Below are 72,089 nucleotides of genomic sequence, written 5' to 3' on the forward strand. Positions count from 1 at the left end.
GCAAGTGACACTACTCTTTCCTCCTTCTCCTGGACCTGTCCTCTGCCTTCGACACCGTAGACCATTCCCTCCTGCTACAGACTCTCTCATCTCTTGGCATCACAGAATTGGCCCTATCCTGGATCTCATCATACCTAACAGACCGAACATTTAGTGTCTCCCTCTCACACACCACCTCCTCACCTCGCCCCCTGTCTGTCGGTGTTCCCCAAGGCTCTGTCCTAGGACCACTACTATTCTCCATCTATACCTTTCGGCTTGGGACAGCTCATAGAATGCCACGGTTTGCAGTATCACCTCTATGCCAATGACACGCAGATCTACCTATCTGGACCAGACCTCGCCTCCTTACTGACTGACATCCCACAATGTCTGACTGCTATCTCAGCCTTCTTCTCTGCTCGCTTTCTCAAACTGAACATGGACAAAACAGAATTCATCATCTTTCCCCCCATCTCACTCTACCCCTCCACCAGACCTATCCATAAATGTCAAAGGCTGCTCTCTTTCCCCAGTCCCGTACGCTCGGTGCCTTGGGGTGAACCTCAACTCTGCGCTCTCTTTCAAACCACATATCCAAGCCCTCGCCTCCTCCTGCCTCCTCAAACTAAAAATATTTCCCGGATCCGCTCATTCCTCAACCACGAAACCACAAACTAGTGCATGCTCTTATCATCTCCTGCCTCGACTACTGCAACCTCCTACTCTCTGGCCTCCCCTCTAGCACTCTGGCTCTGCTCCAGTCCATCCTACACTCTGCTGCCCGACTAATCCACCTGTCTCCCCGCTATTCCCCAGCCTCCCCCCTATGCCAGGCCCTTCACTGGCTTCCTATCGCCCAGAGGCTCCAATTCAAAACCCTAACCATGACATACAAAGCCATCCACAACCTGTCTCCTCCATACATCTGTGACATGGTACCTACCCGCACGCAACCTTCGATCATCTCAAGATCTCCTTCTCTACTCCCCCCTTATCTCTTCTTCCCACAACCGCATACAAGACTTCTCCCGTGCTTCCCCCATACTCTGGAACTCTCTGCCGCAACACAGATTCTCATCATCAACGGAAACCTTCAAGAAGAACCTGAAGACCCACCTGTTCCGACAAGCCTCCAGCCTGCAATGATCATCGGTCTACTGAACCACCGCACGACCTGCTCTACCCTCTCCTACTGTATCCTCACCCATCCCTGTAGACTGTGAGCCCTCGCGGGCAGGGTCCCCTCTCCTTATGTACTTGTGTGTCCCTTGTCTTACACGTTTACTGTACTTGTCTATATTTCCCCTTTTCACATGTAAAGCGCCATGGAATAAATGGCGCTATATAAATGCATAATAATAATAATGTGCTGCTGACAGGTGCATTTTGTGCCTATAAGACCTCATTCAGAAGGACATTGACCATTGGTTTTATTTAATTTTCATCTCTTGTCTTATACTTCTACTTTTAATGAGTCTCTAAGGTTTTGCTATAGTCTGCCTTTAGTCATAAACTCTTAGGGCTTGTTCACACACAGCATTTTTGCTCCTTTTTTTTTTTCCTTTCTCCATGCAGCATTTTACAGTACCAGCAAAGTGAAGGAGAATTCTCACATCACATGCTATTTATTTATTTTTTTCTTTTAGATTTGAACCTTCAAAGCGTTTTTAGTTTCGCAAATTTGCAAAATGTCAATTCTTTCAGCGTTTTTGCAGCGGTTTTTCAGCCCTTTAAAATGAAGAGGGAAAAAAATGCAATTAAAAACGCAGAAAAAAAACAAAACACAAAAACGTGGTAAAAACTTGAATAAAAAACAAATCTGCTGCAAATACTAAACATATGCACGTAGCCAATCCCTTTGTGCCGGAATGGAGCATAGGAGGACTAGTAAACGGCAGAGTAATAACTGGTGAGGAAAGGCGAGTATATAGTTTTTGCAAAAAAAAAATTGGATTCTGGTGAATCTGAATTTTTGGGTAAATTTGTTAAAAATTGATTTGTTCCTCCCAGGTCAGGACTTAGCAGGACATGCTATAATGCTATAGACAGCATGAGACCCTTCTAAAGCCAGTCACACATCCGTGATACACAGTCCTAGGATGTACCACAATGCCCAGACTGGCCGCGGTTCTTCATCAGTCTCATAGGCGTGCAAGAGGCCGTCGAATTCGAACATCCTGTGCATCCATGAAAGTTCTAAGAAAGGGGAATTGCTTGAGTCGGGGCGCCCCCTTAAAAAGGAATGTTTCTTGAAATGTATCTAATGAACAATAAGCAGATTTCTCTCCGATAAGTGTCTACGCAGAAGACACGTAGTAGATGGGGATGGTCGGATAATTACATTTTAGTGATTACACAAGGGTTTCATTTCGGATAAGGATCCATGAGCTGAGGTGACATTAAACGTCGTCTCCTTGTTGCTTATAACGGATTCTCTTTTCTTTTATCAGGACTTGTTGGGGGAGCGGGATCCATCTCCGGCAGCAATGAGCCCCATTAAATATGTAAATGAAAAGCAGGTGCGGTGCGAGACCCTGCAGATGAGCCTCCGGATGATTCCCATTCCATTACCAATGCCCTGTCCAGAACAATAAGCTCTTTTGCAAATTGACAGATTTGTCAAGTTGACATGCAATTTTCAAGACATTTTCTCAGCCCCAAAATTGTAGCAGGAAGATATCTGTTTAAAAGTAAACTGATTATGAGGCAGCTACGTGTCGAGACCAGAAATACTTATACAAGGAAATGGAGCTCAGCCGAGAGTGGTATTTAACTCTTTGGCTGTTGTATCATTTCTGCATTGCATCAAGTTAAAAAGAATAAATGATTTTTCTACATCTGTAGATTGATAGAAGGATAGAAAGACAGATAGAGAGGAAAATATAAAGAAGGCAGGCAGCACGCCAGGAAAAGAGAACAAAAAAGTGGGAGAACCAAAACATTGCAAATGAGATGGGACAATAAAATAACCGCATTTGTTTTTGGAAAGGAAGGAAGCAGGGGCTCCTTCTCTGTCCCTAATGCTAGGGGCAACCTAGCTTCCCCTGGTCCTCAGGTTACTTCTGATGGTGAAGATGCCGGGGCCATGTACCTTGTCTTAGCTTCTGATTCCGCCCTCAGTCTGTACCATTCCCCCACTTAGGGAAGAGGGGAGCAGTAGTGTACCGAAATACACCAACCAGACTAACAAGATAATATGAACATGGATAATGAAAAATACCAAACATACAAATATGCACATAAAAACAACAGAAGTATGCACTGGGGAGTGGAAGATGGGATTAAACCAAAGTAGGGGAAGAAAAGGAATTATCACACACTGAAAACCTAGCAACAGTCTCAGATAAATCCACCAAACGTCTTCTCCAATAACAACCAACAACAACCTCCAGCCATGCAGCATAAGCTAGCTTTGACAATGAGTGCTAGCCAGGACCCAGATTATATAGGAGATGGGATTGGCCAAAGGTGAACATCTGAGTGCCTAAACGCTAATTCCTACACTGCATATGTACAATACAAAATTAGATTGTGGTACCGTGCTAGCCAGAAAAATCAATGTAAATACTTATGTCCCCAAAAAATGAGAAAAGTATTAAAGGAGTGATACCTTTATTGGCTAACCAGAGAAATTATATTTGCAAGCTTTCAGGGCTCAAAAGGCCCCTTCATCAAGCTATTTTACACTACCAAAAGAAATGTACACCTTTTAATATGAAAGGAAAGTGCTTCTAATCCATGCAGGAGTAGGAGGAATCAGACACTGCAGTCTTCTGGCTCCTCTCTGACGCGGTTAACCTGTGACAGTACCTCCCCCTCTATGAGGGACCTCCGGAACCGACGAACGAAATGACCGACGCACTAAGCGAAAATCAACGATCTTGGCTATTTGAAATTCCAAATTTCCACCCACCATGACTGGAGATGGATCCTAAAAGTGAGCGACAAAGCGGAAAGCTACAGGATTGGTGACAGCCACAATCTTATAAGAACCGATGAACCTGGGACCCAGTTTCCAAGACAGAATCTTCAACCTAATGTTCTTTGAGGACAACCACACCAAGTCACCAATACACTCGTCCAGACCCACCAGACGTCTCCGATCGGCCACACTGTTATATTTCTATCCCATCACTATCCCCTTGCCACACAGACGTAATTGATGAAAAATGTTCCTCTTCAGGTATTCCAGGAGAATCATTACTATTAAATGAGCTGAACTGAGGATGAAACCCGTAATCCCCAAAAAACGGGGCGTTACCAGTAGACTCATGACAATGAATATTCACCGCAAATTCAGCTACAGGCAAGTAGGTAACCCAAACCTCCTGATTCGCAGACACAAAACACCTAAGATAAGTGTTAAGATTCTGGCTAACCTGTTCAGTTTGCTAATTAGACTGGGGATGAAATGCATAAGAGAATGACAGGTGGATCCCCAAATGAGTGCAAAATGCCATCCATAATTTGGAAATAAACAGAACTCCCCAGGTCAAACACAATATCGGTAGAGAGCCCATGTGATTTTACTATCTCATTGATGAAAATCTGCACCAAGGTCTTGGCATTAGGCAAAGCAAGTAGTGCAATAAAATGTGACATCTTACTGAATCTGTCTACTACCACCACCACCACCAAAATTACAGTTACCTGCTGACATGGGTAGATCAGTGATAAAATTGACTAATAAATGAGTCCCAAGGTCTACTCGGAATCGCCAATAGATGAGAGCCCCCGACAGACGAGTATGAGAGGTTTTAGAATACAGACACTGCAGGTGGCTACATACTCCTGGACATCCTGATGTACCCCTGACCACAAAAAACGCAGAGTATGAAGATCTGCGGTGACTTTATTACCGTGATGTCCAGCCAAGACCGAATAATGTTCACCAACAACTCACAGATGGAGATTCACAGGCACAAACAGTTTACCTAATGGACAGGCAGCAGGGGCATCCCCCTGAGTGTTAACAACCTCTTTTGTAAGATCAGAGCATATAGAGGCAATAACCACCCCTTTTTTGTAGTATCAGAACCGGATCACAATTATCTCCACCCCTAGGAAAATAACGAGATAAGGCATCTTCCTTAATTTTATTGTTCCCCGGCCTATATGTAACAAAAAAGTTAAACCTAGTAAAGAACAATGCCCATCTTGACTGTTGAAGCATTAGACGTTTCGCAGACTCTAGGTTTACAAGATTCTTATGATCTGTGATTACGATAACCAGATGAACTGCCCCCTCCAGAACATGATGGCATTCTTCAAAGGCCCACTTGATTGAAAAGAATTCCCTGCTACCGATGTCAGTTTTTTTTTAGAAAAGAATGCACATGGACGCCATTTACCAGGAGACACACCCTGCGACAATACAGTCCCCATCCCCACTTCAGACACATCAACTTCTACAATAAAAGGCTGAGTGACGTCATGCTGTTTGGGAATGGGTGCAGATGCAAAACACTCTTTCAAGGTATCGAATGCCTCCCAGGCTGGACTGGACCACTTGGAAAAGTCTGTCCCTTTTTTGCTCATATCTGTCAGAGGTTTGACCATTACTGATAAGTTTTTGATGAACTTATGGTAGTAATTGACGAAATCCAAAAACCTTTGTAATGCCTGCAAATCCTCAGGACGATCCCTATCCAGTACCACCCGAACTTTCTCCGGATCTATGCGAAAACCAGTGGACAATAACACATATCCTAGAAAAGGGATCTCCTCAACCGAGAGCATACATTTTTCTGGCTTGACAAATAATTTGTCTCTGAGTATCTGTAAGACCTGCCTGACATGTTCCTGATGTGACTCAAGCTCAAGTTAATAAATTAATATGTTATCAAGATAGATTACCACAAATCTACCTACCAGGTGACTAAAGATGTTATTTACAAAGTGCTGAAAGATGGCGGAGAATCTGTCAACTCAAATGGTATCACAAAGTTCTCATAGTGTTCCTCAGGGTATTGAAAGCTGTCTTCCACTCACCCCCTCTTTAATATGAATGAGATTATGTGCCCCCCTGAGATCCAGTTTAGAAAACCATTTTGCTCCTACAATCTGATTAAGGACGTCCTCCCACACATTAGTTGTGTCTCTTTATGTGTCTGGTGAAGACAGAGACATGGCCACCTCAAGTGAAACTGGAATCTTAAATAGGGCTAAGACATCCTTTATCTTTACTGATAGCCCTTCACAGAACAGGATATGGCGTACACGGTCATTCTAGTTAGTGTCAGTGGACCACCTTTGAAAACTCAGAGCAATACTCCTCCACTGGCTGGTCACCCTTCTGAAGGTGCTGTAGTGTGGACTGGAGCAACTGGGAGTGAGATGGGGTAGAGAATGCCCAAGCTTGGGAGTCACACTGAAGGAGAAAGATTATTATTCCCACCCATTGCTCCTCGGTTCCTGAGGAACAAGGATGTAACCTGAAGTATAGTTTACAGGCCTCCCTGAAAACAAACTTGTCACGCACCCCAGAGAACTTGTCAGGCAAAGCGATCTTGGGATCCACTAAGTGATGCCTGGGAGTTATGGTCCCCAAACCTGATGTGATAGGGTGCTGCAAAGTGACAGTACATAAATCAGCAACCTCCAGGCTGAGCTGCTGCAGTTGCCTTATCAGGGCAGTAAAAGGATCCATAATGGATAAAAGAAATGGTTTCGGTTAGAGCTAATGTCACAACTTTGTTGTTTGATGTCACTGACGACGGGCTCCTTCCCTGTCCCTAATGCTAGGGGGTGCCCTAGCTCACCTGTTCCCTGAGTTATTTTTGATAGTGAAGACGCCAGGGCCATGTACCTTGCTTTAGCTCTTGAATCTAAGTCTGTACCCTTCTTCCACCCAAGGAAAAGAAGAGTAGTAGTGTACCGTAATATACCTACCAGAATAACAAGGTAATATGAACAGGGGTAACGAAAAATACCAAACATACAAATATACACCACATATAACAGAGGTATAGTGGAGGATCAAGTTAAACCAAAGTAAGAGAAGGAAGGGAATAATCACACACTCAAAACCTAGCAACAGTCACAGATAAATCCACCAAACACCTTCTCCAATAACCACCAACAACAACCTTCTAGCCAGACATCAAAAGCTACTCTGACAATGAGTGCTAGCCAGGGCCCAGATTATATAGGAAATGGGAGTGGCTAACAGTGCACAGCCAAGAGCCTTAGCTCCAGGAGCTCGCAACTGAGCAGATTAACCTCTGTACTGCCTGCCAAAATTTACATAATTTAATATGAAGGTGAAGTGCTTTGAATCAGTGCAGAAGTAGGAGAAATCAGATGCTGCAGTCTTCTGGCTCCTCTCTGTCACTGTAAACCTGTGACAGCTGCCACTATTTTTAGATATAAAGGGATCTATTGAGGGGTCATGGGGATCTCAGAACCTGAACCCCCACCAACCTGCAGGCAATTATAGTACCTACCCAATTTGAAAGAAAAACGCTCTAAGTTTAGTTAATCTTTTCTTGAATTGAGGAAGTTTTTGCTTCTTTCTGTAATAGGTGTAAATAGCAGCATTAAAAGTGAAGTTAAATAAACGATTGTTTGCCTTTGTTGTCAGTGTGAGGATTCTGTCACGGTGACAATCATTGTGTCCATCATTTTTGGTGTAATTGGCTGAGGATGAAGCAGATATGATGCAGATGTGAACATAGCCTGTGCTATTTATGCACCATGATGACTCACTTACTAAGTAGATTCACATGCAGTCCTATGTAAATCCACAGAGATCACAATATTATGTCATCATGCTTTGTACCAAACGAGAGGCACAGCTCCATGCGTCCACAGGACGCCCACACGCGCTCACTCGCGGTGTCTTCTAACATCCTCCTTTGTGAGATGACAATGACCAGCGTCGGAGTGAAGGCGATGTAAAGCCGTGGAGATTTCCTGTATTCATTGTGACCCTATTGATGGGAGCGCGGCTGCCTTGGGCGGGGGTTCCGGCAGTGTCATGGGGGTGCTTGTATGTTGGATATGCACAGTGATACATAGGTTTGCAGGAATAATAGCGGCGTGTGAAGGTGCTGCAGAGAGGATGTGCCTTGAATACAGATCCGCATCAGATGGAGCCGGGGACACTATTTACACTGTCTGGAATTTTATTAGAGATAGGCTAATAAAGAGGGGGAAACTGATCGATTTAACCCTTCGAGAACCTTGCATTTCCTTTTATCTATTTTTTGGTGTAGAGGATATATGTTGCTTTTAGGGGAGAATTTTTCCGTACGATCGGCACCCAGTGGAGCAGTATGAGGCCGTATTACGTAGGAAATAGCTTAGGGGGCAAATGGGGCACCTGGTGCTGTCCGCCCAAAGGGGCACCGGTATGACACTTGCCTTGGCAAGAGTATTTAAAGGGATTTTCCAAACTTACCTGTGCCGAAGGACTGGAATGCAATGAAGAAATGTGTTTCTTATCATTCCAATCCCCCAAAGCTCTAGTGCCCTCTCTTTGGTGGTCTCTTACAGCACTGGAAATGATTGCACCTTGTCCATCAGCTATCACTAGAACCACAGATTGGTTCCAGGACCGGCTGCTGGATGAACTGGACGTCATCCCTTCTGCTAGTGAAATATTGCATTTTCCATGTTAATATATAGGGACGTAACAACTTCATATGGCCCAATAGCAAAATGAGACGCCCACATCCGGAAGACAGGAAAGTGAAAGAGCAGCATGAGTAAAGGCTGGTATAGGTAAAGGCTGAGAAATTAGTGTCCTACATAAGAGAATTCATGTAGCGGTGCTGGATAGCAGAAGACCCCAGCTCTTATCCTTTGGTGCACCCTTCTAACCATTGGGCATTCAGCAGCTTCTTTGGCTCCTCTGACAATAGTTGCACCTTCTGTATTAGAGCGATACGTGACACACAAGGATAGATGAGTAGGCCACTCCGTCTGGCATTCATGCTTTAACCCCTGTATAGGGATCTGGTATTACAATGGGGTCTGCTGGATTGCTTCCATGGAAGGGCTGCTGGCCGGAGGAGTGAAACAGAGGCAAGAGAATAGTTGGGTAGCCGGGTTAGAACCAGGAAATCGGTTTGGGGACAAAATTGTAAAGAAGAATAGTGAAAAAGCGAGACAAGATCAAAATTCTGGGCTGTCCACTTTGAAAATACAGTAGCAAGGCACAAGTTAGACAGGAGCAAGTCAGATTATAACTGGCAGTGGATAGCAGGATCTCAGGCGTTTAAATAACCTGTATCCCACCTAGACGACATGGCAGTCAACTCTATGTCTCTGGTAACAGAAGCAGAGGCAGAAAGGGCAGGCATCGATACCAATATCTCCAATGAAAATTGAGTCTACTGGCCACATTAAAGAGAACTTCCAAATCTGAATGTCGGCAGATTCGCTCCTCACTTGCAGACGCTCATGTCATGATCCGAGTTTTGAGTCTTGTCTTTCCATGTTCCTGGTCTGGTCATTTCAGGGGTTAACTTTTCTCAGCCTCAGTCTGGTTTCAGGTTTGATATTTAGCTCCGCTGCATCCTGCAGGCGGTGTCAGCTATAGTTCTGCCTTCGACATGTGTATCTGACTCTGGTATATCCTGATTTGTCCTGCTGTGATCCCTGACTTGCCCGTGTCTGTTTATTCCCTCTGTCTGTCCTGACTCAGTGTTTCCCTGTAAGTTTCTTGACTCCCTGGTTTTGACTTGGCTTTCATTCGGACCTGCTTCAGTCTTTTGTCTTTGTCTTATCCGCTTCCGACCGTTGCTGATCCCCTGGCTTGTTTCAGACAATGTGTACTGCTATGACCTCTGGTACTTCTGCTCCTGACTGTTTCTTCTGACTCGGCTCATCTGATCACTCTTTTGCCTCTTGGTCGCACTTGTGCTACTGCTCAGTGTTGCTACACTGTGTGTGCAACCTCTCTTCCCTCACCAGCACCCCCTGGTGGAGGTTGCGCTATACTGCACTGCAGGTGCTATAAGGTGAAGCGATTTTGTTACTTCTGTTTTGGCTCTATATTATGCAGACAGTTTGTGCTATTTTCTTGCGGTTCTGTTTTTGGGACTGTATGGACGTATTACATAGATGCTTTATGATACAGGCGTTTTATTGCTGTATTTTATGGTATTTTGCAGAATAATGTGGAACCTTTGTGGCCAAGTTATTTAGTTTCCGGGATGTTTAGATTAAGTTGTTCCCACGCATCTTGCCCAGTATTCTCACATTTACAATAGAAGGGTTTTTTTTTGTTGATATTAATGAAATTAATAAGAAAAAAAAATGAAAAATCTAAAGAATCTACAACATTTACAGATGACTTTTCCTCGTTTTTTATTATTCTTTTTCACTGTTATGGAACGCTTATGTTCCAACTCATTTTTGCTGAGCCGTTGAAACAATAGTGTGAAGATGCAATTAGAGAATCATTCTATCTAACTGAAGAAAAAAAAAAATTCTGTGCGATCGCGTCCATTAAAATGTCTTATATTTGGGGGATTTTATTGTATCAACGCATTTTACTGCTGTGGGAAAACAATAAGGATCTTCTGCGCTGAATGCATCAATGTTCGTGAGTCACTCAAACCATGGAAACCGCTAGAATAAAAATAACCGGCAATTTGTTCCGGCCCTAAAAATCTTCAGAAATGTTTTGGATTCTCACTTCAATTCGGAAGGAGTAAAAAAAAAAAAAAGGCAATCCAAACTGCGAAGTTCACTGTAGGAGACGAGAATCGGGACGGGGGAGGTTATTGACAAAGGTTCCTTAAGAAGGGACATGATCACGAAGTCATTGACTAAATTAGACACGCAGCTTTCGGAATAATTAAGGATTGCTGAGATTCTCTACCGAGGGCAAAGAAAAAAAGACAGAGAAAGAATAGTTATATTAAAACTGGATGAAAACTGAATGGATCCAGACTTACAATTTTCTTTTTCATCCCTTTTACATTGGTTTTGGAGAGCTATTAACCCATTGGTTTCTGGACTATTTCTGGCTATTTTGCTTTTTTTCACTAAAAAATGTGCATGATAGACAGATCAATCAATATAGGTAGATAATAGACAGATAGACCATAGACAGATAGATAATAGAAATATGATAGTTAGATAATACATGATAGATGATATATAGACTGATAATACTTAGATGACAGATAATAGATAGATAACAGATGATATATAGATAAATAGATTATATATAGATAGATAATAGATAAAAGACAATGGATAGATAGATAATGTAATGACACCGATGGTGTCACTGGGGCAGCCTAGAGGGCGCTATCAGGAGGCACGGGAATGAGCGCTGGGAGCAGAGGAACAAGGCACGCAGTGCGCAAGGACCTGAGACTAAGCAGTGAGCACAGGACCTGGAACTAAGCAGTCATGTGATAACAGGGGGCGGAGTCACCGCATATGGGGACAGGGAAGGCAGCAGAGAGCACGGAGTACAGGACACAGAACGTTAACGTAGTCAAAGTGGAGCTGAGGGGTCAAAAGCCAGATGAGAGCAAGGTACCTAAGGATAAGACAGAGAGTAAACAAAGATGAGGCAAGGGGTCAGATAACCAGGAAGGACAGGGCAGTACAAAGCAGGATACGGAGGCAAGAGTCAGGGTACAATCCGGGTCATACACAGCAAAGCACAGAGGCACAACGATTATGGACGAATAACCTGGGTCAGCAACCACAAACCAAATATACGGAAGTATCACCGACACCAAATCCAGGAAGTGCCAACATTAAATAGCCGCCCCAGAACCAAAAAGAGACAAACTAGAATTAACCCTCAACTGACCAGGATAGAGGCGGAACCATCCTGTCCAGAGTCACGACAGATAATAGATAGAAGAACAGATATTATATTGGGCACTGTAAGGTCCTGTTAATTGGAGCGATATGATAGTTGTATATTGAATACTGTATGATCCTAGTGTTTTGTATGGAAGCATGATGGAGGCAAAGTGTGTTATTGTTATTGAAATACAGTGCTGTACTGTTATACGGCACTATATGGCTGTATTGTTTAGATACGCTATGATACAGTATAGTAGTATTATATGTAGTTCTGTAGTATCCCATTACTTGTGCTGTGTTATGTAGGCCAGGTTGGCAGTTGTATATTGAGCACTGTAATGTTCTTGTATTTTGCACTTTAATGATGTATAATGTTGTATCATTCATTGGCACTGTATTGCTGTATTATGTGCGTATAGTACGGTAGTAGCACATGGCATACTGTAATGTGCTGTTATTTGGTATTGCAGTGCAGCAATATGAAGACACAGGAAAATACTGCATGATTATTAATTGTGAATGTATGGCTGTACTATGTTGGAATAATATGGCACTGATGCATTGGTACCGTTGGGTTGTATGATTTGGCACTGTGTGGCAGTATTGTTTAGGCAATGTTACATTCCAATTGCAAAATATAAATATGGCCGCACGTATTTTACACATTGGCCTCACATTTTCAGCCGCTTTATAGAGGTTCTAAGAGTATGGCTGTCCAGATAAGTGATGGTTATACAGCGATGCCTGGGAAGCTTTTCCGTCATGTGACGAGTGGGGAATATAGACTTTTTTTTATATCCATGTGGGACAGGATCAGGCACCGCTCAGGACTCCCGAGCTGCCAGCAGTCGGATTGGTATTAAATTCACATCCTCAGTGTTTATCCTGCCTGATGTCCCATAAGGTAGGAGCGGAGTCTGTCCCTCCAAGCGCACCGGCACCTGCTCGAAGAATATTACTCAGCCTTGTCTAAGAATGTGACAATCTGTCACAAGAGCACAAACGCCACTGGCAGAAGTAGGAGCATGCTGGAGAAATGAAAACACAAGTAATACTACCCCGAGAAATGTGAGACGAGAATTGATCCATCCGTAATGTGCTCAGAAAAATGGAAGGGAAAATAATCTATTAATACCTAGCAACGTGCGGTGTCCACCTGATTCTCTCCAGATGCCATCTCGCCCCGGCATTATCCTGTAGGTGCACTTAGCATGGCTGCCAAGGATAATTGTCACCACCACTTTATCCGGTAGAGAGGACAGTGACATGTGGGTGACTCGAGGCAACAGAAGAAAGTATAAACCAAGGATGAGTGAATGGACCCTGAAAGAACCAACTCTATTTAGAATTTCCCAAAATCTCAGTTTCTAGTAAATCTTATTTTTTTTTTATAATAGATTCAAGCAGATCCAGTCCATTGCCAATTTTCTGAATTCATTTGTCCTGGGAAGGGGTCACAAAAACATAATTATCATATTTACCGCACCCCTCACTTGTCCAAGCTCGCTGCTCTGTCTGCATCCACTTATCTCATTCATCCATCCATCAACCATCCATCTTATCCATTCATCATCCATCTTATCCATCTATGCATCCATCTTATCCATTCATCCATCCTATTCATACATCTTCCATACATCTTATATAGCCATTTTATCCATTCATCCATCTTATCCATTCATCATCTATCAATCTTCCATCCATCTATCTCATCCATCCATATACTCCATAATCCATCTTATCCATACATTCATCATAAATCCATCTTATCCATCCATCATATCCATTCACCACCAATCTATCATCCTTCTATCCATCTTACCCTCACATCTTCCATCCATCCATCTATTTTTTCTATCATCCATCCAATCATCCATCTTATCCATCCATCTTATCCATCTATGCATCCATCTTATCCATTCATCCATCCTATTCATACATCTCCCATACATCATATATAGCAATTTTATCCATTCATCATCCATCTTATCCATCCATCTTATCCATCCATCATCCATCCATCTATCTCATCCATCCATATACTCCATCATCCATCTTATCCATACATTCATCATAAATCCATCTTATCCATCCATCATATCCATTCACCACCAATCTATCATCCTTCTATCTATCTTTCCCTCACATCTTCCATCCATCCATCTATTTTTTCTATCATCCATCTAATCATCCATCTATCCTATCCATCATCCATCTTATCCATCCATCTTATCCATCTATGCATCCATCTTATCCAGTCATCCATCCTATTCATACATCTTCCATCCATCTTATATATAGCCATTTTATCCATTCATCATCCATCTTATCCATCCATCATCCATCAATCTTCCATCCATCATCCATCCATCTATCTCATCCATCATCCATCCATATACTCCATTCTCCATCTTATCCATACATTCATCATCCATCCATCCATCATATCCGTTCACCACCAATCTATCATCCTTCTATCCATCTCACCCTTACATCTTCCATCCATGCATCTATTTTTTCTATCATCCATCCAATCATCCATCTATCCTATCCATCATCCATCGATTTTATCCATCATCCATACATCTTATCCATTCATCATCCATCCATCCTATCCATTCATTATTCATCCATCAATCCTATCCATCCATCCTATTCATCCATCTGTCTTATCCATCCATTTCTTTCTTTATCTATCTGTCTATTAGAGATAGTAAAATCAATTACATTTTTCAAAAAGCGTAGTTCAGCACTAAACAACCATGCATTATGCAAATTACGCCGTACTGTGAGCATACTCTGTATAACAAGGAATTATGGTGGTGCTCAACCTCTAGGGCAATTCATAATCCACGCTGAGTAAGAGGAGAGCGGCACTCACTGGTTCCTTATAATAGTCCTTTATGTCATGTGGGGCAGAGACTTGGTGATTCAATGCAAATTGAATTTCTGTGAAATGAATTTCATGCAAATCACCAAAAAACATCCACCACCATTTTGCACATTGCAGAAGATTGCATCAGTCACAGAAGGCTGACATGATCTCAATTGCAACCACATAGCCTTCCACATAGTGTCTGGTAGTCATCACATCACATGGTATAGCATACCAAATCAGGAGGGACTATCATAGCCTGTATAAAAGCATAGGCAAGGAATGCAGCACTCATTTCAGGGTGAGTTAGGATAGTCACAGCTCACACCTCAGTAATAGAGAAAGTAAGAAACAGTAATATGTTGTATAACTGCAGTACCTAAGAAGATGAGTGTGGTAGTCTGGAAATAATAAAGAGGTTGAATGTATCAGGGGAAGGAGATGTAGGAGAGTTACAAGATCAAGCAGTGCCAAACTTGGTGGGATTGATCAATGATGTAATAGGGCTGCATTTATTCTGCTGCATCTGAATTGTAATTAGTTTACACATTTTATTTTTCTTTATTCTTATTGCGTTAGAAAGCAGCATCAAGGCAGCGCAATAGCATTAAGAAAATCTGAAGTCAGAGACGGTTTGCTTGGCAGTCAACTGCGCTGATTTTACGCATTTCTTATCAAATGGGCTGTTGGTTGCTACGGGGTTAAAACCTCTTTCTATGGAGAAGTTACTTTGACATTAATCTGGCCGTGTTTGTTTTAAAGCAGTAGAAACAGGTGAATTCAGTTCTAGTAACCTGAAAGTCTTGCACACAACGTTTTAAGGCAATATGCAATTCACATTTAATTGATTTGCCACAAAACAAATTTGGGGGGGGGGGGGGGAAATTTGAAACAAGTGGTGAATTAAAATTGCAAAAGATTTCATCTATTGATTATTTATCTAATTTATTATCTATTATCTACAGTATCATCTATCTAGCTATTATCCATCTCTCTGTTATCTATCTATTATCTATCATCTATCACGCTATTAACTATGTATTACCTATTATCTTGTCAATGTCAAATCTTTTTCTATTATCTGTCACTCCATCTTCACGCTTATCACCAAAATAAACATTTTTCCCAAGTGCCTGCCTGTATTGTCTGTATTATATATATCTCGCTGTATCCAAGGGGAAGTTTTCCCATATTTTTATCTTATGCTTTCTCCGAGACGCGAGTGACAGTCTCCAGTCTCCTCATGATGACAGCGTCACAAATAACACGGCTCTCGTACCTGTAGGAGCTTACGACGAGCGGATTCTCAGCCGTTTCGGCTTCGTCGGCCTCACATTACCATGGAAACAGGAGAATCACTTTTCAAAAAAAAGAAATAATAAGGTGAATATTAAGGAAAGAATAAAAAAAAGAGAGCACAAACCAATATGTCAAGAAGGGAATGTCACCGTGCCCGTGAATTTCAGTCAATTAACCGTTTCTTGTGTCCGTACGTTACATGCCACGGATGAGAAGATCTGTTTATTTGTACAGATGAATAAATGGAGAGTCTTTGGTCAGGGTCCTTTGTTGGTTTTGCCTGTCGCTCTGGGGTAGAACATGGAGGATCCCCGAAGCTCACCTGTAAATAGACATCTATTTAGTTTCACAATTTTTATCATCCAGACATCAAGAACTAACACAAGTAGACGAAATAGAGCAACATTATGTGAGTGCCATGGACAGGACAGATGCTGATGTAGCAGAGCTGAGTGTCACAGGTTTACCATGACAGAGAGGAGCCAGAAGACAGTAGCATCTGATTTCTCCTGCTCCTGCACTGATTAGAAGCATTTCACCTTCATATTAAACAGTGTAAGTTTCTTTTGGCAGTGCAGGGGTTAATCTGCTCTGTTGAGAGCTCCTGGAAGCTTTCCTGCATTAAGGCTCTCAGCTGTGCACTATTTGCCCCTCCCATCTCCTGTGTAATCTGGGTCCTGGCTAGCACTCATTGTCAGAGTATGAAATGTCAATCATCAGTAGCACATCAATCCCCAAACAAGCAGAAAGCCAAGACTGCATATTGAGACACTTTGAAACCTTTCCTGACATATGACGTACATTTATGTCATCGTCCGTGTCCCTGCCTTTGATGCGGGCTTCATCACTGAGCCCGCATCTCTCCCTGTACATGACATCTGATGTAATCAGCCATCAAGTTCTTCTAAAAGCTGTGGGTGGATCCGAGATCCATCGGATGCTGTTAGCCAGTTAAATCCAGATGTCAATCACGATCAGCCAATTTACGATGCGCCAGCCAGAAAAGCGCATCACAAATCCCACCCATTGGCACCGTTGTCACATGATCACGAGATTGTCATGCCAGCCTGCAGAAGACCCCATGCCTGGCATCCCAATCCTCCTGTGAACGTTGGCTCATGGCCAGCATTCAAAGGAGATTGTCATTTATGCTCTACACAGCTGTGCCGAAGCCCTGCTATGTGTAGCACAGAAGATCGGAAGATCGCATCTTCAAAACCCCAAAGGGGACTAATAAATACTGTAAAAAGTTATAATACTGTAAAAATAAAATTTAAAACCATATGGAAAAAAAAAAAACACAAAAGTTGAAATCACCCCCCTTTTGTCCCACTGAAAATCTATAATTTAACGGGCTAAGCGTTTCTCTGTTTGAAGCCTCTATAGACTGCGCAAGCGCGATGCGCCTGCGCAGTCTGGACCCAGAGTGACGCATCCCCCACAGAGTGACGCAGATCCCCAGGAGATCGCGGTAATGCGAAAGCACTGAACGCATACCGCGATCTCCAAAACACCTTACCGAACCCGGTGTTGTTGTTGACGGCGGGGTCTTGCGTCTTCAGGTGATGTCTGGAGTGGGCGTGTTGTAGCGCCGGAATCGGTGCCTGTGCAGTCCATGCTTACCGGCCCAATGTTCTTGAAGACACACTGAAGTGTGTCTTCAAGACCATGGCGGCGGAAAGCGAGGACTGCGCAGGCTCTGAGTCCGGTACCACAACATGCCCACACCAGACGTGAATCAGCGCCTGCGCAGTCCACGCTTACCGCCGCCATTTTCTTGAGGACACACTGCAGTATGTCTTCAAGAACATGGCGGTGGAAAGCGAGGACTATGCAGGCGCCGAGTCCGGCACCACAACACGCCCAGAACAGGACAGCGCTGGACACAGGGAAGAAAGGTGAGTATAAATGTTTTTTTTTTTTTTTTTATTAGTGTGTGCAGTTTAATAGGGGTGAGGGGGACCATTCATATCAGGATTGGGGGGGTGAGGGGACCATGCATACCAGGATAGGTGGGTGAGGGGACCATGCATACCAGGATAGGGGGACGAGGGGACCATGCATACCAGGATAGGTGGGTGAGGGGACCATGCATACCAGGAAAGGGGGGTGAGCGGACCATGCATACCAGGATAGGGGGGTGAAGGGACCATGCATACCAGGATAAGGGGGTGAGGGGACCATGCATACCTGGATAGGGTGGTGAAGGGACCATGCATACCAGGAAAGGGGGTGAAGGGAACATGCATACCAGGATAAGAGGGTACGGAGACCATGCATACCAGGATAGGGGGACGAGGGGACCATGCATACCAGGATAGGTGGGTGAGGGGACCATGCATACCAGGAAAGGGGGTGAGGGGACCATGCATACCAGGATTGGGGGATGATGGGAACATGCATCCCAGGATTGGGGGATGATGGGAACATGCATACCAGGATAGGGGGGTGAGGGCACCATGCATACCAGGATAAGGGGGTGAGGGGACCATGTATACCAGGATAGGGGGGTGAGAGGACCATGCATACCAGGTTAGGGGGGGAGGGGACCATTCATACCAGGATAGGGGGGTGAGGGGACCATGCATTCCAGGATAGGGGGGTGAGGGGACCATGCATTCCAGGATAGGGGGGTGAGGGGACCATGCATATCAGGATTGGGGGGTGAGGGTACCATACATACCATGATAGGGGGTGAGGGGACCATGCATACCAGGATAGGGGGGTGAGGGGACCATGCATACCAGGATAGGGGGGTGAGGTTACCATGCATACCAGGATAGGGATGAGGGGGGCAGCACATACCAGGATGGGAGACCATGTACCAATACAAAATGCCCACCACCCGGGCGTAGAACGGGTTCATAGCTAGGAAAACAATAAAAAAGAGACGTATTTGGTATCGCTGCTTTCAGAAATGTCCGATATATCAAAATATAGAAAAAATTAATCCTGTAAAAAATGAAAAAAATATCAAAACGCCTGAATAACTGTTTTTTGGTCATAGCAACAATGCAATGCAAATAAATAAGAGGCAATCAAAACATCATGTCTAACCCAAAACAGTATCAATAAAAAGTCACGTCGGGAAACGTCGCCCTCAACCAACTCCAGACCCCGAAAAATGGAGACTCTATGAGTCTCAGAAAATAGCAGCAACTGAAAAAAATTTTTGAAATTTTTTCTCCAAAACTTAATTAAAAAAAGAAACTATACATGTTTGGTATCTGTGCACTTATACTGACCTGGGGAATGATATTGCCAGGTCAGATTGACCATAAAATGAACATGGTAAATAAAAAAAAGATTGTGGAATTGCGCTTTTTTTTCCAATAACAGCACACTTGGAATTATTTTCCCATTTTCCAGTATACTATATGGTAAAAAAAAGCCTTCATATGACTGTATTAACTGAACAATGGAAAAAAAAGTTATGGCTCTTGGAAGAAGGGGAGAAAAAAAAAGCAAAAATGGAAAAAAATGGAAAAAACGGCCATGACGTGAAGTGGTTAAACTATATGGAAAAAAAAAATAGTTTTATGGCTTATAATAAATAGGGAAAATTTTAGTTTTTGATTGGCTGCTCTGTGTTTATTATGGAGTGAATTTTCAAATACTGTAACGTTTGGTTTTTTGGAATTTCTCAACCACAACAGATAAAAAAAAGACAATAAATACCTCCACCTTTAGGCTACTTTCACACTAGCGCTTTTTTGCGCTGCGCTACGTGCGCAGTCCAAACGCATACAAAAAACCCATCAAGCTTTTTGCATGCGTTTGCTTATTTTATGCGCATGCGTTTTAACCAGTTTGTAGCCATATTGACTCTTAAAACGCATGCGATTTTAAACGCTGACGTGCTCATGTCCACGCGCATGCCAGCGTTCCCATAGGCCGTAATGTGATTTTTTATTTGCACATTCCGTGTGTTTTTGTGCGCATGCGTTATTTTTTTTTTTTTACACGGGTTGGGCGAACAAAAAATGCAACAGGGTGCGTCCGGCGCGCATAGGCGCACGCTGTAAAAAAATGCATGTGCACAAAAACGCTTACAAATGCTAAAACATGAGCACCCATGTTAAACATAGGGGCGCATTGCGCATGCGCATGTATGCGCACGATGCCCTGCGCTAAAAAACGCTAGTGTGAAACCAGCCTTATTGAGACATTCATCCAATCAATGCCGACTTTTATTCCCCATTGACTTGCATTGGGGTCGGGTTTCGGATGAAACTCCGACTTTTTTTTGTCCTAGTCGGACCAGTTTCATCCGACTCAAATTTTGTTTCATGAAACCCGATCCGACCAAAGTCGCTCAACTCTATTCACGTGTATCACCTATTGACTTTAGAAATTATCTATGAGAACTTTATTCTGATGAAGGTCCATTGTGGGACCAAAAAAGTTCAAGTTTTTATTTTGGATGCACGTAAAATAAAGGATCTGTTAAAATCTCTTTACGATTTGAGTGCCAAGTTGCTGCAAATTCTATATGATTGGTTGGATACCAGATTTGAGCACCTTCCTCTCGCACTCTAAGTGCCGTGTTCCGCTAATATAACATCACAATCTTTGTTATCTAATTTATGGAAGATTGATAGTTTTTCCACAAACAGAGATTGGTTAGGGTAAAGGACGAGAAATCAAACCATTGCAGATTTAAGTCTCCTAAGGGACAAATAAAATACGTAAAAAGTGGCTAAAAAAAAAAAAAATTAAAAAAAAGTAACACATAAAAGTTGAGTTTGTTCAACTTTCTCAATCTGAAAATAAATAAATAAAAAGATAAATAAAATTGGGTAGATTTGAAAATGCGGCTCCTGAAAAAAAAGTACAATCTATCAAAATATAAAATAGATTAGTCCGTGCCTTGAACACCATAATAAAAAAAGTCAAAATGCTACTTCCCAAAATGATGGAATAAAAAACAAATCTTTTTGTTTTTTAATTTATCCTCCAAAATAATACAAGTGAAAACTACAGCGTGACACACAAATAGAAAAATTCATGGCTCCATCAGAGAGAAAAAAAAGAAAAAGTTGAATCTCAGAAAATGGTAGCACAAACTAATATTCTTTTATATTATTCTAAATAATATTGTTCTAAATTTTTTAAAACCACTAAAATAAAAAAAAACTACTAATATAATCATGTTATCAGGCTTTTACGACACAGTGAACGCATCTTAAATGAAGCCCAAGAAACAATAGAGTAATTACGGTACATTTTATTTGCTCAATTGGATTTTTTCACGTATTCCAGTTTATTATATGGTAAAATGAATTGTATCGTAAAATGAAAACTTTGTCCGTAAAACTTAGAATCATAGAATGGTAGAGTTGGAAGGGACCTCCTGGGCCATCTGGTCCAACCCCCTGCTCAAAGCAGGATTTGCTAAATCATCCCAGTCAGATGTCTGTCCAGCCTCTGTTTGAAGACTTCCATTGAAGGAGAACTCACCACTTCTCGTGGCAGCCTGTTCCACTCATTGATCACTCTGTCAAAAAGTTTTTTCTAACATATTTTCATATTTGTAGACAGCTATTAAGTCTCCTCTCAGTCTTCTCTTTTGCAGGCTAAACATTCCCAAATCCTGCAACCTTTCCTCATAAGACAGGGTTTGCAGACCGGTCACCATTCTGGTCGCCCCTTCTGAACTTGCTCCAGTTTGTTGATGTCTTTTTTAAAACGTGGTTCCCAAAACTGGACACAATATTCCAGATGAGGTCTGACCAAAGAGGAGTAGAGGGCAATAATGACTTCACGTGATCTAGACTGTATGCTTCTGTTAATACATCCCAGAATTGTATTTGCCTTTTTTGTGCTGCATCTGTCATGGTATGCCTAGGTTACTTTAGGCTAAAACCCCGGGACCCCTGCAGTGTCCCTCAGACTAGGGAAAACCCTGTCTGTCCCTCAACCCAGGGTTTACACTGAAGGTGTGCCTGCCTGGGCCTCCACCCTGTCCCTGTCTCCTGTCCAGCCCTAAGCTGAACCCACCACCCTCCACCCAGTGAGGGGACCAGACACCAGACCCCACAAATACGTATGGACAGGGGTAAAAGAAACACCACACCGTTAATACACAAGGGAATACAATAATGTGCAAGGGCAACCAAATATATATATAACAGATAGGAGAAAGAACAACTGAGAGATATACTGCACCAGATATCAGACGCTCCAAAACCACCACTGCTGACCGGTATTGCTAGCACTAGGCAAAAGCTATAGTCGGCGACGCCCATAGTCAGGACGGACTATTTAAAGACCAAGGGCGTGGCCCAGCCCTCAGCCAGCATGACAACCTGGTTAAGCCTATCCCGACTGGAACAGAATACCCAACAAAGTCCCTGAGCATACTGTAGTGGAATAGGGTATTACCGCTGTCTGCCGGACACCCTGGTGTTAACAGTGTCCGACATGACAGTACCCCGCCTTCTACGAGGGACCTCCGGAACCTCACCATGTCGAGGACTTGGCTTGTCCTGATGGCGACGATGGAACATAGTAACCAGTCGATCAGCATGAATGTCCGAGGCCGGCACCCATGTCCTCTCCTCAGGACCATAGCCACGCCAGTGGACCAGGTACTGTAGAGTGCGACGCACAACCCTAGAGTCCACCACTTTGGACACCTCAAATTCCAACGCGCCATCCACCAAGATGGGAGGTGGTGGCCCGGGAGAACCATCCACCAAACCCACGACCTTTTTTAGCAATGCTTTGTGAAACACATTATGAATCTTATACACAGCCGGCAACTCCAAACGAAATGCCACGGGGTTGATCACTGCGGAGATCCTAAATGGGCCAATGAACCTGGGACCCAACTTAAGTGACGGTATCTTGAGCTTGATGTTCCTTGTAGATAACCACACCCAATCACCCACACACAGGTCTGGACCTGGCACACGTCTGCAGTCAGTCACCCGTTTGTACCTGGAACCCACCTTCAACAAGCGCTGCTTGACTCTCCTCCATACAGACGACAATTGAGCTCCCAACTGGTCCTCCTCAGGGACGTCAACCGAGCACCCCTGACGCAAGGTACAAAATTGAGGATGTTGACCATACACACAAAAAAAAGGAGATTCCCCAGACGATTCCTGGCAATGGTTGTTTATTGCGAATTCTGCCAGAGGAAGAAACGCTGACCACTCTTCCTGATTGTCGGAAACAAAGCAGCGCAAGTATTGCTCCAGGTTTTGGTTCATCCGCTCAGTCTGCCCATTCGACTGAGGGTGGAAAGCCGATGAATGAGATAATTTGATCCCAAGGCGAGAACAAAAAGCTCTCCAAAACTGTGCCACAAACTGCGTACCTCGATCAGACACAATGTCAGACGGGACACCATGAAGTCTGACCACCTCGCGAATAAATATCTGAGCAAGAGTCTTAGCATTGGGCAAAGATGGTAAAGCAACGAAATGTGACATTTTGGAGAACCTATCAACAATTACCAAAATGACCGAGTTCCCCGCCGAGGCGGGCAAGTCTGTAATAAAATCCATGGAAATCTCAGTCCATGGCTTACTGGGCACCCCGAGAGGCTGCAACCTACCAGCGGGACGGGAACGAGGAGTCTTGGCCCGTGCGCACGTGGTACAGGCAGTGTCAGTATCTAGTCCTAGAATCTGTTATTTCTTGCCCTTAGACTTGCCCTTTGTTAACATGGATCTTGATGTTTCACAAGTCGGCCATCTTGCTTCCTGCCAAAGCTGTATATAAAGCCAGCACCTGTTCTGTTTCATTGCTTGAGTATTATGTTTTGGACTTTGTGCCTCTGCAGTCCCAAGCCTGGACTTACTATCCCTGTTGGTCCTCTCTTAACGGCGCAGTCCTCCGTCAACCTGCACGTCTGGATCCCTGCCTGCTGATCGAGTGATTGCTGAACACCTGACTTCAGAAACCTCTGCCTGACTACACCTGCGGTGAAGTAAGAACTCCAGCCAGCTAGTGTGTTCCTCCACTCTGCAAGAGTCTGTGTCTTGTGCCCGCATTGCTCAGTGACTTTGAATGCTGTGTCGCAGAGTATCAACTCTGCTATAACCATTTATCAGATTGACTGAACATTTATCTGGACTTATATGCTATCAGATTACTAATACAATATTGCTTGCGCAACCCATTGTGTCTTCAGTCTCTTTGACCTAGCCACTGATGTCCAGTTGTCTCCACTAGTATCGTGACAGGATACTCAAGCCTTAAAAAAATGGATGCCGCTGGGTCAGAGACTTTAGAAGTGCGTGTTAAGAAGCTAAATAATATCACTGCCACTGTACACGCTGAAGTGCAGACATGGAAGAGCAGAATAGAAGGCCTAGAGGGGCAGACTAAATATGATATACAAGTGCTCAGTCAGACCCTTCAGGAATTGCGTGGCCGAGTTGCGGCTCTGGAGGCACAATCTCAGGCTTCTGTTCCTACCATCCCCAAACTACCGCCATTTAGGTTTGGTGGCGACCGAGACAAGTACCGTGGGTTTCTGAACCAGTGTCGTTTATACTTTGCTGCACATGTCACACAGTTTCCTACAGACCGATCCAAAGTATTGACTATCATCATGTTGCTGACAAATAAGGCCCTTGCCTGGGCAAACCCTCTGATAGAATCACAGGATGCATGTCTGAATGACTTCAATATGTTTATCGCCGCCATGGGGCAGATGTTTGACGATCCGAACCGTGGCCTTACAGCTGAGACGGCCCTGCTGAATTTGCATCAAGGTAAACGCCCAGTGACTGAGTATGATATGGATTTTAGAAGGTGGGCTCAGGACACCACCTGGAATAGTGCAGCGAAGTACTCAATATTTAAGAAGGGGTTGTCCAGTTCTATCAAGGACGAGCTTGCACGTGCAGAGGCTCCCACTGCTCTAGGTGATTTCATCAATCACTGTATTCGCCTAGACGCTCGCATCTCCGAACGAAAACTAGAAAGGTGGTCTGAGATGAACCGCAGCAATAAATCGCTTCTTCCTTTCCTTCCTAAGGAGAGTCCGGACCCAAGTCCCCAGGAGTCCACACCTGAGCCGATGCAGGTAAATTCCCTACGAAGTCGAGTAAGTGACGAACGGAAGGAATTTCGCTTCAAGGAGAATTTATGTTTTTACTGTGGGAAGTCAGGACATTTTATTATCAACTGCCCCAATCGTTCTCGCAGAACAACCGCAGCCGTGGTAGAACGCGACTTCTCCATTAATGCTGTTATTCTATCTTCTGCAGTTTCATACCCTTGCAATAAGAAAAAAGATTCACATTGTTACCTTCCTATCAAGATCTGGATTGACTCCCGTTGGGTGAACAGTTCCGCCATGATAGACTCTGGGGCTAGCGGTAACTTCATGGACACTTCTTTTGCTAAGGAATATGGAATCCGATCACAAAGAAGAGTGTCTTCAATTCTGATGGAGACTGTGGATGGGTCCCCTTTGACCTCGGGGCCCGTAGACCAGCAGACTGAACCACTGAAGGTCCTCATGGGAGATGATCACCAGGAGAAATTGCCCTTCCTTCTGATTTCCTCTCCACATTTCCCTATTATCTTGGGTTTACCCTGGCTGCAGGCTCAAAATCCCATCATTGACTGGGAGACTAAGAGATTGCGCTTCCCAGCTAAAGAGGTAACTTCTGAGAAATCGACTGATCCATCTCCGGCCAACCCATCATCGGACCTAGAGTTACCGGCAGTTTATAAAGAATTTTCAGATGTGTGCGATAAAAAGAATGCAGATAAATTACCACCACACCGCTCTTATGACTGCCCAATCGAGCTTCTGCCTGCTGCTACCATTCCTTTTGGTAATATTTATCCATTGTCCGGTCCTGAGCTCAAGACTCTCAAAGAATATATCGACGAGAACCTGTCTAAGGGGTTTATACGCCCCTCATCCTCTCCAGCCGGTGCACCCATCTTTTTCGTTAAAAAGAAGGATGGATCCCTCAGACCCTGTGTTGATTACCGGGAAATTAACAAGGTAACCATCAAGAACCGCTACCCTCTGCCATTAATTCCGGAGCTTCTCGAGAGAGTTCGTCAGGCCAAGGTCTTTTCAAAATTGGACCTACGCGGGGCATACAATCTAGTCCGTATAAGACCTGGAGACGAATGGAAAACAGCATTTAGGTCTCGATATGGACACTTTGAGTATTTGGTCATGCCATTTGGACTTTGCAATGCCCCAGCAACGTTTCAACATCTCATAAATGATATTTTCAGAGACATTCTTGATATTTTTGTCGTAATCTATTTGGATGACATTCTGATTTTTTCTAGCTCCATGGAGGAACATCAGCAACATGTCAAGACTGTCTTGCAGCGGTTGAGGGAACACCAGCTGTACATCAAGCTGGGGAAATGCGAATTTCACAAGTCGGAGATCCAATTCTTAGGTTATGTAATTTCTCCACAGGGTCTGAGTATGGATAACAGCAAGATCAAGGCGATTCAGGAGTGGCCAATCCCCAAGAACGTCAAAGAGGTCCAACGTTTCATCGGGTTTGCTAACTTCTACAGACGTTTCATCAAGAACTTCTCTGACATCGTCTCGCCCATCACCCGGTTGACACAGAAGAAGACAGCATTTATTTGGTCCCTTCATGCCCAAGAAGCATTCTCTCGGCTCAAGACCGAGTTCACGTCAGCACCAGTACTGATCCACCCTGACCCGGAACTCGCCTTCATTATTGAAGTGGATGCCTCAAACTGTGCCACCGGGGCTATACTGTCCCAAAGAACAGGTGAGAAGAATTTACTTCATCATTGTGCTTTTCTTTCAAAGCGACTGTCTCCTGCCAAAAAGAACTACGATGTAGGAAATAAAGAATTACTGGCTATCATCGCCGCCTTCAAGGAGTGGAGACATCTTTTGCAAGGAGCCTCACAGCCCATCGTGGTCCTCACGGATCACCGCAACCTTGAGTTCATCAGGTCAGCAAGATGTCTGACCCCACGGCAGGCCCGCTGGAGTCTTTTCCTTAATCAATTCAATTTTACAATCTCTTATAGACCAGGTTCTCACAATGGAAAAGCAGATGCTCTATCCCGGATGTTCTCCACTGACGCTGTTCCAGATGCTCCACCTAAGACCATACTTTCTGATTACAATTTTGTAGGAGTCATTCAGAATCAAGATTTGCTGCAGGTCATCAAAGAAGCTTACAACTCTGATCTTTTCCTGTCTCAGCCATCTGATGAGGTAAGCCTTCTTTTTAGGAATGGAGTTTGGACCCGGGAACGGCGCCTATACATTCCTGAAGCCGTGAGGTTAAGAGTGTTGAGATTGGTTCATAATTCCAAGGTTGCAGGGCACAGAGGAATTCAGAAGACTCAAGAATTCTTATCTCGCTTCTTCTGGTGGCCAGGTTTTCGGAAGGATGTCCAGAAGTACGTTTCATCTTGTGAGGTATGTGCCAAATTCAAGGTTCCACGTGCCTCCCCTACTGGTCTGTTACAGCCTTTGCCAGTGCCGTCTCGCCCGTGGGGATCCATTTCTATGGATTTTATTGTAGAACTGCCCCTTTCTGAGGGAAAGAGTACGATTTTGGTGGTGGTCGATCGCCTGACCAAGGCGGCCCATTTCATCCCTTGTTCCGGTTTACCCTCTGCGAAGGACACTGCTGACCTAATTATCCAGAACATCTTTCGCCTGCACGGGGTTCCGGATGAAGTTGTTTCTGACCGTGGAGTTCAATTTACTTCAATGTTTTGGCGAAGCTTTTGTTCAGCATTAGGCATAGAAGTTAACTTATCTTCTGCTTTCCACCCACAGTCCAACGGGCAGACAGAACGTACCAACCAAACACTAGAGCAATACCTTCGCTGCTACGTTTGCCATTTGCAAGATGATTGGGTAAGGCTACTCCCCTTGGCCGAATTCTCTTATAACAACTCCCAGAGTGCCTCCACCAAACAGTCTCCATTCTACGCTAACCTGGGATATCACCCTAGCATTCTTCCCAGATTACCGGTAGATACATCTTTACCAGCAGTTGCCGACAGGATCTCTTCACTTCAACAGAACCTTGAACTTCTGAAAGAGACTTTGGGTTCCGCACAAGAGAGGTACAAGAATGCAGCTGACAGATTTCGCAAACCAACACCAACATTTAAGGTAGGAGATTTAGTCTGGTTATCTACCAAAAATTTAAAGATGAAGATCCCTTCCCCTAAGTTGGGACAGAAGTACATCGGTCCTTATAGGATCAGTGGCCTGGTAGGTGCTGTTGCATGTCGCTTAAAACTCCCAAGAACACTGAAGATACATCCTGTCTTTCATACTTCTCTACTAAAGACTGTAGTACCAAATCCTTTTCCAGGACGTTCATCTCCTCCTCCTGATCCCGTTCTTGTGGATGGTCAAGAGCAGTTCATCGTTGAGAGGATTCTGGATTCAAGAATCTACAGAAATCGACTGCAGTATTTGATTAAATGGCAAGGCTATTCCTCAGAGGAGAATTCCTGGGAACCCGTGGATAATATTAACGCCTCCCGACTGATTGAGCAGTTCCATCAAAGGTACCCTGGCAATACTGGTTTATGGTCGTCCGTAGGCCGTCCTTGAGGTGGGAGTAATGTCAGTATCTAGTCCTAGAATCTGTTATTTCTTGCCCTTAGACTTGCCCTTTGTTAACATGGATCTTGAGGTTTCACAAGTCGGCCATCTTGCTTCCTGCCAAAGCTGTATATAAAGCCAGCACCTGTTCTGTTTCATTGCTTGAGTATTATGTTTTGGACTTTGTGCCTCTGCAGTCCCAAGCCTGGACTTACTATCCCTGTTGGTCCTCTCTTAACGGCGGAGTCCTCCGTCAACCTGCACGTCTGGATCCCTGCCTGCTGATCGAGTGATTGCTGAACACCTGACTTTAGAAACCTCTGCCTGACTACACCTGCGGTGAAGTAAGAACTCCAGCCAGTTAGTGTGTTCCTCCACTCTGCAAGAGTCTGTGTCTTGTGCCCGCATTGCTCAGTGACTTTGAATGCTGTGTCGCAGAGTATCAACTCTGCTATAACCATTTATCAGATTGACAACATTTATCTGGACTTATATGCTATCAGATTACTAATACAATATTGCTTGCGCAACCCATTGTGTCTGCAGTCTCTTTGACCTAGCCACTGGTGTCCAGATGTCTCCACTAGTATCGTGACAGGCAGACACATATGAGGCCACATCCTGCCGGATTTTAGGCCACCAAAAACGACGTGATACCAGTTCCAGAGTGCTCTTAATCCCTGGATGACCTGCCAGTACCGTGTCGTGATGTTCGCCTAACACTCTAGAGCGTAGATGTAGTGGCACAAAAGATTTATTAGCAGGCAACCCCGTCGGTACCTCCTCCTGAGCCTCCGCAATCTCTGCCTCAATTTCTGTCGTGATGGCAGATACCACCACATCCTTTTGGAGAATAGGCACCAGCTCTTCACATAACTCTCCACCAGGAAAACACCTGGATAAAGCGTCTGCCTTAATATTCTTCGAACCAGGTCGATAGGTAACAATGAAGTTGAACCGGGTGAAGAATAATGCCCAGCGAGCCTGTCTGGAGGACAGGCGCTTAGCAGATTCTAAATAAAGCAAATTCTTATGGTCGGTTATCACAGTAATCTGATGAACAGCCCCATCCAAGAAGTGTCGCCACTCCTCAAAAGCCAATTTGATGGCCAACAATTCCCTGTTGCCAATATCATAATTACGCTCCGCAGGCAACAGCTTCTTGGAGAAGTAGGCACACGGATGCAACTTGGCCCAAGATGGGCCCTGAGACAGTACAGCCCCCACTCCAACCTCCGACGCATCCACCTCCACGACAAACGGTAAGGAGACATCGGGCTGCACCAGAATGGGCGCTGAGGCAAAACTATTCTTGAGGAATTCAAACGCCTGTACCACAGGCTCAGACCAGTCAGAAAAGTCGGTACCCTTCTTAGTCATGTCAGTAAGTGGTTTGGCAATCATAGAGAAATTCTTAATAAATGTCCTATAGTAATTGGAGAAGCCAAGAAATCGCTGAAGCGCCTTAAGATTATCAGGCCGATCCCAATGTAGTACCGCCTGCACCTTTGCGGTGTCCATCTTAAACCCTGAGGCGGAGATTATATAACCCAAGAACGGTAGCTCCTGTACGACAAACACACATTTTTCAAGCTTGACATAGAGCTTGTTCTCTCTGAGCAACTGCAGGACCTGTCTAACATGCTCTATATGTGTATCATGGTCGCGAGAGAAAATGAGGATGTCGTCTAGATAAATTATAACAAATCTCCCCAACAAATGAGAGAAGACATCATTCATGAAATGTTGAAAGACCGCCGGTGCCATAGTCAACCCAAACGGCATTACCAAACTCTCAAAGTGACCCTCAGGGGTATTGAATGCCGTCTTCCACTCATCCCCCTGACGGACTCTTATAAGATTGTACGCCCCCCTGAGGTCCAGTTTGGAGAACCACTTGGCACCAACCACTTGGTTGAACAAATCGTGTATAAGTGGCATAGGGTAAGGATCACGAACCGTAATCTGGTTGAGTTCTCTGAAATCCAGACACGGGCGTAAACCGCCATCCTTCTTTTTAACAAAGAAGAAGCCAGCAGCCAGAGGAGAAGAGGAAGGTCTAATATGACCCTTGCTCAGACTATCCGCAATGTACTCCTTGAGAGCTAGCCTCTCGGGACCTGAGATATTAAACATTCTTGCTTTAGGTAACTTGGCCCCTGGTTTCAACCTAATAGCACAGTCATAGGGGCGATGCGGTGGTAGTTCTGAACAACCTTTCTCAGAAAATACATCCGCATAGTCCAGCAACTGCTCCGGGATACTGGGAGTCAAAGCGGAAATACATGTAGCCAGGCACCTCTCCTGACACTCCCTGCTCCACTGAATTATGTCCTGGGTCTTCCAATCAATAACAGGATTATGCATTGACAACCATGGAAAGCCCAGAACCATCTGAGCCGGTAAGTTACTAAGCACCTTACAAGTTACCCGCTATGAGTGTAATACTCCAATGTGGAGTTGTATATCCAACACACACTCTGTGATCTCCCCTTGAGACAACGGGGAAGCATTGATGGTAACCACCCGGATGGGGTTCGGCAATTTCTCCACCGGAAATCCTGCTGTATGCGCGAACTTCTCATCAATGAGATTGGCAGCTGAGCCACTATCAACAAACACTGTAATAGAGAGCATTGCCCCCCAAGTGCTACCCTAGCAGGGAGCATACACTGGGAAACCATGACGGAGGATACACAAAGGCTCAGACTAGACTCCTCCAAACCCTCTGAGCCTATCAGTTTTCCGCCGGCGCGCCCTTCTTAGGTACCAGGGGGCAAGCGTTAATAAAATGTCCTCCATTGCCACAAAAAAAACAAACCCCCTGCCTTCTGTGCCAAGGACGTTTAGGCTTGTTACTCGGTGACTGTGCTATACCAGCGATCTGCATGGGTTCCACGGATTCACCTGAGGCAACTTCACCTACAACTCCCCCACCTCCCGGAGGCAACGAAACCAGCGCCCCCTGACGGAGACGGCGGTCTATGCGTACTACAAGTGCCATCGCAGCCTCCAGAGAGGTGGGAGTCTCGTACATTAGGAGAGTCTGTTTAACCCTTCCAGAAACCCCATGCAAAAATTTACTTCTAATCGCAGGGTCATTCCACTGCGTGTCCACCGCCCAGCGCCGGAATTCCATACAGTAATCCTCAGCTGGTCACTCACCCTGTAGTAGTGAGCGTATCTTAGACTCTGCTAAGTTTAATCTATCCGGATAGTCATAGATCAAACCCAGAGCAGAGAAAAAAAAATCTACAGACTCAAATGCCGGTGAGTCAGAAGGGAGTGAAAAGGCCCAAGCCTGTGGATCACCACTCAGCAAAGAAATCACCAAGCCCACGCGTTTAGCCTCATTACCTGAGGAATGTGGACGCATACGGAAATACAATTTGCATGATTCACGAAAAACCGTGAACTTACCACGATCACCAGCAAATCGTTCAGGAAAGGGAAACTTGGGTTCAGCTGCCCTGGCTGCAGCCTCAGCAGGTACTGCAGGAGCTGACAGGCCTTGTTGCCGGACCGCCCCCCTAAGTTCAGTGACCTGTATGGACAGTGGTGTATCCAGGGGGGGGCAGCTGGGGCAGTTGCCCCGGGCGCAGGCAGCAGGGGGGCGCAGTCGGGCCGCCCGGCCGCCTAATGCAGCGGTCCGCAGTATGCCAGTATCTCCCCCCCCCACGGCGGCTGCGTTCTGCCGCTACGAGTCCTGGGAGTCGGCGGTTCTCTGTGTCAGCTGTCAAGCTGACAGCCGACGCAGAGAAGGAGGCCGTGCCGGCTCCCAGGCAGCAATTGTACTGGCGGCTATATAGACGCCAGTACAATTGAAGCTCTGACTAGAGCGCCGGGTCAGAGCGACGTCAGCAGCGTGATCAGGTCATGTGATCACGCTGCTGACGTCACTCCCGGCGCCCAGAGCGAACGCTGGTGGTAAGTGTGCTCCTCTGTGGAACTGAAGAACCACCGAAGATGGGAGATGGGGGGGGGGTGTTAATGAGCGGAGATGGGGTTTAATGTGGGAATGGGGGTTAATGAGTGGAGATGGGGGTTAATGTGGGAATGGGGGTTAATGAATGGAGATGGGGGTTAATGTATGGGGATGGGGCTTAATGTGGGAATGGGGGTTAATGAGTGGAGATGGGGGTTAATGTATGGGGATGGGGGTTAATGAGCGGAGATGGGGCTTAATGTGGGAATGGGGGTTAATGAGTGGAGATGGGGGTTAATGTATGGGGATGGGGGTTAATGAGCGGAGATGGGGCTTAATGTGGGAATGGGGGTTAATGAGTGGAGATGGGGGTTAATGTATGGGGATGGGGGTTAATGAGCGGAGATGGGGCTTAATGTGGGAATGGGGGTTAATGAGTGGAGATGGGGGTTAATGTGTGGAGATGGGGGTTAATGAGTGGGGGGGTTAATGTGTGGAGATGGGGTTAATGAGTGGAGATGGGATTAATGTGGGGGGTTAATGTGGGGATTGGGGTTAATGAGTGGAGATGGGGGATTAATGAGTGGAGATGGGGGATTAATGAGTGGAGATGGGGGATTAATGAGTGGAAATGGGGGTTAATGTGTGGAGGGGTTAATGAGTGGGGATGGGGGTTAATGTGTGGGGGGATTTGGAGTGGGGGTACATAATGTGTGGGGGGATTTGGGAGTAGGGATGAGGGGTTATTGAGTGGGGATGGGGGGTACTTAATGTGTGTGGGGGATTGGGGATGGGGGGGATTTGGAGTGGGGATGGTATTTAATGTATGTGGGGAGATTTGAGGACACAAAATGAAGAGTATGTATGAGGAAACAGTATGGGGGATGGGTGCAGACAGTAAGGGGTGCGAACGGGTGAATGCATGTGGACACAGTATGGGGAGTCGGGGATATGTGTGAGCAGACAGTATAGAGAGTGAGGGGGTAAATATATGAGGAAACAGTATGAGGAGGGAGGGGAATAGCGTGAGGCGACAGTATATTGCAGATATTTGTATTTAGGAGCATTATAATGACACTTTTATCTTTAAGGGGATCGTGTGGGGATTTGCTGCAGAAGACCGGAGAAGATGGAAGTCTGCAGAGACGGCTGTGGATGAGAAAACTCATCATGGGGTGTGGACAAGAAGAAGAAAAGGAGACCGACTGCAGAGACGACGTCATCTATAAGGTACTTGGATGTAAATGTTATTTGTGATACTGACTAATTCTCATGTTTTTATTTGTTAGGAACATTAAAGGGATTCTCCAGGTCTGTGCTGAGTCTGCAGTCATTCAATGTGACTGCAGACATCTGAATTCTCACAGTGCTCACTGAACGCTGTCAGGATTCTCTCGTGCCGGTAATTTGCATACATGCGATCACATGCTGACTAGACATGTGTGGCCTCACTCAATGATAATGAACAGAGCGGGGCCGGGCACGTCTAGTCGGAATGTGGCCAGAAGTATATAAATCACATACTTGTGCTGACATGACTGTACATCGGCCAGGGAAAATCCTAAAAGTGTGCAGTGCATTTGTTGTGAGAGTCCAGAAGCTGCAATGTCAGGATTCAGCTCTGCAGGTTCCAGTAGTCATCACATGGACACGTCACTCATATGCGATTTTCATAGTTATGGTCCTGTGACAACGAGCTTCCCATCCTGCTTTCAGTTTTTTTACTGAACATTGAGAGCATTAGGAGGAGCAGCTCGTGGGTACATGGCTAAGTGTGCAAGTCGCATATGTACTTGGGGGGGGGGGCGCGCCGAACCAAATTCTTGCCCCGGGTGCCAGAAAGCCTAGATACGCCTCTGTGTATGGATAGAGCCTCCAGCTGCTTGGTTAGGGAAAGTATAGGATCCATAGTAAGTAACCCCTATATTCCCTATCTGGGAATGGGGATGGGAGATCTGAGCTTTCTTTCCCTCAGAAACAACTTTGGGACTTGCATCCGCCTTAGACACAACTTGAGCGTTACTTCCAAGTGTAGGCCTGGAATCCTGGGCCTTGCTTGGGGAGTTACCCCGCCCAGGGTGGCCTCCCCCTGGGCTTGCTCCAGACATCAGGAGAGCTACAAACACACAACCTCACAGCTAGGAGGCAGTATTATAGTAGTTATATTCTTGTACATAGGAGCAGTATTATAGTAGTTATATTCTTGTACATAGGGGCAGTATTATAGTAGTTATATTCTTGTACATAGGGGCAGTATTATAGTAGTTATATTCTTGTACATAGGGGCAGTATTATAGTAGTTATATTCTTGTACATAGGAGCAGTATTATAGTAGATATATTCTTGTACATAGGAGCAGTATTATAGTAGCTATATTCTTGTACATAGGGGCAGTATTATAGTAGTTATATTCCTGTACATAGGAGCAGTATTATAGTAGTTATATTCTTGTACATAGGAGCAGTATTAAAATAGCTATATTCTTGTACATAGGAGCAGTATTATAATAGTTATATTCTTGCACATAGGGAGCAGTATTATAGTAGTTATATTCTTGTACATAGGAGCAGTATTATAGTAGTTATATTCTTGTACATAGGAGCAGTATTATAGTAGTTATATTCTTGTACATAGGAGCAGTATTATAGTAGTTATATTCTTGTACATAGGGGGCAGTATTATAGTAGCAATATTCTTGTACATAGGGGCAGTATTATAGTAGTTATATTATTGTACATAGGAGCAGTATTATAGTAGCTATATTCTTGTACATAGGGGGCAGTATTATAGTAGTTATATTCTTGTACATAGGAGCAGTATTATAGTAGCAATATTCTTGTACATAGGGGCAGTATTATAGTAGTTATATTATTGTACATAGGAGCAGTATTATAGTAGCTATATTCTTGTACATAGGGGGCAGTATTATAGTAGTTATATTCTTGTACATAGGGGCAGTATTATAGTAGTCATATCCTTGTACATAGGGGGCAGTATTATAGTAGTTATATTCTTGTACATAGGAGCAGTATTATAGTAGTTATATTCTTGTACATAGGGGGCAGTATTATAGTAGTTATATTCTTGTACATAGGGGCAGTATTATAGTAGTTATATGCTTGTACATAGGGGGCAGTATTATAGTAGATATATTCTTGTATATAGGAGGCAGTATTGTAGTAGTTATATTCTTGTTCATAGGAGCAGTATTATAGTAGTTATATTCTTGTACATAGGGGCAGTATTATAGTAGTCATTCTTGTACAAAGGAGCAGTATTATAGTAGTTATATTCCTGTACATAGGGGCAGTATTATAGTAGTTATATTCTTGTACATAGGGGGCAGTATTATAGTAGTTATATTCTTGTATATAGGAGGCAGTATTGTAGTAGTTATATTCTTGTTCATAGGAGCAGTATTATAGTAGTTATATTCTTGTACATAGGGGCAGTATTATAGTAGTTATATTCTTGTACATAGGGGCAGTATTATAGTAGTCATTCTTGTACATAGGGGCAGTATTATAGTAGTTATATTCTTGTACATAGGGGCAGTATTATAGTATATTCTTGCACATGGGGGCAGTATTATAGTAGTTATATTCTTGTACATAGGGGCAGTATTATAGTAGTTATATTCTTGCACATAGGGAGCAGTATTATAGTAGCTATATTCTTGTACATAGGGGGCAGTATTATAGTAGCTAAATTCTTGTACATAGGAGCAGTATTATAGTAGTTATATTCTTGTACATACGAGCAGTATTATAGTAGCTATATTCTTGTACATAGGAGCAGCATTATAGTAGTTATATTCTTGTACATAGGGGCAGTATTATAGTAGTCATTCTTGTACATAGGGGCAGTATTATAGTAGTTATATTCTTGTACATAGGGGCAGTATTATAGTAGTTATATTCTTGCACTTGGGGGCAGTATTATAGTAGTTATATTCTTGTACATAGGGGCAGTATTATAGTAGTTATACTCTTGTACATAGGGGCAGTATAATAGTAGTTATATTCTTGTACATAGGGGGCAGTATAATAGTAGTTATATTCTTGTACATAGGGGGCAGTATTATAGTAGTTATATTCTTGTACATAGGGGCAGTATTATAGTAGTTATATTCTTGCACATAGGGGCAGTATAATGGTAGTTATATTCTTGTACATAGGGGCAGTATTATAATTATAGTAGTTATATTCTTGTACATAGGAGCAGTATTATAGTAGTTATATTCTTGTACATAGGGGGCAGTATTATAGTAGTTATATTCTTGTACATAGGGTGCAGTATTATAGTAGTTATATTCTTGTACATTGGGGCAGCATTATAGTAGTTATATTCTTGTACATAGGGGCAGTATTATAGTAGTTATATTCTTGTACATAGGGGCAGTATAATAGTAGTTATATTCTTGTACATAGGGGCAGTATTATAGTAGTTATATTCTTGTACATAGGGGCAGTATAATAGTAGTTATATTCTTGTACATAGGGGCAGTATTATAGTAGTTATATTCTTGTACATAGGGGCAGTATTATAGTAGTTATATTCTTGTACATAGGGGGCAGTATTATAGTAGTTATATTCTTATACATAGGAGCAGTATTATAGTAGGTATATTCTTATACATAGGGGCAGTATTATAGTTGTTATACAGTGCCTTGCGAAAATATTCGGCCCCCTGGAACTTTTCAACCTTTTCCCACATATCATGCTCCAAACATAAGGATACCAAATGGAAATTTTTGGTGAAGAATCAACAACAGGAGGGACACAATTGTGAAATTGATCGAAATTTATTGGTTATAATTAAATTTTTTTGGAAATGCAAAAACTGAAAAGTGGGGCGAGCAATATTATTCAGCCCCTTTACTTTCAGTGCAGCAAACTCACTCCAGAAGTTCATTGTGGATCTCTGAATGATCCAATGTTGTCCTAAATGACTAATGATGATAAATATAATAGTAATAATGTGAAATTTACAATTTGTTCCTTTTAGGGTTTTTTTTTTTGAGAAATGGGTAAAGATAAGATGTAAATATTTTAAATGTTCTAAGTCCTCTTTGCTGCTCGTCTTTGTGTTATGGGGTCGCTTCTGTCACCAGCACAGCACATTGATATTGTAACACCTGCAGCTTACCATTTTCTCTTTGAAGTTAGCAACATAAGGAGGATGTCACCCTTTTCTAGATATGGGGCGAGACTTACACAAGAATCTCTAAAGATGTGATATAATAAAAAGCAAACCCTGGCTACAATTCACTTGACACTTTTTGTTCCTCCATGTACATATATATATATTTACAGTGAGGGAAGTATTTGATCTGCAGCAGCCCTGGTATGGGGCCATTCCGTTCACTGTTATCCACCCCCACGCAGTGTCCACAGCCGACTGAATAACCACAGACAACAGGTCTCGGGGATAACAGCTGGAGTTATGGTAACAGTTCACGTGGGGAATCCACGACCAATATAGTTCAGGATTGGATTCTGACACAGAATTGAGGTTCTGGAGCGTTAAGAACCTGTATTAGTTAGAAGCAGGACTTGCAGGTAATTATAAGAGAGTTCAAAGTCTCTTGTTAGCATAAAGGCAGAACATAGACTATATGGCCATATGTACAGACCTGAAATCCCGTATTCATTTCCTCAGCCGGTCACGGTACGTGCAGAAATATACTTGAAGTCAATAACGGATAATTTGCGGTGAGGCGGGGGACCCTCGATTTCCTCAACACGCAGAGCAATAGGTTCTTCTGTACAGATTTAGTGCGACCTAATGCTGGAGAAACACGCACTAAACCGGACAGAGGGGAACCAGGGTTAAACAAAAGGTTGGCTGTAGAAGTCAGGGGAAGATCCAAGGCATTAGACCTGGCTGTAAGTCTTGAGATGAAGAGAAGGATGAACCTCCAGGCTTGGAGCCTGGAGGGAGGTCAGGAGACCCCTCACATGAGGTCTGCTCTGGGTCACATCTTGAACCAGACTCCTCAGGGAACCTTCCAGAACCCTGTCTTGTCTCCACAAAGACTGGAGGTAGCTCCTCTCAATGAACCTTGGTGACAGAATCACCGACCAATAGGATAACTCTCTATTCTTGTGTCAGACTTCACATGGTGAGATTAATATATAAATCATGACTATATGAGATTAGTGAGTAATGGATTCATTTAAACCATATAACAGTAAATGGATAACTTAGGGAGTGAGTTGATGTCTACAATAGCTACTCATGGTCCAGGGTTACTTAAAGGGACATACCCAGTCTGGACCGGGTTACTACAGATCCCTAGGTTAATTTTAACATTGAGAGATAGAATATCAAAAATAAAATCCCAAAAAATCATTTTGCATAAATTATATAAATTTATTTGCATTTTGCAGTGAGAAATAAGTATTTGATCCCTCTGGTAAACAAGACTTAATACTTGGTGGTAAAACCCTTTTTGGCAAGCACAGCGGTCAGACATTTTTTGTCGTTGATGATGAGGTTTGCGCACATGTCAGGAGGAATTTTGCTCCACTCTTTGCAGATCATCTCTAAATCATTAAGATTTTGAGGCTGTCACTTGGCAACTCGGAGATTCAACTCCCTCCATAAGTTTTCTATTGGATTAAGGTCTGAACACTGGCTAGGCCACTCCATGACCTTAATATGCCTAATATGCTTCTTTTTGAGTCACTCCTTTGTTGCCTTGGCTGTATGTTTTGGGTCATTGTCTTGCTGGAAGACCCAGCAATGACCAATTTTTAATGTCCTGGTGGATGGAAGGAGGTTGTCACTCAGGATTTTATGGTACATGCCTCCATCCTTTCTCCCATTGATGCAGTGAAGTAGTCCTCTGCCCTTAGCAGAAAAACCCTCCCAAAACATAATGTTTCCACCTCCATGTTTGACAGTGGGGAGGGTGTTCTTTGGGTTATAGGCAGCATTTCTCTTCCTCCAAAAACAAGTTGAGTTAATGCCAAAGAGCTCAATTTTTCTCTTCTGACCACAGCACCTTCTCCCAGTCACTCACAGAATCATCCAGGTGTTCATTAGCAAACTTCAGACGGGCCTGCACATGTGCCTTCTTGAGCAGGGGGGACCTTGCAGACACTGTAGGATTGAAAACCTATAAAGCGTTATGTGTTACCAATGGTTTTCTTGGTGACTGTGGTACCAGCTGCCTTGAGATCATTAACTAGTTCTCCCATGTAGTTTTAGGCTGATCTCTTCCCTTCCTCATCAACAAGGATACCCCACGAATTGAGATCGATGTCGATTGTCAGTCATTTTGTATTTCTTCCATTTTTTTACTATTGCACCAACAGTTGTCTCCTTCTCACCCAGCGACTAAGGCTGGTTTCACACTAGCGTATGGCAGAGCTGCGGAGGGATGCAGACTTCCTCCGTGAAGCTCCGCCCACAGCCGCACCACCTCCGGTCAGCTCTGCCTATGTCTGCATGCAGCCTACGTACCCTATCTTTAACATTAGGTATGCAGGCCATGCCTATGTATGCAGATGCCTCCGCATTCATCATTTTGATGGTGCGGCGAACAGCATCGAACGCAACGAGTTGCATTTTGCTGCTAGAAAAGGCAGGCAAAGCGGAATCCTGTTAGAGTTTTGCATGCTACAGTACTTGTTGAAAATTTGCAATGTCTGGAAATCCCCTTTAAAAGGTTCTAGACTGGACCTTTTTCCTCTATTCCTGACCTGGGAACATTTTCAGGATCTTTGATACCTGCAGTTTTAAAAACTCTAAAAAAAAAAAAATTCTCGTTAGTTTATTTAAATAATACTTGTTTTGCAATGTGCGTTGTATAATTTTTATGCTGTTTTCAGATTATTTTTATGTTTGCAACATTGGAGGGAAAATACGAAATATGTCTTTGTTTTTTACATTCTGTTTATATTTTTATGACCATGAAGGACAAAAAAAATACATTTCAAATTTTGTTTCTCATTCCACAAGAATTTTTTTTTATATTGGACAAACTTTTTTCAACAGGGGCAGAGCTAGTAACAGTGATTCAGACTGGTAACTAGTTTTTTCTAATTTTTTTTTACCTGTTTTATTAATTTATTAATTTATGAGGGGGGGGTTAATTCATTAAAATATTTCACACATTGTGTCCCCTACTGACTTTGGCTGCACACCACATTACACAGGCTGGATTTTTTTTTTTCAATAAAATTAAAAATACCTCCATGTACATGTGGAGACCGCCAGCTCTATCTCCCCGTGGGCAATACACTAGACAGACAACACAGGGTTAGAGTAAAACAGTGTGGCAATACTTTATTGAACCACAATACCCAATAGCATGCAGAATAATTGCAGCAATTACCCCCAAGATGGTGCACATTACAGGGTCTCACCCTTCCGCTGACTCACTGGGATAATGGCAGATGTTACGTCAGAGCTCCCAGGGTCACTATTCCACCTGTGATACACACACAAAGAGATATTGAAGAGTGTAGGGTGATGACAGGGAACCGTCCATAAAGTCCGTACAAGGTCCAAAGCCAGTTGACACAAAAGTCACCACCTGGCTTATTCGACCTTCTCCATGGAACCAGGTGACCAGCAGGTCCCAAAACCTGGCTTTCGCCAAGCATATCCATGGTTCAGAGATGGTCACTGGATAAGATCGGTGTCCTTCCAACTGGAGTCGAAAACGCCTAGGTTGTTTCCTCTAGAATCATAGATCTGTGTCCCTCATGATGGTGCCATTATGAATAGTCTGCAGTCCTGTATCTTGTCCGTTGGGTGTTTTGCAGAATATCTGACTGGTGGCTCTGTCTCATGAGATCTGCTCTCTGAGTCTTTTTATACCCGAGGCATGTAAGCTATTTTTAGAATTACCCAGTGTCCTTCAGTCCAGCATCACAGCCTTTCCCTATCTACTTACAATGTCAACAAATAGCTTCCAGAATACAATGCACAATTAGCATATCAGCACATATCAATATAGAAAGATAAACACACACTATGTAAAAGTCACTATTACAGACTTACACAGTATGTTAAATAGTATATCAGCTTGCAAGACTGTCTTCTTGACCCACCAGAAATAAACACTTAAATTCACAAGCCAATATACAGATATAAAGTCAATTCTTCTTGGTTTGCAAAAACATAGTTGTCTGGGTAATTAAGATATACTCTGGTTTCTTCACAGTACATATACATTAAGAAAAACATTTTTAATTAAAAAAAATAGCAAAAAGATGTCCCATGTAACTCTGCCTCAAAGGACATGGAGGAACTTTGTGGAAAAGTAAGGTTAGTGTACCTGAGCTGGTCACAGAGGCCAACTTTCCTGATTTTGCAAGGTTATAAAAGCTGGGTCACCAAAGGCAAGTGACCTAACCTAGGACTTTATTCAACCTATGTAACTATGTAACTTACCCACACTCAAATGTTAGAATTTGGAGCCTTTTGAACAGATTTATGGGTGTGGCTAATTTGATTTGGGATTAAGAATTCATTGGCTCATGTTTTATTATTTACGGGTTTATTTATAATCTTTTTTGGATCAATAGAGAGAAATAAGTTTCTGAAATGTAACTTTCCTATGACGTTCATCTCTCCGGTCCCCAAGGTTACATATCTCACCACTCCAGATCTGGATGCGCCATGCTGCCATCGTGCAGTATTCATGGCTCTTGCCTCTATGTCCATTTGTAAAACAAATGTCGAGTAGGAATAAGCCTCCGAAACTCTTGCCTGAATGTGAACTTCTTGTTCCTGGGTCCGGCTTTTAGCCTTTGTGGATGATTTGCAGCCTGGCTATGTTTCATCCAGTTTGTCATGTTCCCAGGAATTTGTCATATTCTGTTCTCTATTCCAGTTAGGCTCAGACTTAATTCTCTTTCTATCCCACGTTCTGGATTTCTGCTTCCATCCTTCCACCTGGATTTGTTATTCTTCACTTAGAGCCTTGTGTTGACCCTCAGCAGATGCCCGACGAGTCTTTTCATCCTGATTCCATCGAGTGACTATTCTGAGGACAGGAGTCTGGTTATCTGACCTATCATACCCATTCTCTCTTGTGGGAGAATTCCTTATACTCCACCCCTCAGTTTAACTGGTCCAAGAGTTTGTGTGCACCATTTCTCAATAACTGCATATTTGACGATCTAATATCTTGGTTGAACTTGGTGCACATGTCTTTCTTCACCAGAACTATATACGCCAACTATATACTGTTCTGTTCAGTCTCATTGTTGCCGTCCTTCACTCAACCAATTACAACTCTTCCGAGAAAGTGAACTTGACTTAAGCTAGATGACTACAATCATGTCCCATTGACACCATCAAATATTACTGAAGTGTTACTGAAGTCCTTGAACCAGCAGAGTACTGTACTAGAGGATAGGACCATCCCGATTGGGGGTACACCTTGTCGCGGTGGGATGGCTTTTACTCTTTTTTATTAAAAGTAGTGTTTACTAAGTTCCCTATGTTAATTCCATGCACTACTATTATTTATTTATTACTACAGGGCATTTGCTCATTTTGTTTCTATCTTTGGTTTAATCTGTCAAGTGGCCACAGTGTGAACTTGCTCTTATACATTGCATATGGACTAACCTGTGCTTATTTCTTTGTTTTTGCAGCACTGTAGTTGAGAGATTTAGGTTGAGTTAAAATGCGAACGTCCTTATATGTGCACTCGAATGCCAGCATCCTGAGTGCTTAATATGGTTTCCCCCCTAAAAGTCATGACATTGCACGAAGCCTTGTCACTAAACTAAAGTCAGGACTTACATTCGGATGGGACATCGTGATGTTGCGAGGGTTGAGTAGTTGCAAGAGGCACCAAGGATGCTATGGAGTATTGATGTGGACAACAGTCAAGGGTCTACTAATCTTTTTTGCTCAGTTCTAGACTACCAAAACCCAAACGTAAAATGGGTCCTACATATGAATTTTAGGATCCATTTAGGTTCCTTCTAGGCTCCATAAATGCTTGTTTTCTAATTTTCACCTGGCATCATCTATCCGTCCATCACAAACCAACCACAAGCCTCCTACCATAGCATCACTTGCCTTCCTCATCCCTAGGAATGGAATTTCACTTATTCTTCTGGAGAATGACATCCCTTGACGGCCTTCATTGTAAAGTCTTTTCTTTTCATTTGTAATATTGCATTCTTACTCTTCTAGACGCAGCATGACACCTCAGAACTTTCCCGGCTTCCTGAGAGCCTGACCAGATGTCGCCTGTTGTATTACTTTTTAAAATTGAGAGGATTTTCAGCTCATTGCTGACTGGCACAAGAAGACACGGCTGCGACAGCCAGGGAAGCAGCAGGACTTGGTGCAAGCACCGCGGCAGATTGTAACAAGTATTTTGCTTCATGAGATAACTCACGCTTTATAGACATTGATGCGCGAGTCTTAGGGGAAAAAGGAAAGACTGTTTTGTGCATACTGTAAATCACACAATAGAGCTTGTAATGTAGTGGAGGCAGATTAAACTGCAATGTCTCATGGGGCGCAGAGTCCCACACTGATATTGGCTTACATATCTTTTTTTTTTTCTTGGAGTAGAGCAAGTCTTTTGATAGCTAATTTTTGGAAACCGACCGAGTATAAATTAGGAATCGTTTGGTTACCTTTTGTTTCATTTTTGGGCTTGTTTACATGAGTGTTTCCCTTTTGTTTCTCCATTACTTTCAGAATGGAAAAGCTCAGGAGGATAAAGAAGAGGAATTAATTATTTAGAAGAACTGGGAATTGCTCAAACTTGTGGCAAAACGATTTCTGTTCTTGGAGTAAATGAATGACAATTGTGTAAGAGAAGAATCCAGAATACAAAAGTTTTTCATGTTACTTTTCAAAAACTGCAGCAGAAAGTGATATCAATACTATGCAAGATCATAATGTTACAGGTTCTGTGATGTTAAACTTTCAGAGCGTTCTAGCAAATAAACGGAGCAAAAAGTTTTTTGCAAAATTAAATTGTGCTTTTCTCTTAATGTTACAAGAAAGTGGACCGACTATGGTCAACACGTATTAGAGATGAGAGAATCGATTTTAAGTAAATTGAATTCACTTTGAATTAAAAATAAGAAAACGGATTGACCATATCCTTTACTTTTGAGGATTTGATTTGTTGTTCCAATTAAAGCACCATTCCAGATTTTTTTTTTGCAGTGCTGGAGTGGTGTTTCCAATCTAAGGTCCCTGCCCCTACTATTATACTTACCTGCTGATGTCTTCATCTACTATCACTGCTACTCCCATCTGTTTCCAGCGGTTTGTGACCTGCCGGATCTCTCGAGTGTTTGCTGGAGCAATCCGGAGGTCACTTTTCTGGCTCTCATACTAATATCATTTAGAAGAATTGCATTAGGATAGGTTCCCAGCAAAGAGGATCACCTTGTCGTTGGCTGCTGGGCATACATGATTTGGCCACTTTATGTGCCAAGTATCTTTGGTTTTTCCTAATATCTAGAGCAGTAATTCTGATTTCATATAATTTATATTTGCATGCTATAGCACTACAGAGTGCACCTTTATTTGTTAGTTATATGGAGGTGGCTACTCTTAGTATGGAATTGTTCACACCTGTTCTCTGTTTGGAAGTGATGATCAGTCTTTGATATTTATACATAGGCTTTCTGATGGAACGCTTCACCCATCAGCCTATGACGTTTTTTAATCACAGCAGGATCCTACCTACCCATATAAATGTAGACTAAAAGAATCACATTAGAACAGATTACCAGCAAAGGGGATCACCTTGTCGTGGCTGCTGGGCACACATGAATTGGTCAATTTATGCACTAAGTATTTTTGTATTTTACTATTTTCTAGATAAGTAATGCAATTCTAATTTAATATATTTCATATTTGCATGCAATAGCGTTACAGAGTGCAGTTTTGTTAGCTATTTCTGTCTCTCATAGACTCATATTGAGAGCTTGTGACCATTATTTCTGACTATATATATATATATATATATAATGCTTTTTTTATGGAAGTCTTTTCATAAAGTCAATAGCAAGGGAAAAAAAAAAAATCTAAAAACCAGAGTAATGACTTAGTATGGAGTCACAATTAAACACTGAAGAAAGTATACAGGAATCTAATGTGCACTTCTACCAAAGGCTATCATCGAAACTTCCATAAGGGACTGATGTCATTCTAGTAGGAAAAGATGACCCTCTACTCTTGTACTTTTGCTGTGGTACTGTCATGACCCAACAGAAGTCGGTCCAGTGGACAGCACTCAATGGGATGGTAAAGGGAAGCAGAAGGCCCTCGCAATTGGGAATGAGGGATGGGACACCTCCTGAGCTCCAACCTTAGCCTGTCCCTGCACTCCCCTAATGCCCTAAGCGGGTCCTTCCCCCCACCGCCGTCACATACCTTGTCCCTAACTGTCACCTCACAATGCCCTGGCTAGTGCACTGGCCGGTAATGATGCAAGCATAACCACTGCAGATGATACAAACACAGGGGATAGTTACAAGCACGAGACAGACAAGTTAAATACACAAAATTTCGCTCCAGACTCCGCCGCCAAGCTCCACACCACAGAGGATACTGAAACAGGACCCCAAAATCCACAGAAGAATCAGATTCAGTGCTGACACCAGAGAGCTGCGCCTGCAAGGCTGGTCTACAAAGAATACTCTATCATCAACAGTCAGCTGATGCATCATGTGACTACTTATAGCATGGTGTGAGTGGTCACCACCCATATCAGCTGACAAGCAAGCACAGCATCTGCCAGCAAGCTGCCAGCAAGGAAACTGACATTAATCCTTGCTAGCACGAAAGCAAAAAAAAGCTACATTTAAATAACAGTGGAACCAGAGCTGCCACGAATCCAAACCTTAATCGTGACAGATACATTGTGCTTGTATTCTCCTATGGATACACTTATTTTTGCTGCCACTAAGCACTCTTTTGTATATACTCATTTTAAGTGGGTTATACCTTTTGTATGCCATCTCCTCCTGCTATGTTATGTCGGCTTCCTCTTTACACTCACTTGAAGTGTGTTTTTAACTTTTATGTGGCTTTTCTAATATGATTAAGGAAAATTGACTATTCATCTACCTTATGACTATATATTCCTTTATGACTAGGCTTCTTCCTAATAGATAGACAGATAGATAGATAGATGATAGATAGATAATAGATAGATAGATAGATAGATAATAGATAGATGATGGATAATAGATAGATAATAGATAGATAGATAGATAAATAGATTATAGATAATTAGATCGATAAATAGATAGATATAGATAGATAGTTAATAGATGACAGATAATAGATAATAGACAGATATAGATAAAGAGATTTAAATTAATATAAGTTATTAGCATTGCTGTTAACATTTTTATCAATATTGATATATTGAAGGTTTATTTTGCTATAACTAACACTGAGTTAATATTTGTTGGGTTTCTGTTTTTCTTATTGACTTTAGTGGAAAGCTAATTTCAATAAAAATAAATAAAATACAATACTACTTCTATGATGCTATTTTGTCCGTGGAAGCCTTTCCATAAGGTCAATAGCAAGGAAAAAACAAAACAAAACTGGAACAGTAGAATGGCTTGGTATGGCGCTCCATTTCAGCATTGATGAAAGCATGCAGGAACCTAACGTGCTTACTTGTGTGAATCCAACAGAAAATTTTTTTCCCATGCTCCATCGGATTCTGTACAACTGAGCTATTCTCCGGCAGAAGCCACAATACAGCACCTTATAGAAACACCATACAGCCATACATGGCACTGCAAAATCCAGGAGACTTACACAGTAACCGTTGTTTTATTTATTTATTTTTTTAATCAATTATGTACTTGAAAATAAGAAATTTTGTAATAGATAGTATCAGAAAAATCTACTTTTTGCTCCTCCTGGGCTGATCTTCAATTTTCAAAATTCTCAATTCATGGGTAAAACTTGTCTTCAGTTAATATAGATTTTAATAGGAGATGACAGTTGGTGCTCATAAAATTCTATGGAAAGATATAACTGGAGAACGTGCAGCGGAATGTCTGTGTCGGCCTCTAGCTCCTTCCTCCATAGAATTTTAAAAGCACCAACTGCCATCTCCTCTCTCAGTAATGGGAAAGTCTTCACGGAAGACAGATTTTATAGTTTTGCCCATGAATTGAGAGTGAAAGATCAATCCAGGAGGTAAAAGAAGCAGATTTCTCTGATGAGATATATTACATAGTTTCTTATTTTCACGTGTACTAATTATCTATGAAATAAGAATTAAAATGACAATGACTAACCGCTTCACCACTGTCACTGGGCGGCGCTCATATCTATCCAGCAATGACAAGCACAGGGGTCTCCTGTAGATCCCAAGTTATCATGTCAACCCATCGGCTACCTGCAGTCATGGACACGGGTGCTGATGGGTGGGGTTTGTGATGTGCTTCCAGCGTGATCATGCTAAATGCCACTGTCTGAGATTAACATTTAACATGTTAACAGCCGCGGGTGGATCGCGATTTCACCCGCGGCTGTTAGAGGCATATGTCAGCTGATAAAATCAGCTGTCCTGTGCTGGCTCAGCACCGGAGCTCGCATCAACAGGGGGAGGCGACTTTGGGCGTTCCTATATATCCAAGGTCTCAAAAGGGGTTAACCCTTGCTGGAAAGCCAATACATAAACAAATCTCTAATCATTTCTTTGAGAAGTTGAAATGTTAAATTGGGCACAAATTTGATCTCCCGCATCGACCAGAGGTTAATTTATAAATAACGATACCTGAAATATTCAGATATAAGCAAAATAATCTCAGAAGATTCAGGGTCTAATATTTGCATTTGCTTTTGAGGCTGAAAGTATAATCCGAAAAGAATTCTATTATTAAAAGGTAAAATAAAATAAAAAATAAAATGAGCAAATGATGCAAAGCACGGCGTGTTTTTTCATAACTTTTAAATAAATTGATAGAAGGAAAAATATCTTTTTTTTCTTTAAAAAAAAGAGAGAATTAATGATTCTACACTTTTTGTGCAGCATGAACAATGGGACATTTACTCATCTCTTGTCGTTTCCTTAATTGCTTGCAACCTGAGCCTATAACAAGAGCACAATATCGAAGCCGAGTGACATTAATCGCGCCTGTATTGAAGAACGCTCGTTTACGTTTCAAGCGAACTTTGGCGCTCTCCCAACCCCCCAAGCGATGCGCAAATTCCTTTATATGCAAATAGAGGGCGATGCGCTTAGTAAGTATGTCGGATACAAGCTGGGGTTCTCCCTCTTAATACGCTGATTAATTTTAATAATGTGAAAACAGGCAGAGATAATGTGTTCTAAAGTAATTGGTATGTTAATCTGCAGCTGCCCTGAACCGGAATTTAATTACTTTGGGCTATGTATGTTTGGTTTTTTTTTATGAGAAATGAATAATCATTTCTATATCAAAAAGAACCTTGATATTCTCGTAAAGGATAATGTTACTAAAAGGAAATAAAGAAATAATGTTTTTAAAAAAAATGAGTCGTCTGGTTTAGAAACTTTTTTTTTAAATATACTTTTAGATAAAATTACACTAATGGTAAAAAAAAAATAATAATTTGGCTTTGAGTTAATCAAATCCCCAAATCCACGTATTGGGTATGGACATACAATGTTATCATTCCAATGCTAGAGTCGTTGAGCTTTTGCCACAATTCCTCCTATTATTGTGTCTGGACCCAGTGATTAACAGTTCTGCCGTCCAATCGGATGCTGGGGCATGCTGAGCTGTCAGTATGCTGATGGAAAGCTCAGGCATCCAATCAGATGCTGGGGCATGCTGATAGAAAGCTCAGCTGTCCAATTGGATGCTGGAGCATGCTGAGCTGTCAGAATGCTGATGGAAAGCTCAGCCATCCAATCGGATGCTTGGGCGTGCTGAGCTGTCAGAATGCTGATGGAAAGCTCAGCCGTCCAATCGGATGCTGGGGCATGCTGAGCTGTCAGAATACTGATGGATAGCTCAGCCATCCAATCGGATGCTGGGGCATGCTGAGCTTTCAGAATGCTGATAGAAAGCTCAGCTGTCCAATTGGATGCTGGGGCATGCTGAGCTGTCAGAATGCTGATAGAAAGCTCAGCCGTCCAATTGGATGCTGGGGCATGCCGAGCTGTCAGAATGCTGATGGAAAGCTCAGCCGTCCAATCGGATGCTGGGGCATGCTGAGCTGTCAGAATGCTGATAGAAAGCTCAGCTGTACAACTGGATGCTGGGGCATGCTGAGCTGTCAGAATGCTGATGGATAGCTCAGCCATCCAATCGGATGCTGGGGCATGCTGAGCGTTCAGAATGCTGATAGAAAGCTCAGCTGTCCAATTGGATGTTGGGGCATGCTGAGCTGTCAGAATGCTGATGGAAAGCTCAGCCGTCCAATCGGATGCTGGGGCATGCTGAGCTGTCAGAATGCTGATGGATAGCTCAGCCATCCAATCGGATGCTGGGGCATGCTGAGCGTTCAGAATGCTGATAGAAAGCTCAGCTGTCCAATTGGATGCTGGGGCATGCTGAGCTGTCAGAATGCTGATAGAAAGCTCAGCCGTCCAATTGGATGCTGGGGCATGCCGAGCTGTCAGAATGCTGATGGAAAGCTCAGCCGTCCAATCGGATGCTGGGGCATGCTGAGCTGTCAGAATGCTGATAGAAAGCTCAGCTGTACAACTGGATGCTGGGGCATGCTGAGCTGTCAGAATGCTGATGGATAGCTCAGCCATCCAATCGGATGCTGGGGCATGCTGAGCGTTCAGAATGCTGATAGAAAGCTCAGCTGTCCAATTGGATGTTGGGGCATGCTGAGCTGTCAGAATGCTGATGGATAGCTCAGCCATCCAATCGGATGCTGGGGCATGCTGAGCATTCAGAATGCTGATAGAAAGCTCAGCTGTCCAATTGGATGTTGGGGCATGCTGAGCTGTCAGAATGCTGATGGATAGCTCAGCCATCCAATCGGATGCTGGGGCATGCTGAGCGTTCAGAATGCTGATAGAAAGCTCAGCTGTCCAATTGGATGCTGGGGCATGCTGAGCTGTCAGAATGCTGATAGAAAGCTCAGCCGTCCAATTGGATGCTGGGGCATGCCGAGCTGTCAGAATGCTGATGGAAAGCTCAGCCGTCCAATCGGATGCTGGGGCATGCTGAGCTGTCAGAATGCTGATAGAAAGCTCAGCTGTACAACTGGATGCTGGGGCATGCTGAGCTGTCAGAATGCTGATGGATAGCTCAGCCATCCAATCGGATGCTGGGGCATGCTGAGCGTTCAGAATGCTGATAGAAAGCTCAGCTGTCCAATTGGATGTTGGGGCATGCTGAGCTGTCAGAATGCTGATGGATAGCTCAGCCATCCAATCGGATGCTGGGGCATGCTGAGCGTTCAGAATGCTGATAGAAAGCTCTGCTGTACAATTGGATGCTGGGGCATGCTGAGCTGTCAGTATGCTGATGGAAAGCACAGCAATCCAATCGGATGCTGGGGCATGCCGAGTTGTTAGTGTTTGAAGTGACAGTTTAGCCGTCCAATCAGGACCAGGGTGTGCTGTGCTTCATCCATGTGTCCTTTGTGTAGAGTGATTACCTGGCTATTTAACCAGCTTTTTGCCTTTGATTGCTGCCAGTTGTAGCTTTCATGAGTTGTTGACTTGATCTGAGCTCCTTGTCTGGTATTCTGATTTTTGCTGCTTGACCTAGGATTTGTTTTGACCATCCATTTGCCTAGCTTATTTGTTGTGACTCGCAGCCTTCTTGGAATATTGACCTCGGACTGTTTCCTGACTATGCCTTCATCTCGCCCCTCTGTTTATGACGTATTCTTTTGGCTTTTGACCTCGGACCTCTTGACTACCAAGCCTCATGGTGTATCCGTGAGTAGTGACAAATGTTAGTTTTTTCTGGGCAGGCCACTCCAGGAAAATGCCAGCGATCTTTTTCCTGAAGCAGTTTTTCTGTCAATTTCACCGGAGTCTTTTCTCCTCCTTTTACACTATTGGGGCGAGCTGCTTCATAACAGAATTTGCCAAAAAAATGATCATGTTACTTCTTGCTACTGCTTCACGATTCTTGAACCAAAAAGATGGAAAATTTGCACCCCAATTTAGTTTAAAACATTGCTAGGCAATATGTAAATTTTTTGCTGTGTCGTTGCGGTACCTTTTTAGGCAGATTTCAGGTGGAATCGACAAGAAAAAGATGTGTGCACATACCCTTTGGGAATTTTCTAGAAGGTCACTCCTGCAGTTTATCTGCATGCTGAAACAAAGCGGTGGTGACTTCAGTGCTCACCTATAATAATGAAAATGTAATGTATATTTATGAAGGTCTTCCTGACCAACCAAAGGTTGAGGCTGGACAGCATACCAATGGTTGGGTAGGTGCAGGGTCCAATGGTGGAGAACTGGGCCCTTTTAAAATTCCCATAATCTACCTTCTCTTTGTCGGCTATTGCAGTGTAATTAATCTTTGGGATTCTTATATTGTATTGACCCTTTCTGTTTTGACCAGATTTCAGTTTCATGTTAATTGCAGTTTATATGCTATGGGTTATTTCTTGTTTTATCGACCAGTTGGTGACACTAAACTTGCATGGCGGTAAAATCCAGATCAGCCAATGAATCTCGAAAATAAAGTGATAACTCAACGACTGTGAGAAATGCTGAAAATGAAAGAATAAATGACCCATTTTCCCTTTGGAATTAATTTAGATTGTTACATTGTTTCTTAAAGGGATTTTATGTTCAAAATAGGCATTGTTCATGTAAAATAAGCGGATTCCCCCCGTTGTGCGGACTTTACATTATGACATAAAATAAAAAAGGCAAAGAATGTTTTATATGAAAGCCTTTTACTTCTATTTTCATCAGCCAGTTGGAAATTTGAAATTTTGCTTTGGTGGAAAAACCTAAGGTTGGGTGGGGGATGAACGGGGGTTACGGTTCCTCAACAACTCCTTGAAAGGTCTCCACTTTGTCCAATAACGCAGAAAATCTCCCAGGGGGGAATCTTTTTAATTGGCAATCTACTATACATAAGTTAGAAATAAAAAAAAGAAGATCTCACCATTAAATCTCGAATGTGCTGAAAAGGGCAACATATAGAATAAATATTACCGCGTACGTGAACGGTGGTGGAAATTTGCAGACAAAGCTGTTTATGATATATTGCTTATGGGTCAACATATACAACGGATGTGACAGTAAAATGGAGCACTTCATTTTCCTAATTTGTTCATTAAAGCACACAGTGTTGAGTGTGTCACGTTATGTAAATGTTCCTCGAAGGAAACTTGTTGATTTACCGTCGGAGAAGGAGAAAAAGTGTGATTGAAGGTAGAAACGGGAGATTGAAAGCAAAACAACAATAAAAAAATGGTTGTAAAACAATAATAAATTCCGAGTGGAGCCGCGTGTAGGAGAATGGAAGAAACATGACAAGAAAGGAATGACAATATTGCGCATAATAAAAAATGAAGGGCAAAAATATCAACAATGCAGATTAAAAGCTCTCTGGATAGCCTCAGCGTTGTACACACCCAAAGCTGTTAAAATAAAGTTCATGTAACGGGAGTGGTGGAACCGCTGTGCCATGGTCCGAGGAGAACCTGGTGGGGCATAACCAGACTCTTCACTAGAGCCTCTGATGGTGGGGTTAGTCTTGGCTCCCGATGGACAACAAGTGCTACTCCAAGATAGACCACGGATGCACGGCAGCTGACCCCAAGGGTCAGGTAGCTGGAATGGCCCAGTAGGTGGATAAAGCTGATATAGGCAGGCATGGTAGGAAGACAGGAACCACAGATGAAGAAGGGTGCAGCAGATAGATTGGTGCGACAGGTGCAACCGGGACCAGTCTGGGTTCTCCGGTTTCCTCCCACACTCCAAACACATACTGATAGGGAATTTAGATTCTGTGCCCCAATGGGGACAGAGCCGATAATGTCTGTAAAGCGCTGTGGGATTAATGGTGCTATATAAGTGAGTAAAATAAATAAATAATAAACATAAGGCACTCATGGTCAGTGGTGTTACTAAAGTCCGATGGACCACGGCGCAAAATTTGAACTCCGACCTGCATGTTGGTCAGATGTATGGAACCTTGTAGCGTACTAGATCCTATAAAGACATACATTTGTGGCCCCACCTATGTAAAAATGTCCCCCTCCATGTAATAATCTCCCCTATTCTTGGTCCCTTCCAGTAATAATGTCCCCTTCCTGGGCCCCATGCTATAATATTTTTCCCCCATATTGGGCCCCTTTCTGCTATAATGTCTTTAATCCTGGTTTAATATCCACGTCCTGCTATAGTGTCCCCATTCTGGCATAATATCTCCAATTCTATATATTGTCTCCCAGGCCTGGAGTAACATTCCCAATTTTGGCATAACATCCCCCATGCTGGTACAATCTCACAAATCCTGGGGCCTTTCCATTCTTTTTCAGTGCATTTTTAAAAGAAACAAATAATGATGATCACCTTCCTCCTCTCCCCTGACGCACAGCGTCCTGTTCTATAGCCGTTCACTGACTTCAGCATTCATGACATTCCTGCTGCCGCCAGGAATTGAGAAGCTGATCTCAGCTGGCAGCCTCTGTGTCATGATCCATGCTGGATTGAGACAGATAAAAGCACATGTAACCTTTTTTTTTCCCTTTAAGCTGTTTGCTTAAAGTTAGTTTTGCCCCCCGGTGGCCATTAGGGTCATTATACAGTGGTGTCTTTAGTTCTAGTTTTATTACACGGGAATCACTAGCAGGTGTGATTGCTCTGGCTCTTGCCTATAAAGGAGAGTCAGGTGGTCTCACTCACTGTTGGTGATATTGGTCATTTCCAACCATTCTTGGTGGAGGAAGGAATCATAGAATCATAGAATCATAGAGTTGGAAGGGACCTCCTGGGCCATCTGGTCCAACCCCCTGCTCAAAGCAGGATTCGCTAAATCATCCCAGTCAGATGTCTGTCCAGCCTCTGTTTAAAGACTTCCATTGAAGGAGAACTCACCACTTCTCGTGGCAGCCTGTTCCACTCATTGATCACTCTAACTGTCAAAAAGTTTTTTCTAATATCTAATCTGTGTCTCCTTCCATTCAGTTTCATCCCATTGCTTCTAGTCTTTCCTTGTGCAAATGAGAATAAAGTTGATCCTTCTACAATGTGACAGCCCTTTAGATATTTGTAGACAGCTATTAAGTCTCCTCTCAGTCTTCTCTTTTGCAAACTAAACATTCCCAAATCCTGCAACCTTTCCTCATAAGACAGGGTTTGCAGACCGGTCACCATTCTGGTCGCTCTTTTCTGAACTTGCTCCAGTTTGTTGATGTCTTTTTTAAAATGTGGTGCCCAAAACTGGACACAATATTCCAGATGAGGTCTGACCAAAGAGGAGTAGAGGGAAATAATGACTTCACGTGATCTAGACTGTATGCTTCTGTTAATACATCCTAGAATTGCATTTGCCTTTTTTGCTGCTGCATCACACTGTTGACTCATATTCAGTCTGTGATCTATTAGTATACCCAAGTCTTTTTCACATGTGCTGTCACTTAGCCCTATTCCTCCCATTCTATATATGCTTTTTTCATTTTTATTGCCCAGATGTAGTACTTTGCATTTCTCCCTGTTAAAAACCATTCTGTTAGTTGCTGCCCACTTCTCCAGTTTATTTAAATCTTTTTGAATCCTCTCTCTCTCTTCTCTAGTATTAGCTATCCCTCCTAGCTTTGTGTCATCAGCAAATTTAATCAGTTTACCCTCAATTCCTTCATCAAAATCGTTGATAAAGATGTTGAACAATACAGGGCCCAGGACAGAGCCCTGTGGTACCCCACTTGAGACATTCTTCCAACTGGATGTGCAGCCATTTACGACCACTCTTTGGGTCCGATCACTAAGCCAGTTATGAATCCACCTAACAGTTGCCTTGTCCATTCCATACTTAGTCATTTTTTCAATAAGGATTGTGTGAGAGACTTTGTCAAATGCTTTGCTGAAGTCAAGATATACTATATCTACAGCATTTCCTTGATCCACCCAATCAGTGATACCGTCATAGAAGGAAATTAAGTTAGTCTGACATGACTTATTAGTTACAAACCCATGCTGACTCTGTTTAATCACCTCATTCTTATCCAGGTATTGACATACATGTTGTTTAATAATTTGTTCAAAGATCTTTCCTGGTATAGAAGTCAGACTCACCGGCCTATAGTTGCCTGGGTCCACCTTCTTCCCCTTTTTGAAGATAGGAACAACATTTGCTCTTCTCCAGTCTTCTGGCACTTCTCCTGTTCTCCAAGAATTTTCAAAGATTATGGAGAGGGGTTCAAAAATTTCTTCTGCTATCTCCTTCAGTACTCTGGGGTGTAATTCATCTGGACCTGGAGACTTGAATTCATTTAGGTTAGCTAAGTGTTTCCTCACTATCTTTCTGTTTATAGATATCCTGGATTTTTCTATTCCCTTAATAGGACAGTGAATAACAGTTGATGTTACATTTCCTTTCTGAGAGAAAACAGATGCAAAATAGGAATTTAAAAGTTCAGCCTTCTCAACATCCTGTCTTACCATTTCATCATTTTCATCCTGTAAAAATCCTATAGCATCTTTGACTTTTCTTTTACTTTTGACATATCCCCAAAATCCTTTATTATTGCTTTTGACATCTCTTGCAAGCCTCAATTCATTTTCAGCTTTAGATAATCTGATTTGTGCCCTGCAGGTTCTGCAGACAGCATTATATTCTTCTTTAGATATGCCTCCCTCTTTCCATTTTATAAACATTTTTTTCTTCCTTTTTAGCATGTGCTTAAGTTCTCTGTTCATCCATCCTGGTTTCCTTAAATGCTTCCTATTCTTCCCTCTTTTCGGAATTGTTAACAACTGTGCTTTGAGAATTTCATTTTTCAAGATTTCCCATCCTTCCTGGACATTTTTGTCTTTAAGGATATCCAGCCATTGGATCCCTCCAATTCTCGTTCTGAATCCCTTAAAATCTGCCTTTCTGAAATCTAACCTTGACGTCTGAGTCTTCACAGGTCTTCCACCTCTAGTAATCCAAAATTCTAAAATAGCATGGTCGCTACCTCCTAGGGTCCCAGCCACTTTTACCTCCTCAACCATTTCCTCCCTGTTTATAAGGATTAGATCCAAGGTAGCAGTTCCCCTTGTTTTCTCCCTTACCTTTTGGAAGATAAAGTTGTCAGCAAGAGAGGATAAGAATTTCCTTGACCTGTTAGTTTTGCCTGAGAGAGATTCCCAACAAATGTCTGGATAGTTGAAATCTCCCATGACAACTATGTCATATTTTTTGGAGAACTTGGCCATTTGATGCATAAAGAGTTCATCCATATCTTCAGCTTGCACAGGCGGCCTGTAGTAAATGCCCACAATGGTGTCCTTTCCATTGTTCTGTCCTTGTATTCTTACCCAAACAGTTTCCACAGAACTCCCAGTCTCTGAAGCTTCAATCTCTGTGCAGATATACCTGTTTCTAACATACAATGCGACACCTCCTCCTCGTTTATCAAGTCTGTTTCTTGCAAATAAGTTGTATCCTTCTAGTCTTGTATTCCAATCATGTGTATTGTCCCACCAAGTTTCAGTGATTCCAATTACATCATATTTCTTTTCCTGTGTTAGTAGTTCCAATTCTCCTTGTTTGTTGCCCATGCTTTGTGCATTAGTATAGAAACATTTTAGTTTGTGATTGGTTTCTCTTTCTCCAATATTTTTATTAATTAGATTCTTTCGTCTTTGTTCTTCCTTTCCACTTCTAATAGCAGAGTTCTCAATAGCATTTGTCAGGTGTATGGCTTTTTCTGGTCTTTTGCTTCCCTTCCCATGTTGTTCTAGTTTAAAGCTCTCCTTACAAGTGTAGCAAGACGACTTCCAAATACATGCTTTCCAGTCTTCGTAAGGTGCACCCCATCTCTAGCAAGTAGTCCATCGTATAAGTAGTTCACTCCGTGATCCAGAAATCCAAATCATTGCTGACGGCACCATCGACGTAGCCAGTTGTTCACCTGCAGAATCTTATTCCACCTCCTTGTTCCATGGCCATCCACTGGGAGGATGGAAGAGAAGACCACCTGCGCTCCCAGTTCTTTCACTTTCTTGCCTAAGTCTTCAAAGTCTCTGCAGATGGTTTCCAGGTCGTTTCTTGCGGTGTCATTTGTCCCCAAATGTAGTAGCAGGAATGGGTAGTCATCTGTAGGTCTGAAGAGTCCTGATATCCTGTCAGACACATCTTTAATTTTTGCACCTGGAAGACAGCACATTTCTCTTGAAGTTATATCCGGTCTGCAGATAGCGGCCTCTGTTCCTCTCAACAGGGAATCCCCCATGACCACCACTCTCCGTTTCTTCTTCACAACATTTTTCTTTCTCCATCCAGGAGGACTCTGAAGGCGTACAAGGTTGCTGTTTGTTGGCAAAGTCTTATCCTGATGTATTTCTTCATCGTTTTCCTGCGTGAGAGCCTGGTACTGGTTTCTGAGCAGTATGGGTGCTGACTGCCTCCCAATCCTCCTGCTTCTCTGGGTCACATGTCTCCATTCCTGTTTCTTCAGGTGCACTTCGAATTTCTTCCCTTTCTGTAACATGAAGAGATAATTCTGCTCTGTCCAAGAACTCTTCACCTTCCTTAACGATCTTCAACGTAGCTAACCTCTCTTCGAGATTTTGCAACTTTTCCTCCAACAGGGACACAAGCTTGCATTTGTGGCATGTGAAGTTTGGCTTTTCCACTGGTAAATCTGTGAACTTATAGCAAGAAATGCAGCTCACCAAATGGCTCCTGGCCTCTTCCATCTTGAGATTTCTTAAAAACGATGAAAGATGAGCCAAATTTCGGCGCGCGGTTTTTCCGATTTCCTCTTTTCAGCTGCAACGGCCAAAACCCAGTGATCGTTGAGCTCGCGGAGACTCTTCACTTATACCAGAAGGCACTGGGAATATGCAAATGATCTCCTCAAGACTCTTCCCCTGGTTTTCCGATTTCCTCTTTTCAGCTGCAACGGCCAAAACCCAGTGATCGTTGAGCTCGCGGAGACTCTTCACTTATCCCAGAAGGCACTGGGAATATGCAAATGATCTCCTCAAGACTCTTCCCCTGGAAGCTCAGTCAGAGTCCTGGTGTGGAAGGAGCAACAGTGAGGAGTTCCTTGCAGCTCTGACAAAGCTTTGGTGAAGTAGCAGCTATTCAGGAGGAAAGCTGCACTCAGGTGCTGGACTCTGTTGCAGGGAGCAATAGCAATAGAGCAAAGCTAAGTGGTTTTTCCCTGTTTGTAACTTTCCGTATGTGTGTTTTAGTGCAGTGGTGGGATTAGTCTCTGCACCATCCGATTCATTAGAAAGGGATAGGTGCAGGGCGAGCTAGGGTTTTTAGGTATCCTGCCTAGGGACCGTCAGGAGTGTAGAGACACTGACTCAGGGGAGTGCAGGAGGTCTCCACATCCCCGTTCCCTATTGCAGGGCCCTCCATTGTATCGATTTCCCTGGTGTTTCCCTTATCTCTATAAATTCGCCCTGCTGGAGGCGGTGTATCCAGATACACGTGTAACTATTGAAATTCGCCTGCTGGAGGCGGTGTATCCAGCTGCACGTTTCATTGTTTAAATTCACCCTGCTAGAGGCGGTGTATCCAGGGTCACGGGTGTCATAGAAATTCGCCCTGCTGGAGGCGGAGTATCCAGTCACCTGTGACATCATACTCTGATTGGCTGGCAGTATGAATCACAGTGCAAAGAGTCAGCGGGTCTCTGTGCCGCAATACATATCATCTGAATGTGCCTTCGAGGACCCACATCCAGGCAAAATTGATGTCGAAGGGTCTACCAGGGCAGGCCCAGGCACGGTTGCGGTAACACATCCTGTGACCATGATTTTTATGCCCATGTTCATGGCATATCTTATCTCAGTCAGGAATAAAACTGTCCCCAGATAAGTCAATCACTTTCCAAAGGAAAACACAAGGAGAACATACAAACTCCTTGCAGATATTGTCATTGGTTGTATTTGAACCCAGGACCCCAGCGCTGCAAGGCTGCAGTGCTAAATGAAGCCGAGGAGAGGCGGCTGTTCGTGAACAATTCTCCCCATTTATTTGTATGGGAATTCCGAAAATGGATGAAACTCCCATTAAAATTACACACTTGCTTAAAATTTTTTACAACTCCCGTAAAATGAATAGAGAGAGTAGCGCATGTGCAGTTTCCTCTCCATACCGTTTTTGACACAGATTCAGTTCCAAGTACAGGGACATGCATACACCAGACATTTGTGGCCAGAAATTTGATTTGTGAGATTCACTCGATTTTGGTCAGGTAATTCAATTTGTGATAATTTTTTTTTATGCAAAGCAAATTACTTGTAAAAGAGAATTTTTATACTCTGAAGTCACTGCACATCTCAGAGACTTTGTTGAAGAGGAAGAAAAGTTGCGATAGATGTAGGACACTGCCAGTGGAATTATGATGGCCAATGACGAAGTATAAAACTTTACTCTGGACAACGCGTTTCAGAGTTGATCCAATGCCTCTATTAGGTGCCAGGTGTCTCCAGATACCAAACAATAACAAATAGAGGAACTAAAAAAAAAGTATTCTACTCACCTCGGCACTCGGCTATCCTGGCACCGCAGCTTTCCGCCCAGTCCTCTATCGGCTCGTTTCCTCCATTTAACTACGTCTTTCTCAGTAAGTCTCACGCAACATCATGAAGTGTTTCGCTCCAGCTGTATTATAAGGTCACCTGGGGCCAAGTCAGCGCCAAAGATGCCAAAAAATAAAAAAAGAATAGAAGATCAAAGCCCGAGGAAGGTACCGAGTCAGTGGTGTACCGGGTAAGAAACTGCATTGCCAGAAGAGGCAATGGTTGAGATTAGTATTATGTTTTTGGTTTCTTAACTTTTTACCCCTTTTTGGCCCTAAACACAGTTCTCAAGGAAACACAGTTTCCAACAATTCTAATCACCAAAAAAATTTGAATTCTAATTAATCTGAATTTTTCATTTAATTGAAAGCAAATTCAATTTTCCTCAAATCGATTCACTTACCCCTACTTTCGGCACATCATGTGGACATGATACTAATGTCCCAGATGGGAATAGACCTTCAAGGATGACTTCTGCACTATGTACACAAGGTCTTAGAGAAAAAAAAATATAAGAAGAAATAAAAATCTGTACTTGCCTTTAGGTTTTGTGAGACTTTAGGCACATTCAAAGAACTTGAAAATGAGACAAAGAACCTCAAAATGAGAATCCCTAGGTCACATCCTCTCAGGCCCTGTACTAGGCAAGTCACTGTAGACATTTTTTTACTGAGCGCTCCTTATTAAACCATCAAAATATCAAGCACAAAGTATCGGCTGTTCAAAATGGTCCTTATGTCAGAGGTTTGAAGACTGAGCTCTAATTCCATGTAATACCATGCCGAACCACATGGTGTCCTGTGGAAAAACACACTGTAAAAAGAACCAAGGCCATTATGCTACACAAAGTACTAGAGATGTGGAGGCTGATTTACTTATGGCGGTATAAAGTTAAGGGCCCGTAGGGTCACTAGTTTTGTGACGCTGCAGCGATATCACTAGCGATATCGCTATGTGTGATACTTACCTCCGACCGGCTCCCCCGCTGATTATTGCTGATCACGCAAGAATGTCTTGGGCCGTTTCTCGCCGGGCGCTTCCTGCTGGGCTTCCTGCTGTGGCGACGAGCGACGCGTGGATGCGGGCAGGAGGACGTCTTCATCGCCTCATCTGACAGGTAAGTAGCGACCCCCGACCCCTGCTATGTCGCTGGTGAGATCTGCCTGTGTGGCAGCTCACTAGCGACCACTTAGCGATGCACCAGCGATCCTGACCGCGTCATATCATGGTCGGGATCGCTGGTGCACCGCTAAGTGTAACGGTACCCTTAGACAAGACAGTCCTAAAATGCTCCAAGTTTATCAAAGGTTCATGCTGTTTGATCAGGAATATCTAGCCTACATTTACCCAACCTATTAGTCAGACTCAGTTTACATCAGTCAAATAAGTTCAGCCAAATTTTTGGGCACAAGGGATCATTATTTAAGTCAGACCCTTTCTGCCTACTTTCTGACAGGCCATAACTTCTTATAGGGTCCATCAAAAACATTTTTGCATGCTCCTCAGTAAATCAGCCCCATGGTGTGTTTACCATGTTGAGAGCCTAAATTCATTAAAGAAGCAGCATGTACCCATTTTCATTGCATACATTGGTCAGTTGGAGGAAATAAAAATTTCACAAATATTCCGTATGTAAGGATTCAACAAGCAGAAGCCCAAAATCCTTAATTTACAAAAATAATCCAGGTAAGTTTAGGCAAAGCCCGGCTCGAAAAAAGTCACAGTTTGTGTAGACCCTTCACAAAACTAGGTTCTCCTTTTGAGTTTTTGGGCATAATTTTGCTGGAACTGGTGTCTAATGCTGATAGAGGCATCACTTTATTGTCATTAGTCAAGAATGTTTGGCTACAATGTTGATAAATTTAAGAAATGGCCCAAGAAAGAGGTGAGGTTGGTGTTAAGAAGTAGGTGCTCTCATCCAGTTTTGGCTATTGTTGGGTCAAGTCTTGGAGAAAATTAAAGTCAGCGTGTCACAGTTACCAGAATTTCTAGATTCTTAAAAAAAATTATCCCAGCAAATTTGGTCATGGCCTGGCCTATAAATGGATGAGGTTTGCTTAAAGTCTGCATAAAAGTAGCCATTCCTTACCTATTTTGGGTGGGATTTAAAGGTTCTTATTTTAACAATGGAGATGTTGGTAAATATGATATCGGGGAACGAAAAATTCAATTCTATAAGAATTGTCAGAAATTATAGAAAAAAAATGGGAAAACAATGAAAAAAATGGATATGTAGAATGTAAAGACATAATTACAAAATAAACAAAAGAAATCTAAAAAAAAAAAAAAAAAAACACAAAGCATCCTAGAATGCAACAATAGCACAATAGGGGAAAGCAAAAGTGAAAAAAAAATCAAGACACAAAGCAAGCAGTCATTAAAGGCCAAAAGACAATAAAAAAGAAGAAAATGAGAAAGACAATAAGGCAGAGAGCTAGAATTTATAAGACGGCGTAAGCCCGGGCTGCATCACTCTTAAGAATGCATTACCATGGAAACCGAAGAATTCCCTAATAGTTCTAAGGGTCCAGAGTTTATAGAAAAAGGGCACAAACAAATTAAAATCCTGGCTTTTCCGGAACAAGCAATATTTCTAATCCCTCATGAGTATTCCCTTCATTTAATTCCTTGTTGTTTAGTATAATTTCATTATTCCCCAGGTAGTAACCTCTATAAACTTGCGGGGCATCTGCTCCATCTTTACCCAGTTCCATAAATTACTTCATCATATCAAAAACTTATTTCAAGGTACATTAGGCCGCGCTGGCCGGAATAATCACAGCTATAATAGGATAGTTCTTTACTTTAGCAAACATTAGTTTATTTGCGAGGGGAACAGCGGCCCCACATTTCTGGAGCCGAATGGAGTCTGCGTCGGCCGAGTCCGGTGACGGCTTGTCATGTATTTTCATTAGCTATATCTTTATTTGTGCTGATGGGGGCGCAGAGATTTTCTCCTCTCCGAGCACATTCTTATGGGAAAAGATGACGAGAACGAGATAGCGAAAAAGTAGATAGTCCTCATTGATCTGCGACATCTGAACGAGGCTCCTCCGGTTTTCTATACGGTTGAATAAATGAAATGAAAAGAAAAGCAGCCGGATTTCACTGAAATGTTCCATTTGTTTGATTTACAGCTAAAAGTTTTCAAGTTTTTTTTTAATGTTAGTTCAATGCCTTTAGGAGGAACGTAGGTGATCTTACTGGGAACTGATGATGAAGGAGAATGTGACCGAACCGTCCATCTTCTGGCTCCAATAACAAGCGTGCCGATGGAAACCGGTCGTTGTGTAAGAGCAGGTGCACACCAACCTATCTTCTCTCATCCGAGAGAATTGGGCTTATGATACAAATCACAGTCTGATCAGAGTTTGATTAGAGTGTGATGATCGTTGTGAGATCCGGTTCCCTTGGATGAATTCAAGATGAAAAAATACATTCTCCATCTTCTCCATTCTGTCAGTCCATGGAAATCGGACCTCACTCAGACGTCATCCAAGTGTAGTCCGATGTTTTCATTGCCTGGCATGACCAGCTCAAACTTGAGCATACTGGGTTTTGTTCTTCGGACCGGCTCGGAAAATCGGACATAGAATAACCTTGGTTGGAGTGCACTCCGATGGTTTGTCGGATCACATTCTGACCAAAAATCTGCCCTTATTCAGTGAAAGCTGCTGATGAACGGATCGGCTCTTATGCCCCTCTGACATGTTCCATACAGTAATGGGGCTCTTCAATACTGAAATAATGATGGCGATGCTGCTCTGGTAATTATCGTAAATAAATGATTAGAATAAATTGATTTTTCTAGAACCGTTGCAAAAATAATTAGAAGTCGGCCAATCCTTTTAATATTTTAGCAGAGTTAATAAAAGTTTCTCTGACCAGTCCGTTGCTTAGGTTCTTTTACCATAAAGCCAGACTTATATCAAAAGTGGAGCTTCTCCAAGGGAAAAAGGAGAGAAAATAGAGCTTTATAAGTGCAGTAGGATTAAAATAGTAATAACCAATGATAGGGAATTGTCTCATCTGATGAAGTTGGGCACATATAGGCACAACTCGAAGAGCGCCTAAACTAAATGCCCTAGGTGCAACCGATCTGGTGTGCCGTTGGACAATTCTCCAAGGGAGGTCCGGCAGTACATAATCAGGGTGGAGATACAAGGTGAATGGCACACCCATGGTAGCAGATGTGACAGATAAAAGTAGTTACAAAAAATAAATGTATTAAAATCACAAAACACAACACGTTTTGTGTGTATCCTGCCTTCCTCAGGTAACTCCTGCCTTCCTCAGGAACTCCTGAGGAAAGTTGGATACAGCCGAAACGAGTTAAGTTTTGTGTTTTTAAGAAATGTTCTTTATTTTCTGGTACTATTTTTATCTGTCACATCCACTACCACAGGAGCACCATTCACCTTGTATCTCAACCCTAAAAAAGCCAGATTTGTCATACGCTGTCTCACATCTACGAAGAAAGGACATTAGTTACAGAAGAGAGGGTCAGATCGGCATCACATTAAAGCGATTGCCTCAAGTTCTTAAATGGGTAAAATTGCAAACTGATTATAAACACAAGCAACTTTGCAAGTTACCTCTTCTTAAAAGTCCTCTTCATTCTCAAGAACAGTAAGATTTTTAATTGTATAGTTTTTCAACTTGGTTACAGAAAGCAGGCTAAGGCTGAAGTGGATTCTATAAGCCCAAGGTCCGTGTCTGCACATGGACCATGGGCATCGGTGCAGGAAGCAGGTGCAGCACATGGGAAACAGATAGCAGAGTTACCAGAAGCCACAGATGGACACCAAACTCAAAGTCTTAACAGAGTCCTGGAAGCCTCAAGCGGACACAACACTCCCTATAAGTCACAGGATGACACGTAGAAGCAAACTGCAAGACTTAAGGGAGTCCTGTAAGCCGCAAGCTCTAGGCAGATATGTAGAAGAAAATTGAACATCTTAAATGAATTCTGGAAGCCACAAGCAGACAAGAGACGTCCTGGAAGCCACAGACGCACATGTAGAAGCAAACTGAAAGACTTAGGCCTCTTTCACACATCCGGTTTTCAGCATCAGGCGCGATGCGGTGAAAAGTGTAAAAACCGGATCCGGCGCCGGTTGCCACCGGATCCGGTTTTTCCCCCATTCAGTTTCATTATTGCTGCATCGCGCCGGATACCTATGCGGCGTATCCGGTTTTTGCCTGATCCGGCAAAAACAGCCTGTCCGGCGTCTGGAAAAAACGTTCCATGTAACGTTTTTTTGCAGCGCCGGACCGGCTTTTTCCACAGCGCATGCCCGGACTCTGTGAATGTTAACCCCACAAGTGCCCGGCGAGAGAGAGAGAGAGATCTCTCTCTGTCACCCGGACACTTGTGAGAGATCTCTCTCGCCGGGCACTTGTGGGGTTAACACTCACAGTGTCTGGGTGAGAGAGAGAGATCTCTCTGTGGGGTTAACCCCACAAGTGCCCGGCAAGAGAAAGAGATTCTCTTGCCTGGACACTAAGTGTTAACCCCCCATGTCTCTCTCTCTCCACCCCCCTCCCCTCCCCTCCCCTCCCTTTCAGCAGCTGTCTCATTGGCTGCCTCTGTCCACCTCGTCCTGCGGCTCCTTTAATAATGTCCGAGCCATATCGTCTCGCCGCACACACATCCGTGTCACGGCTGCAGGCCGGATCCGGCGGCCCGACTTTTCGCCGCCGGACCCCACACACCGGATGTGTGAAAGTAGCCTAAAGGGGGTCCTGGATGCTGTAAACAAGCTTACTGGAAATTGTAGACAAGCAGGTGAAGTCCTGAAGACCAGTGATAGGCAGCAAGGTTGCTGGAAACCTCAGACAAGCAAGTGAAGTCCTCCAATAAGCAGGTAGTAAGGTCACCAGAAACCACAGACAAGCAGGTGAATTCCTTCACTGAAAGGTAACAAGGTTACTAGAAACCAAAGAGAAGCAGGTGAAGTCCTTAAGGCCACTGACAAGTAGCAAGGTCACTGGAAACTGCAGAATAGCAACTCACTGACGGGAAATCACCAACAGTCAGGAGACGTCCTGATGACTGTGGAATGGAACTATGCACATACAACTAAAGAGATACAAGAAAGTCTTAAAATAATACCAAGACCCAGGTGGGTGTCTTGGGAGGCCATATATAAGCCTAGGAAATACAACACTTGGGAGCACGCTGGGCTACTTGCAAAGGTTGACGTGGAGCACAAGAAAAGCTAACGGACCGGGGCAAATGCGTAACAAGCTCATTAACTAGTTTACTGGCCAGTCTGCAGTCTCAGATAAGGATAGATAAGGAATATGCAATGTTAACTGGTTCCATGATTTAGATCCTGCAGCACCACTCCGAAGTTGGTCGGCTCACTGGATCCAGCCATTTTCAGTCTCCCTGTCTCGCCTCTGCTAAAAGTTTGTGAGAGTGTTCTGTTCAGACCAGTGGCTCGACCATGCCGCTAATTCTCAGTTTTAATCTGCAGGAGCATATCATCCTGGCAGTCAGGAAGCAAAGGGTCAGGACGCAGTGCGCTCCTGAAGAAAAGAACCTGAGAAAACTCCTTCGTAGGGTGCATTCATGTTAATCATTTTTTATGAACTTTTACCTCGAAGGCGAAAATTATTTCCACGTTCGTAAAGATGTGCGCCAAAAATTTGCATCCAATAAAGTCCATGTCAAATAAACCGAAACATTAAAACAAAACCCCAGAAGTGCATCTGTGAGACAGATTATACCGAGTGACACTACAATGTATCTACAGACGCAGTAAAGTACTAGGCTGTTCATTAAGTTTAATAGCAATGTGATTTCTTACTTTCTCCCAAAAAACATTGATTATATAATCTCATAAACGTAGTATTTAGGGATGTAAAAAAACACGTATAAAAGATAAGTGGCTCTGGCGTAGCGATCTGTAAAGAGAGCGTAAATCATTCAAGTTTCATTCAATAAAGAAGATATAAAAGGAAATTCTGCATTGTGACTAGATGAGAGGAAAGTATCTCTTCTCTTTATGTTTGTATATAAAAAAGTCAGAGAGATCAGAAAGGCAAAAAGTCAAGAGATCGCGGATTCTAAAAATTCACTTTTCACAAACTCCGTCCATACGGGTGATTAGGGCACCTGGACATTAAAGTGAGGGGGTCGCCACCTATGAGTCACATAATACAGGGACTCGAGCTTTGTGTTTGCTGACACTGGTATTCATGTCGATGGCCATCATATAGCGCTACATTTTCTACCAAAATCTGCCATTTTTTGAAGTTAGAAAGTTCTGCGGCAACTGAAGTTCTATCGACCCACCTATAGACAGTTAATGGAGCAGTGGTCACACAGGTTGAAGGGGATGTCTCATCTTCCTAAATGTTTAAATTTGCAAAGTGCTTGAAAAAACAATTTTGCAATTTAATTATTAAAAAAATTTTGCGGAAGGATTTTTGATTTGATAGTTTACTGCCCATTGCCAAGGTTACAGTCTATCAGCGGTGATGAGCAGAGATGGGCAGACACCTGGATGTTCGGGTCTGGTGGGTTCAGACGAACAGTTGCAAAAAGTTTGGGTTCGGGTACCAGAACAGTACCTAGACCCAAACCCGAACCTGGACCCCATTCACTTAAACGGGGGGCCTGAACATCCAGTGTTTGCTGTGCTGTCATGTGTATGACAACGCGGCAAACACTGCTTCTGATCGGCAGTGAAACACCGTCTCACCACACACACACACTCACACACACTCACACTCACACACTCACGCAGCCACTTGCATGGTACCACCAGCTTAACACCGTCGCACTGCGCCTGCACGAATTCCGCACAGGCGCAGTGAATCATTCTGCTGATCCCGGCGACAGATGCGCGATGTGTCTACAGGCAGAGGAAGCCGGTCATATTAAAGGGGTTTTCCCATGAACGAAAGTTCATTTTAAAAATTGTCTGTGTCTGACCGTGTACGGAGCATACCACATCTCAAGATGGGGGCTGGGGTAGGGCACAGCCTGAGGGGTAGCCCCCTATGACTGCAATGGGTGGGAAAGTTTTCAAATTTGTTGTGGTCTCAGTGACCTGAATGGCTGGGATGGGGTATGGGAGGAGTTTTAGGTGGGGGCGGCCTGGGGTAGTGGGGAGAAAATGCGGGAAAACTGCATTCTTCATAGGGAAGCAGGAAATAGAAGAACCCACCTCGGCAGCGCTGAAAGAATGGAGACCGTGGATGCACTCATGTCCAGGCTCCAGGACGTGGCCCGGTCCAGGATGGGAGGATGGCTCCAATCACAGCTGTCCTCTCTCCTCAGGGCGGCTGATGGACCGGGAACAAGCCAGCAGGGCAGGAGGACCAGGACCCCGGAGAGATTGTCACCGGAGGTGACGGCGCGAAGTAGGCGCAGGCTGCGGAGCCCCTCCAGGGACCCTGCGGGCGGCGCGAGTACCGGTGCAGCTTTCCCCCAAAGCGCTCGTCCCGGCAGGAATCTGGCCAGCCGGCCTGCAGGTGCTGGAAGCCAGAGAGCGGGAGCCGCTCCGGAACTGCAGGCCGGGCGGAAGGAAGTCACGGGCTGAAACGGAGGTATCGCGGGACTCGGCAGCGCCAGGCCGGCCCTCAGGCGCAGGAGCAGGTCACGGCAGGCCTGCGTCACAGCGTCGGGGAACGATGCGGACGGAGGCGGCGACGGTGAGGACAATGACCGCTGCATACACGGCAGGTGCTCCCGGGGAGGTCCGCTCCGGGGGCTCTGCCAGACAGAGCACTATAGCAGGCAGGAGTGGGCAGTATGAGGACGCCCTGCCTGGCCCCAGTACTTCATACACGACGGGAAGAGCAGCGGGCAGCAATGCGCAGCTGTCCGGCAGTCGGTCGGATGGCGCTGCAGACCGGACAGGCCGGTCCGGGTCTGGGGATCAACACAGGTCACGCCCGGGTCGGAGATCGATGGAGCGCCATGGGTCACGTGCTCAGGTCCCCCCTGGTGATGAGGAGGCCAGGGGCACGGGCCAGGAGCAGCAGAGAGTGTCGGATGGAACTGACTTGGGCAGTGAACATCAGGATAGTGGAGGACGTCCGGACTCCGGACATTCAGCTGGCGGGGACACAGCACCCGCGCAGCTACAGTGGGGAAAAAAAAGTATTTAGTCAGTCAGCAATAGTGCAAGTTCCACCACTTAAAAAGATGAGAGGCGTCTGTAATTTTCATCATAGGTAGACCTCAACTATGGGAGACAAACTGAGAAAAAAAAATCCAGAAAATCACATTGTCTGTTTTTTTTTCATTTTATTTGCATATTATGGTGGAAAATAAGTATTTGGTCAGAAATAAAATTTCATCTCAATACTTTGTGATATATCCTTTGTTGGCAATGACAGAGGTCAAACGTTTTCTGTAAGTCTTCACAAGGTTGCCACACACTGTTGTTGGTATGTTGGCCCATTCCTCCATGCAGATCTCCTCTAGAGCAGTGATGTTTTTGGCTTTTCGCTTGGCAACACGGACTTTCAACTCCCTCCAAAGGTTTTCTATAGGGTTGAGATCTGGAGACTGGCTAGGCCACTCCAGGACCTTGAAATGCTTCTTACGAAGCCACTCCTTCGTTGCCCTGGCAGTGTGCTTTGGATCATTGTCATGTTGAAAGACCCAGCCACGTTTCATCTTCAATGCCCTTGCTGATGGAAGGAGGTTTGCACTCAAAATCTCACGATACATGGCCCCATTCATTCTTTCATGTACCCGGATCAGTCGTCTGGCCCCTTTGCAGAGAATCAGCCCCAAAGCATGATGTTTCCACCACCATGCTTTATAGTAGGTATGGTGTTTGATGGATGCAACTCAGTATTCTTTTTCCTCCAAACACGACAAGTTGTGTTTCTACCAAACAGTTCCAGTTTGGTTTCATCAGACCATAGGACATTCTCCCAAAACTCCTCTGGATCATCCAAATGCTCTCTAGCAAACTTCAGATGGGCCTGGACATGTACAGGCTTAAGCAGTGGGACACGTCTGGCACTGCAGGATCTGAGTCCATGGTGGCGTAGTGTGTTACTTATGGTAGACCTTGTTACATTGGTCCCAGCTGTCTGCAGTTCATTCACTAGGTCCCCCCGCGTGGTTCTGGGATTTTTGCTCACCGTTCTTGTGATCATTCTGACCCCACGGGGTGGGATTTTGCGTGGAGCACCAGATCGAGGGAGATTATCAGTGGTCTTGTATGTCTTCCATTTTCTAATTATTGCTCCCACAGTTGATTTCTTCACTCCAAGCTGGTTGGCTATTGCAGATTCAGTCTTCCCAGCCTGGTGCAGGGCTACAATTTTGTTTCTGGTGTCCTTTGACAGCTCTTTGGTCTTCACCATAGTGGAGTTTGGAGTCAGACTGTTTGAGGGTGTGCACAGGTGTCTTTTTATACTGATAACAAGTTTAAACAGGTGCCATTACTACAGGTAATGAGTGGAGGAAAGAGGAGACTCTTAAAGAAGAAGTTACAGGTCTGTGAGAGCCAGAAATCTTGATTGCTTGTTTCTGACCAAATACTTATTTTCCACCATAATATGCAAATAAAATGAAAAAAAAACAGACAATGTGATTTTCTGGATTTTTTTTTCTCAGTTTGTCTCCCATAGTTGAGGTCTACCTATGATGTAAATTACAGACGCCTCTCATCTTTTAAGTGGTGGAACTTGCACTATTGCTGACTGACTAAATACTTTTTTTCCCCACTGTATGTGAGTATGGTTCCATGTCGTGTTTGTCGCCCGCAGGGGCTGTATTACGGGGAGTGGGGGTAGTCAAGGGGATGCTAGGGAACAAAGGGGGTGTAGTGGGCCTAGCGGGGCCAAAGTGCCCGGGCTGCGGGATATTTTGAATAATATGTCACAAATTTTGAGGAGACTTGAAGGGGGAGTAATGGAGGAGGCAGACCCATCTCCGGTGGGGGCATAGTTAATGGGACAGGTGTCCGGCACCCAGACAGAAGGGGAGGTGTTGCGGCCGGTCGAGTGTGATGGAAGGGCATCTGTGGGGGTATCGGTTTCGGTTCAGACGGAGAAGGACAAAGGTGACAAGATAAAGCTGGACGACAGAGCTAAGGGAGAGGTTTATGTGTGCTTTGAAGGGCCTTTGGGTGCCCATTTAAAAGAAGAGGTAAAGGAAAAGATTTGGCGGGACGAGTACGTCGAGATATTCTCCTTCCTTTCGTTGGAGAAATTTAACTTAGATAAGGGGAAAAAGGATGATAGTAAAAAAGAAGAGGAGGTGGCGGCTGATTCCACAGACGTTTGTAAACTGGATGCAAGCATTCGCTATTTTGGCGAGTGTCATAGGTGAAAAGTTTCCGGAAAACTGTTCTGGTCTGTTTTGCTATCTGGACGCTATTGGGGAGGCACATCGTATTTATGGGGGTCAACTGTGGCTACGATACGATGAGTAGTTTAGACAGAGGAAGGTGATGCGGCCAGAGATAAAATGGGATCAGAAGGATATCGGGTTGTGGCTGAAGGTGATGGCTCCAGTAAGGTATGGGCAGTCCTTTCACGGGAGCGGGGGTAGTGGCAATCAGCAGGCAGGACACCGAAGTGGTGGTCAGGCAATCCAGGGAGGAAAAGAAAAATCTGGAACGTGCTGGCAGTTTAATGACGGGCAGTGTAAGTACGGGAATAGCTGCAAGTTCAAGCACATGTGCTCCCACTGCAATGGGAGCTCCCACGGGGCTTCAAAGTGTTTCAAAAAGGGGAAGGGTAAGCCCTATGTGGGTACCAGTCAAGGGGGAGAGCCCAGTGAGAATTCAAGAGATGGCCCCCTTTCTAAACAGGTACCCGGCTCGGGCGGAGGCCACTGTTATTTGAAAGGGTTTTGTTGAGGGCTTCAGGATCCCCCCAGTCATGCTGTTCCTTTTTCGGTTAAAAATTTGCGGTCTGCAACAACGCATTTGAAGGAAGTGGATGCTAAGTTGAAAAAGGAAGTGGAATTGGGTAGGGTGGCTGGTCTGTTTCCCAGTGCACCAGTAGTGGGTTTGATTGTTTCCCCTTTGTTTCCCC

The sequence above is a fragment of the Dendrobates tinctorius genome, unplaced genomic scaffold (genome assembly GCF_039654945.1).
Source record: "Dendrobates tinctorius isolate UK_male_01 unplaced genomic scaffold, ASM3965494v1 ptg000059l, whole genome shotgun sequence".
NCBI lineage: Eukaryota > Metazoa > Chordata > Amphibia > Anura > Dendrobatidae > Dendrobates > Dendrobates tinctorius.